Raw genomic sequence first — 72,089 nt, forward strand, 5'->3', positions numbered from 1 at the left:
ACGGTTAAATTGTTAAAAGTCATAGATTGAATGATGTGGTTTACAATACTTAACGTACTAACAATTTGAATGTGAATGTAATTATGTATAAGATGAGAAAAGTTAGCAATAACAATAGGTTGTTGTACATGTTTCTTATACACAGTAGGAGTCATGTTGATACTTATGATATATGGAGATCGTTATTTGCATTATTCCAAATATCTCTAACATCATGTGCTGGACTGAATAACCATTTCATTTCGTCTTCAAAAAAATTAGTTGAAGTAGACTACATGCTTGTATTCAAACCCAACTTAACTTGAGGACATGTTAGTTTGTTATGTCCCTCACCGTTGCAGAACCCACATCGCCTAATTTTTTTCTTGAAATTGTTCTTTGTTACTCTTTTTCGCTTGCGTTGTTTTTGTTGAGGGTCACGAACGTAATTTAATACACTTCTCCGATTGACTGAATCATTCAAACCAAACGAGTTCTCAAATTCTCCTATTAGTCTTTTCATCTCATCTCTTGCGGTTTTGAAAGATGCGTCTGTCTTTGATGCAGCGTAGCATAACATACTTGTTGTTGCACGTAGAGAAGTAAACCTTGCCATTTGCATTATTTCTGGAGGCACATTCAAATCAACAAAATTGGGTGCAGAAGCCTTCACATCCTTAGTCCACCTAATTTGAATCAAAGACCCGGGCAAATATGTGTAATCCAAGTGCTTCAAAATAGGAAGTTGATGGAGTCATGGAAGTCCAACGGTCTCAAATTTTTTTGTATGAGTAATTTAGGGTTTCCGTACGAGAATCAAAACTAATTTTAAATGTCCTATTTTTTTCTTTGTACTTTTTCAAATAAAAATATTGACATTCATCTGATAAGGACTGAATCTCTTCCTGAATCTGGTATAATGTCTCCCGTTGAAGTTCTTCTTGGAACGCATGAAAAGATTCATGCGTAAAAATCTCAGAAGCATGACTTTCAAATTCAACTAGTTTTGTGATCTAGAAGGGCTTCGTCTGGGAACTTAAGTAATCCGTTTTCAACTCGTTCAGACGCATTCTACTAATTCCATCTTCAATTGCAGGAACAACATCTAAATAAGTCTTTTTGTGTTTCAGTGCAATTGCGAGTGAAGATTTCATAGACCCGCACCTTTGTGTTGAGCAAATATTAGCAAAGAAATGACCGGTTAGATATGCTTGTGCCCATAAGTACCGAGTATTTCCCTTCTCAATCACCCATGGATGCTTTTCGACGTTGAATTGTGAAACAACTGAACACCATTGAATATCAAATTCGTCGGTTGTCAACCAGGAAGCCATGCATTTTGAGAATGCTGCTATAAATTTTGGGTCACCAATATTAGCTTGTGCATTGCGAGAAAGATGCCAAGAACATAATATGTGCTTAGCATTAGGGATAACAGATTTGATAGCCCTCTGCATTGCCCTATCTCCATCGGTGACAACTGAAATAGGCGATTTGTGCATCATGGCTTCTAAAATATTATGTAGCACCCACTTGAAAAATTGGGACGTCTCGTCAGCGATTATGGCAGTATGAAACACAATTGTGTTATGGTGATGATTGACACCGACAATAGGCATAATTGGTCGACCATACAAATTATCTTTCTACGTTGTGTCGAAAGCAATTACATCACCGAAGCATATGTAATCTGATCTTGATGTAGAATCCGACCAAATAAGATTATGCAACGCCCCTGATTCGTCTACCGAGTATGTCACAAAAAACCCGGGATCATCATGTTTCATATAATCAAAGTAAGCAATAAGCGCATTCATATCCCCATCTACGATTTCCTTTGCTTTACCTCTTTGAAGTGCATTATAGAGGTCTTTATGTGTAAATCCAACATTATGATAGCCCCCTGCCTGCCGCGTTAAATAGTTCATTACTTGTGACGTGCCAACACCAACCTCTTTCAATGTTGTTGCCTCATCGATATCAGCCTTACTTACAGCTCTATTAGAACGCATAAATGCTGTCATAGCAGGTGTGCACAATACATGATTATGTTTCTGATAAGACTTACTTATAACCCACTGATCATTTTTATTTGTTGTTGTATGACTCTAGCCTTACATCCTGTTCTTGTGACTGGCGTATGAGCATGTTGACGATCAACGGTATTGACTTTTGATACTCGAAACCCTTCTTTCGAACAACAAATTCTTGTGTCTTCACATTCCCTTCCATGTCAAGCCGTGTTGTTCCCCGACGTGCACTAAACCCATGTTCCCGTGCGAATCCCTTGTAAAAGTACCAAGTTTGATCACGTGAAGAGAAGAGCTTACCAACCAATATGTCAAATTCATCAACATTATGTACTTCATGGCATTCCTCGGTTGGCTTAACATTGTCTGCATCAGTATGATCCATGGAAAAAATTTTGTTGTGCAATTTCAGTGGTCCCAACAGGAGTTGATGGAGATGTAAGTAAAGGTTCATTGAACAACATGTTTCAGTGGTGCTTTCAATAGGATGTGGTATTGGTAGTGGTAGTTAAAGGGTGGGTACAACATTAAATTTGCAAGACATATTCAGGTGTGTACAATAACTACAAAATTCAATAACTTTAAAGTAATAGGTAAAATTACAATGTAGGTGGTAAAAATATACTTTTTAATGACAAAAATAGTAAACAAAAACATTTGTTTCGATACATATGTAAACATATGTGTCGATATATTTTCCAAAAAATATTGAAACAAATAATTATAATGTAATAGGTAAATTAACAATGTAACCAGTATACATATACCGGTTAATTATAAAACAAGTCAACATAACGTATCGACACTATCTGAATTTGCGTCGATACTTATTGTCTAGAATGAATGGCCAAACGACAAGCACGCATTAAGTGTCAATACATTTATAAAAACTATCGATCCCAAAAACATCGAGACCGATAATTATAATGTAATAGGTAAATTTACAATGTAACCGGTAGAAATATACCGGGTTAATGAGATAATAGGTCAACATAAAGTATCGACACTTTTTAAATTTGTGTCGATACATTTGTCCAGAAGAGGTGTACGCATAAAGTGTCGATACATTTATAAAAAGTATTGATCCCAAAACATCGAAACCGATAATTATTATGTAACAGGTTACAATGTAACCGGTAAAAATATACTGGTTAATTAGCAAATATGTCTACATTATGTATCGACACTCTTTAAATATGTGTCGATACTTTTTTTCCAAAATGAAAGCACAAACAGGTGCACGCATAAAGTGTCGATACATTTAAAATTGTATCGATCCTAAAAATATCGAAACCAATAATTATAATGTAATAGTTCAATTTACAATGTAACCAGTTGAAATATACCAGTTTTATGAGAAAAATAAGTCAATATAAGCGCTACCTATTACATTATATAAGCGCTACCTAATATGTTATTATACTTAATGATATTTCCGGTTAAATGCCTATTTTATTATATAAGCGCTACCTATTACATTATATAAGCGCTACCTAATATGTTATTGTGCTTGATAATATTTCCAGTTAAATGATATAACATAACCGATCTAAATTTTAACAGGTCACTTCTTTAACCGGTTACACCATTTTTTAGCCATTTTTTAGGCACCGCACAGCATAAGTACTCATAAACTACACATGTTAATAAACACAAACTAAAACTTAAACAAACAAATACCGAAGCTAAATAGGCATACAAAAGGAATTAAAATGGAAGAAATAAAATATTAACAACAGAAATAAATACTAAAAAATCACATATAAATACCAAAAGGTAAGTAAGGACAAAATTAAATGAAATTAACAATTTCATGCTTAAAACAAACTAAATAGAAATAGCATGGTAACTTCGCAAATAAATAAACTTAATTAAGGAAGAAATTGAAACAGAACGTAAATAAAGCACGACAATCAAAACAAATATGGAGATATTAGAAAGCAAAAATATAACTAAATTAGAATACATAAAAATTATGAAGGACCAAATATGCTATTAACTCGAACACAAATATCAACATAATAGTGAAAAAAAGAATATGCGATAATAGTTTAAGTTCAAAATAAAAGAAATGAAATTTGCATTTAGTGACTAAAATGAAGGGATACAAACATTGGACGACCCCTGCTGTGATTATCCCTTAACCAGGCGCGTAGCAACTTCTCTTCCTAAACGGTGTCGTTTAAAGCTCGATATATATATATATTAGGGTTAAAAAAACCTCTCTCTCATTTTTCTCTTTTACTCTAAAAAATGAGAGATAAAACTCTCTCAACTCCCTTCTTCTCTAAAGAAAGAGAGGAACAGACCACCATGACAACTTTTGATGGTTGATACTAGCCACTGCTCGTCGACTACGAACAAGAGAAATATACACACAGTTTGAAGCCCCTTTCCACCCTAAGTAAGGAACCATACCCTATTTTTCTTAAAAGAGTCTAAATCAATGTAGATCTAGAGATAAAGCTTCAAATCTCCTCACTCTAGTGACCATTCACCTTCTGGCGAGTGATGAATAAGGGTAAACTCTCATTCTCTTTTATTTTCCTTCTTTTTTTGGTTTACTTTTTGTTTTTCCTTTTCGGATTCTCTTCGAATCTTCCTCTTTGTCTTTGTTCTTTTTTTTCTCCCTACCACCTTCTTTATTTTGTTTCTCCACTTCTCTCTTTCCTTTTATTTTATTTTTGTTATTTTTTCTTCTTCTTTTCGGATTCAATATGAATCTCCCCTCTTCTCTCTTTTTCGAAAATGGCCCTCTTTCTTGATTATATATGTGTTTTTGGTGAGGAATGGACGCGAGGTTAGGTTGTCTATGGTTTGGTGGATAAAGGTTCCCGGATTTTCTGTGTATGACTCATGGATATTTCGGGATTGGTTTGATTTATTTTATTATTTATTAGATTTTGGGTTGTTTTGTTTGCAGGGATGACGGTGGAACAGAAGATCGAAATTGATGATGGTAGTGCAGCTTCGACATGACTAGCGGCGAAAGTGGCTCGGCGACGACAGGTGGCTAGGTCTAGGATTAGGGTAGATTACAAAAGTTAGGGTTTTTCTGGTTTGGCCCTGTTTGGGTTTTGGGTCTAAGTTGTCATTGATTTGGGCCCAAGTAAAATGGTCAGTAATATAAACCTGCAATAATAATAATAATAATAATAATAATAATAATAATAATAAAACCTAGAAAAAATGAATGTCAACACCATGCATCCGAGATATTATAAAACATTGAATTCAAGTTCGAGAGTAATCGAATGGAGATTAATTTGTCGATCGGTGTGGCGTAAATATCGAGGTAATACGTTACTACTTTTTGCATGTTTTACAATACATGTTGATAATTGATTGATGCATTATTTAAAATGTTTGGTCTAGTAAATCCCGATGAGTATTTTTAAATTAGTAGTGGATATTGTAAAATGATATTAAATTGGTTAAAACTCGATCGAATTGTCTAGAAGCAGAAAGACTGATGAGGAGTAATTTCAAGGTTGGTGATTAAGTGATAAAGCAATTAACCTCGTGAACCGTAAACTCTTTAAGTGGATTAATTTATTAAGAATTCTTCAAGAATCAAAATGCCGAAAATTACTGTAACCCCCTAGACCCGGTCTATGAGTTTCGACTAAGTCTAGTGAATCACATTCATGATTCTTAAATATATTGTTCCGGAACCATTATTCAATCATGGTAAAATCACATTATAAATTACGTTTATGAAATTATAATAATTTATACTATAAAAATACAAATCATAAATATAATGAAGAAAAACAAATTAATTTAAACATGTCTTAAAAATACAAATTTTTGATAAACCATATATAAGTAGCAAAGGAGTAATCTTTATAAAATCTAATACTTCAAAATAAGGCACATGTTACCAAAATAGAGTCAACTTAAAAGATAAAACATTACAATACGATATACTTCAAGAGATATGTTGATCCTCCAAGTGCTCAATCAAGTGTATATAACCAACAGTATCTGAAAGGGGAAAACATTTTCGAAAAGTGAGCTAGGCTCAGTGTGTCCCAATAGTATAATAAAATCATAGTAGATACAGTAAATGAGTAATAGTTCAGAATTTCATCATCAAATCATAATGAAGTTTAACTTTTAAAACTCGTAATTTAAAACCCTTCTCCTGTACACCATCCGCAATTCCCCAGAACTGCGTCCATAGGGCTTACCTTAAGCACTCAGCAAAAAGGTAGCCAACCTAAGAATAGGCTTTCGGGCTTGTATCCTTAAGTCCGTAAGTCCGTAGGGATTACCCTAAGCACACAGTAAAGGGAGCTAACCTAATGAAGCATCTTGAGGCCCGTGGGCCTACCAATAGTCACATTAGGTCCATAAGATTTACCAGCTTGATCAAAGCTATACCTCCGTAATGTAATCCAACCCAAAATCAGTATTTCCAAAATACTATTTATGCAGTAAGCATAATTTCCATAATTTCATAATCAATATTATCATATACCAATGAAAACCAATCATATATCAATCATATTCCATAAACCATCACCAGTAAATAGGTGGATTAATAAAACATTAAACCATAGCTTTCAATGTACCATATTTCAAAACATATAAGACAATCAAGTAGTACACAGGAAACACACCTCGACAATAGGTTCAAATAGTAGATCTAGTGATTACTAGTCTCGCCACGCTCTGCTACTGTTTTCGAACGGGTGAATACTGGCACACGTTGGTTTAACTGATCTAGAAGAGCTGGGTCGAGCTGTAGAACGATCCGGAGAGTCTCTTGTACCTTCAAACAATAATAATTTATCAACCCCAAGTCTTATTTAATTGATCAAAGGTAAAATTCTTAAGTATATAAGTATTTTCCGGGTTTGACTATAAAGTTGGAGGATTTCGAGTCTGAATTTGACCATACAGATTGCGGAATCGGAATCAGGACGTCAAAAAACATAAAGTATGACTTTTCGAAAATTCAAATTCTTGGTTAAAATCAAAGTCAACGGGTTTGACTGATGATTTGGAGGCCTTCGGGTTTGAATTTAGTGAAACGGACTTCGGAAACGGATTCGGAACGTCGCAAAATGTCAAAATAGGTATACTTGAGCAAAATCAAAGGTTGTTTAATGGTCGTTTAAAGCCGGTCAAAATTATGATCAAAGGGTTTCAATAGTCCACATTCGAAAATTACCAAAATGTCACTTTTTTAAAATAATTCCCATAATGTCACTTTTTTTACAAAATTCTCGAAATGTCATCTTTTTCAAAAAGCTTTCCAGAATGTCACATTTTTCACTAAAATTCCCGAAATGTCACCTTTTTCAAAATAATTCCCAGAATGTCACCTTTATCACAATAATTCCCAAAATGTCATCGAGTCGGGTTGGGTCATGGGTTGGGTCAACGGGTCGGGTCGGGATAGACCGGTCAACCCGGTTCGGACTGGTCAAACCGGTTAACCAATTAACACCCAGTTCGAATCTTCCCCACGCGTAGGGGCGGCGCGCAGGGACGCGTGATACCGCTTCCGGCCTACAAAAATTCCTGCAAAAATTTTTAAAAATTCTTTTAAGAGCTTTTGAGTCACTTACCAACCTCGGTTCAAATTTTTAAACGGTGAAGAGCTCGATTTCACTTCGATCGAAACTTTGATCGCTCCACCCCCTCACGCGCCGCCGCCCACGGAGACAATGAGGACACCGTCGGACTCGGAACGACACCAGGAACACGATGGTGCGGTAGGTGTCGAAAACCGATCAACGATCGGAGATGAATTTAAGATTTTCCCGGCGGTGGTGCTAAAAAAACGTCGATACTTTGACTCGAAATTCAAGGCGTTTGGCAGCGTTTCGCTAGAATTGGTTTATTGGGTTTTGTTCACAGGTCGAAGATGAACACGATGGTGGTTTTAATTTGACGATCGGATGTCGAACGGCGTCGAAATCGGGCTTGAAAGTAGATGTGCGGGAGAAAAAAAATATAAGCAAAACTTGTTTCTAATTTTTGAAATCAGAAACACTTTTAAAACAATGCTGCCGACACTCTTTGGAGGAATTCAAGGCTTGGTCCTTGAATTTCCTTCAACTTCTAAAATGGACATCAATTTTTCAAAACTTTTAATTTAGTCACCAAATTTCACCAAAATACACCAATAAATATATATTATTATTTTTTCTCGATTTTCCGAGTTATTACAATTCTCCCTCTCTACAAGAAATTTCGTCCTCGAAATTTACCTTATGAGAATAGTTGAGGAAATTGAGCCTCAATTGACTCCAATGTCCCAAGTAGCTTCTGAGTGGCCTCGGTTACTCCATTGAACTTTGACCATTGGAATACGCCTATTCCGAAGAACTCGCTCATCTCTTTTTAAGATTTGAATGGGTTCCTCCTCATATGAAAAATCAGGTCTCAGCTCTACATCCTCAACCTGAATGATGTGACCCGGATCTGGGCGGTATCTCCTCAACATTGATACATGAAAAACATCATGAATACGACTGAGCTCATGAGGCAACTCAAGCTGATATGCAACTGGTCCTACCCTCTTCAAAATACGAAATGGTCCAATAAATCTTGGACTCAATTTACCCTTACGCCCGAATCTCAATACTTTCTTCCAGGGTGATACTTTTAAAAAGACCTGATCTCCAACTTCAAACTGAATATCTTTCCTCCTTTGATCTGCATAAGACTTCTGTCTATCAAATGCCTCTTTCAGACGGTCACGAATCAATTTGACTGTGTCCTCCGTCTCGCGTACTAACTCAGGTCACAAAGTCTTCCGGTCACGCAACTCAGTCCAACATATCGGAGTGCGACATTTACGCCCATAGAGTGCTTCGTAGGGTGCCATACAAATGCTGGTCTGATAACTGTTATTGTAAGCAAATTCAGCCAACGGCAAAAAGTTCTCCCAGCTACCATGAAAATCAATTACGCAACCCCGCAACATATCCTCCAGAATCTGAATCACTCTCTCAGATTGACCATCAGTTTGTGGGTGAAAGGATGTACTATAATCCAATCTTGTTCTCAAAGCCATATGTAGCGCCTTCCAAAATCTCGAAGTAAATCTCGGATCTCGATCAGAAATAATAGACAATGGAACACCATGCAATCTGACAATCTCCGAAATATACAATCTCGCCAGCTTGTCCAAAGTATAATTTACCCGCACAGGAATGAAGTGAACTGACTTTGTAAGTCTGTCAACAATCACCCAAATTGAATCCTTTTTCGAAGGAGTCATAGGTGAGCCAATAACAAAATCCATAGTAATACGCTCTCATTTCCATTCAGGAATCTTGATAGGCTGTAACAAACCTAATGGATGTTGATGCTCTGCTTTAACTTGTTGACAAGTCAAACACCTAGCCACAAAGTCTGAGATATCTTTCTTCATGCCAACCCAATGATACATCTCTTTCAAATTCTGGTACATCTTATCTCCACCGGGGTGCATAGCATATGGACTACTATGAGCCTCATTAAGAATAATCTGTCTCAACTCAGAATCATCAGGCACACAATATCGACCCTTAAAGCACAAAACTTTATCCTTATCAAGGGCGTAATCTGAGCTTGTCCCCTGCTCAACTTGCTCAAAGATGGATAGCAAGGAGCTATCAAGGGGCTGCTTAACTTTAATTTCATCAACCAAAATCAGCTTAATTTGTAATTCTGCTAACAAAGTGCCATCGTCATATAAATTCATCCTGGCCATTAGAGACCTCAACTCTGCTACCGCCTTTCGACTCAAAGCATCCGCCACAATGTTAGCTTTACCAGGGTGATAATCAATCACACAATCATAATCCTTTAGAAGCTCTAGACAGCGTCTTTGTCTCAAATTAAGCTCCTTCTGGGTCAGAAGATACTTTAAGCTCTTATGATCAGTGAAAATATAACACTTCTCTCCGTAAAGATAGTGTCTCCAAATCTTCAATGCAAAAATAATTACTGCTAACTCCAAATCATGAGTTGGATAATTACACTCATGTGGTCGCAGTTGACGTGACGCATAAGCCACTACATTTCCTTCCTACATTAGAACACAACCAAGTCCTGAATGTGAAGCATCACTATACACTGTAAAATCCTTCCTTGACTCTGGTTGAATCAACACTAGTTCTTGAGTCAAAACCGCCTTTAATTTCTCAAAGCTCTCCTGTTGTGCCTCGCCCCAATCAAACGGCACGTTCTTCCTTAACAGCTTTGTCAAAGGAGCAGCAATGATCGAGAAGCCCTCGACAAAACGTCGATAATATCCAGCCAAGCCCAAGAAACTGCGGATCTCAAAGACATTCTTGGGTCGTTTCCAATTCATAATAGCCTCGATCTTGCTTGGATCGACCTGAATACCTCGAGCAGAAATAATATGCCCCAAAAATGACACTTCTTGAAGCCAAAACTCACACTTGCTTAGTTTGGCATATAGTCGATGCTCTCTCAATGTCCGCAGAACAATCTTCAAATGTTCGTCATGCTCTGCTTCCGTCCGAGAATAAACTAGAATATCATCAATAAAGACAACCACAAATTGATCCAAATATGGCCGGAACACACGATTCATCAAATCCATGAAAGTTGCGGGAGCGTTCGTCAAACCAAAATGCATTACTAAGAATTCATAATGACCATATCTAATGCGAATGGTTGTTTTTGCAACATCTGACCCCTTAATTTTCAATTGATAATACCCCGAACGAAGATTAATCTTAGAGAATACAGTAACTCCTCGCAACTGATCAATTAATTCGTCAATCCTGGGTAATGGGTACTTATTCTTGATTGTCATCTTGTTCAACTTCCGATAGTTAATACATAGCCTTAGCGACCCATCCTTCTTTTTCACAAACAAAACTGGAGCTCCCCATGGTGAGGTACTATGCCGAATAAATCCTCGATCGAATAATTCTTGCATTGGACCTTCAACTCCTTAAGTTCCTTCAACTTCTGATAGTCAATACATAGCCTTAGCGACCCATCCTTCTTTTTCACAAACAAAACTGGAGCTCCCCATGGTGAGGTACTATGCCGAATAAATCCTCGATCGAATAATTCTTGCATTGGACCTTCAACTCCTTAAGTTCCTTTGGAGCCATGCGATAAGGTGCCATAGAAATAGGTGAAGATCCCGGATAAGTCTCAATCTCGAACTCTACCTCTCTATCAGGAAGTAACCCAGGCAACTCCTCTAGAAAAACATCAGGAAACTCGCTAACTGTACAAATTTCCTCGATCGTGGACAAGGAACCTTTAGTGTTCAAAATATAGGCAATAAAAGTCTCATACCCCTTCCTGATCATACGATCAATTTCTATAGCTGAAACAATATTGGAGAGATAGCCACGCCGTTCACCAATTAACACAATAGTCCCACCATCTGAAGTCTTCAGAGTAGCTCGTTTGTATTCGCAATCCAGATTTACCTTGTATTTATTCAACCAATCCATCCCAAGAATTAGATCGAACTCCTCTAAAGGAAACTCCATAAGATTAGCGAGAAAAATTTCTCCCTGAACCTCCAGAGGACAACGCCGAAATACTTTATTCACTAATACTGCCTGTCCTACTGGACTCGTAACTGTAACAGTATTATTAGTGTTCTCGATTGAAATATGAAGGTTTCGAGATACTGAGCCATTGTCCAGTAATGCAAAGTATGGAATAGAATAAATAGTAAATGTACCTGTAATAACCTCAGGCTTATCTCTGTCATCCCGACGTCTAGTGGCATAAACCAAAGCTGGCTGTCTAGCATTAGAAACTGTAGGCTCTCTATTCTGCTGAGGTCGGGCTCTACTATCTGTTCTGGATACTGATCCGGAAGGTCTTCCCTGACTACGACCTCTGGCTGGAGTCTGAACTGATGCCTGGGAACGCACAGGAGTCTAGTTAGTTATCCTCTCAGATGAAACTAACTGTGGGCAATCCCTCCGGAAATGACCATTGGATCCACACTGGTAACAAAGTCCCATCTTCTTACGACATTCACCTTTGTGTCGAATACCACAATACTCACATAGGGAGCCATAATAAAACGACGAGGAACCACCTCGACTAACAACTGAAGGTGAAGATACTGCAGGCCTAGAACTGGTATTGCTTCTCAAAGGACCTGAAGTACGAGTCTTCTTTCCAGGACGAGTAGAGAACTCGTTCGGACCAGAAAATTTCCCATGTCGCTCTCGATCAACACGATATCTTACTGGAGCTAAGGTCTCTACCTCCTCAGCATCCTTCGCTCTGCCCACCAGCACATCAAAAATCTCATCTTGATGGGTAACAACCTGCCTACGTAGCTCATATCTGAGTCCGAAAGCAAATTTACGACATTGATCTCTCTCAGTAGGTACCATACTGAATCCATACTTTAGCAGCTTCAAGAACTCGATCTCATACTCAGAAACGATCATATCTCCCTGTACCAGGTCCTGGAACTGCTGTCGTCTCTGAGCTAAGTAACGCTCTCCCAGAAAACAGCTCCTAAAGCGTTCCTTAAAGAAATCCCAAGTCAGACGATCAGCCGAAACACTACTGACTACTGACTCCCACCAGGTGTGGGCATTGCCATATAACACCGCTACTGCACCCAGATATCTCTTAGTTGGATCCAAACCCAACTGATCCATGCGTCTTTCTGTATCCTGGAGCCAATCTTTCGCTTCAGTAAGAGGTCCACCAATTTGTCCTCTAAAAGTTCTGACTCCATTAGCAATCAGAGTCTGAGAAATAAGCACATATGATCCAACACCAGCAGCTCTGACCGCTCCCTGAATCAACTGTAGAAATTGTCTACCAAAATTCTCATCAGGTGCAACTCTGGTAGAATCAGACTCAATATCAGTCGCTCCTATGATTGGTGTAGTCATGCCAATACCAGCGGTAGGAGGCAAATTCGTCAGGGTCGCTGGAGCAGGATCACCTGTCGGAGGTGGGGGATCTACTCGAATCTCTTCGATTGGGTCCGCAAATCTAGCCATTCGACTTCGTCCACGGCTAGTTCGACGTCCACGTCTAGCACTCATTTTGGTAGATCTCTAGTTTACTACAGAAGATAAAACTGAGGGTTAGGTAAGCACTTGGGGTCTCAAACACTATTAAAATCGTAAAAACTTTGAGACATGACCTTAGCAACAGGTTTTGTAAAATATTTCAAAACCATATTTTCAATTTGGACTCATACACAGTCCGATGTTTAACAACCAAAAGCTCTGATACCAATTAAATGTAACCCCCTAGACCCGGTCTATACGTTTCGACTAAGTCTAGTGAATCACATTCATGATTCTTAAAGATATTGTTCCGGAACCATTATTCAATCATGGTAAAATCACATTATAAATTACGTTTATAAAATTATAATAATTTATACTATAAAAATACAAATCATAAATATAATGAAGAAAAACAAATTAATTCAAACATGTCTTAAAAATACAAATTTTCGATAAACCATATATAAGTAGCAAAGGAGTAATCTTTATAAAATCCAATACTTCAAAATAAGGCACATGTTACCAAAATAGAGTCAACTTAAAAGATAAAACATTACAATACGATATAGTTCAAGAGATATGTTAATCCTCCAAGTGCTCAATCAAGTGTATCTAACCAACAGTATCTGAAAGGGAAAAACATTTTCGAAAAGTGAGCTAGGCTCAGTGTGTCCCAATAGTATAATAAAATCATAGTAGATACAGTAAATGAGTAATAGTTCAGAATTTCATCATCAAATCATAATGAAGTTTAACTTTTGAAACTCGTAATTTAAAACCCTTCTCCTGTACACCATCCGTAATTCCCCAGAACTGCGTCTATAGGGCTTACCTTAAGCACTCAGTAAAAAGGTAGCCAACCTAAGAATAGGCTTTCGGGCCTGTATCCTTAAGTCCATAAGTCCGTAGGGCTTACCCTAAGCACACAGCAAAGGAAGCCAACCTAATGAAGCATCTTGAGGCCCGTGGGCCTACCAAGAGTCACATTAGGTCCATATGATTTACCAGCTTGATCAAAGCTATACCTCCGTAATGCAATCCAACCCAAAATCAGTATTTCCAAAATACTATTTATGCAGTAAGCATAATTTCCATAATTTCATAATCAATATTATCATATACCAATGAAAACCAATCATATATCAATCATATTCCATAAACCATCACCAGTAAATAGGTGGATTAATAAAACATTAAACCATAACTTTCAATGTACCATATTTCAAAACATATAAGACAATCAAGTAGTACACAGGAAACACACCTCGACAATAGGTTCAAATAGTAGATCTAGTGATTACTAGTCTCGCCACGCTCTGCTACTGTTTTCGAACGGATGAATACTGGCACACGTGGTTTAACTAATCTAGAAGAGCTGGCTCGAGCTGTCGAACGATCCGGAGAGTCTTTTGTACCTTCAAACAATAATAATTTATCAACCCTAAGTTTTATTTAATTGATCAAAGCTAAAATTCTTAAGTATATAAGCATTTTCCGAGTTTGATTATAAATTTGGAGGATTTCGAGTCTGAATTTGACCATACAGATTGCGGAATCGGAATCAGGGCGTCAAAAAACATAAAGTATGACTTTTCAAAAATTTAAATTCTTGGTCAAAATCAAAGTCAACGGGTTTGACTGATGATTTGGAGGCCTTCGAGTTCGAATTTGGTGAAACGGACTTCGGAAACGGATTCAGCACGTCGAAAAATGTCAGAATAGGTATACTCGAACAGAATCAAAGGTCGTTTAATGGTCGTTTAAAGCCGGTCAAAGTTATGGTCAAAGGGTTTCAATAGTCCACATTCGAAAAGTACCAAAATATTACTTTTTTAAAAATAATTCCCAAAATGTCACTTTTTCATAAAAATTCCCAAATTGTCACTTTTTTCAAAATAATTCCCAGAATGTCACCTTTTTCATAATAATTCCCAAAATGTCACTGGGTCGGGTCGGGTCAACGGGTCGGGTCGGGTCAGACCGGTTTGGACCGGTCAAGCCGGTCAACCAATTAACACCCAGTTCGAATCTTCCCCACGTGTAGGGGCGGCGCGTGGGGTGCGTGAGACTGCTTTTGGCCTCCAAAAATTCCTGCAAAAATTTCCAAAAATTCTTTTAAGCGATTTTGAGTCACTTACCAACCTCGATTCAAATTTTTGAACGGTGGAGAGCTCGATTTCACTTCGATCGAAACTTTGATCGCTCCACCCCCTCACGCGCCGCCACCCACGGAGACAAGGAGGACACTGTCGGACTCGGAACGACACCAGGAACACGATGGTGCGGGAGGTGTCGAAAACCGATCAACGATCGGAGATGAATTTAAGATTTTCCCGGTGGTGGTGCTGAAAAAAGGTCGATACTTTGACTCGAAATTCAAGGCGTTTGGCAGCGTTTCGCTAAAATTGGTTTATTGGGTTTTGTTCACAGGTCGAAGATGAACACGATGGTGGTTTCAATTTGACGATCGGATGTCGAACGGCGTCGAAATCAGGCTTGAAAGTAGATGTGCGGGAGAAAGGAAATATAAGCAAAACTTGTTTATGATTTTTGAAATCAGAAACGCTTTTAAAACAATGTTGCCGACACTCTTTGGAGGAATTCAAGGCTTGGTCCTTGAATTTCCTTCAACTTCTAAAATGGACATCAAGTTTTCAAAACTTTTAATTTAGTCACCAAAATACACCAATAAATATATATATATATATATATATTTTTTTTCTCGATTTTCTGGGTTGTTACAATTACCTTGATGGCCTAAATAATTGAATCACTCTGGTTACATTTGAACCTTAGTAAATTCCATTCTAAAAGTTCTTGAATATCTTCCTGGTGTATTTGAATCTTGAAAGTTCCTGAATTAGCACTTTATAAAGGTCTGATTAAATCACTTAACAACCAACCCTTTTCTAGGAATTTTTTTCTGAAATCCGATTAACTTGCTGAAATTCATATTTATCTTCTTGATATTTACCTAGTGCCTTCAAAAAATATTTGGATCCTCTAGTATGTTTCTTATTCACAAAGATGTTTTCTCTGATTATAAAAAGTATGCCGCTGATATTTGAAATAAAAGCTTGATATTTGATCTCTATTTTCTGATATATATATATATATATATATATAATATTTGGATTCTGATCTTTGATATTATTGGTTATTGTTTACTATATGTATGATCTTATTTTTATTGGGGTACTGTTTGTAGGTTTTTGGAGTTCTGAGGTTCGGTTCTGATCAAGTTGGTAATTCCTTACAGACCTAATATGACCCTTGGGTAAGCTCTTAGGCCCTAAGGTACTCCCTTTGGTTGGCTCCTACGCCCAATAAGCCTAGGTTAAGTCCTTATGGATGCGGTTCTAGGGAACTACATATGGAGTGTTTGGTTGGAGGGTATTACTGTGTTTTAAAAATCTTCTTTACTTCAATAAACTAATATTTCTGTTTTTTTTTGAAACACACTAGACTTCTCAACTCCATCTTCTGAATCTACCTGAATGTTTCTTCTTAACTGCAAGTTTCTTGACGGGTGCTTGAAGAATTAATTAGTGAAACCTGAACTCATCACTAGGACTAATATATGCTTGGGAAACCAAGGAAATTATCATGCTTAACCATATATTTGTTAGGTATTTATCATCTTCTGGTAGTTATATGTTATTGAACTTTCCCAAAGCTCACTCTGTTACTTACTATTTTAGGTTAAAGGAATTGATTCGATGCAGTATCGATATCAGTAATGGGAGTTCCTTCGGCATTGCTTGCAGAGTATGGTATAAGAGTACTTATGGGGCATGTAGGTCATTTTTGGTTTCATATGGAGTCTGTAACTTTATTTGATGTACGATATTATTGAATTCTATTTTAATACATGAATGATTTTTTTCTGATATTGTGTTTTTATGTATAAATTGTTTTACAGTTTTAAAATGTTTAATAAAAATTTTAGTTTTCTGAACTTTTATCGTGGATCGTTACGGTAAACCTAATGTGACACATCAGATTAGGTCGGGTCACCGGTATTGGTTTGGGGTGTTAAATTAACTAACTTCCAAATGAAATTTTTCATCAATCCATTGTTGCAAATCTTTTTGAGTGTGTGTGGGGTGATCTCTCTTATACTCACGCAGTGCTTTACGTATTTGATCTGTCATGGATGATTTATGGACACCTTTTTTATGTGAAGTCATAATTTATTGGTTTTGATTTGGATTGATTAATTAGGAATGTTTGTTGTTGTTTATATAGTGATTGATTTCCTTACCATACATGAACTTGCATTAAGTTTTAACTAGTACTTCAAACAACAATAAACTTTATTTTTTAGGGATATGTATTATATTTAATCACTCACATTGTACATGAACATCATTCAAATATTCAATATATATATATATATATATTATTCATGAAGAGTAATTTAGGTTCATTGAATCGAAAAAATATCTTTAAATTAATCAATTGTTGATTTACAGATTAATTAATACATTTTAAATTAATAAAATTATGTGGTTCCAACATTATTAATTTATAGAGATTTTATTTTATATTCTTTTCCACTTTGTAATATTATCTAATAAATTATATATAATCTAAAATTAGTATATCTATAATATTATATTTCGAAGAAAGCATTTTGAGGATAAATATAATTTATCAAGGGATTGATGCGAAAAAATTAAAAAAAAAATTGTAGTCAATAGACAAAATGGAGCAAAATGTAAAGTTAAGGGATTAAACTGAAAAAATAGTACAATTTTTGTTAAGAGTAGTAATTGAAGTTACATATGTATTCTATTTTGATAGACGAGCATGAGGTTCAAATTTGGCCAAAAATAGACTTAGAATTAAGGATGAATTGAGGAAGTGAGAAAATCATGCAAAATCAAAAGACTAAAATAGAAAAATAGAAAAATTTATTATATAAAGAAGGTATTACAAGTACATAGATATTCTATAATCGTTTAGGAATATATGGTTTCAAATTGATTGAGTCTGTTTTTCCCCCTCATATCATAATTGACAGTCCCCTTTAACTGTATTTAACCTTGTAATGCGCCCATCCATGGCAGCAAACTGCTAAGCTGTGATTTGTGATGAAACAATTGACTCGTTCAATTACGTACCAAAATACAAGCCAAAACTTGATGCATTTAAGTATACACGAGACTGAGTAAGAGAAAAACACAGTTATATTCACGACGAACGCAACACTTTAAAAACGTTACAAGTCAACTAAACCATATCTTAGGTATTATAGTTGATGAAGACGTGAAATTCAAAGTATGTAAAGGTTATGTGAAATTGCTTTGAAACTACCTACAATCAAAGTCTGGTCCTTCGTGAAAAGGTTATATAAAACCCACCTTGGTGTATAGCCAAGCTTAGAAGAAAAGATGGCAAGGGACAAAGAGATCGATAAGCCAATGCGACCGCTTCGAAAAAGGAGGAACAAAGGTGGCAACCACAACCATCCTATTCAACAACCTGCCTTTTGTTTTTTTCTTTTAGCTGTGATTGTGCTTGCTATAGCTTTGTTCTTCTTCATTTACCTTTTGTTGTTTTGAAACATTTCGGAGATGTTCACATTGAAGGCCCGGTTATATTTGTAGGATCACAAATTGTTTGTTACTAAATCGGTATCCAAAGAATTTTTGTTTATAAGGTTATATTCTAACTTTAATTTCATTTACTGTTTTGATAGTTTTTTTTAATAGTGTGGACTAATTATAAGATATTATATGTTTAAAATTAGCCTATTGATACACATACACACTCTACAGCCATACGCAACTACTCGAACACGGATTCTCTAGAGAGAACAATATTCTATTTTATCACTATTCCAATATTTTTATTAAGGAAGTTAAATTTTAATGTTATTAAAGCATAAGATTGTGACACATGTCTAATGATATCATCTATTTTAAAAAAATAAAAAAAGTTAAAATTTTAAAAATAATAAAATGTTAAAAATAATATATATATATATATATATATATATATATATATATATATATATATATAATACTCTAAAAAAATTCTTTAACTAGCCTTATTAATTTCTCTCCACCTCCAACTGAATTTAGATTTACTCATTTGTTTATTTTTATTATTACCTTCAATATATTCTTACTCTTTCTTTGGATAAATTCAATATTATACCCAAAGAAGCAACCAACTAATACAATCAATCAACAAAACAACATATTAACAAAAAATAAGAGCAATATGAAATACCCCATGTACCCACGATATTAACATGATTCAATCTATTGAACAACCTTGCCTTCAGCCTGGTTTGAACACCAGCTTACTGATCAACAAAACATCAGCACTTCACAAATACGCCCCTGAAATAACTTGTAATTCCTCTCCTCCTAGACACAGTATATATGCCCATCCTATACGATATTGAGGATAGTTGCAGAGAGAATTTCTTAAAATGAGATAACGCTCAAGTTAAATCGGTATCCCAAGTCATCACACCTCTGCTTAGGCACAAAACCGCAAAATACTTTCCCATAATTGTCTTGCAAAAACACAATCGAACATCAAATGGTCTCTTGTTTCATTCTGCACCATCCCAAATTCTGGGCTAGTAGTTTTGAGTTTACCTGAGAGGCATATGGACCTCGTGGAGTATCAATTAAAGTCGTTGGGCCAAGTTTAGGATAATTTTGATGATAATTAAGTCCCATTAGCCATAAAAGATGAGATTTTAAATATAAGACAAAATACAGATAACCAAAAGTACGATTAGATCGTTGATGGAAAAGGGGGTTGATTTATGCTAGGTTAGTCGTGGGGTTCTCCCACTTGTCTTCTCTTCCTCATTTCTCCTTTCTTCATTTATCTTCCTCCTCTACAGCAAGAGCATAACTTAGGAAAATCAACCAAGTTATAGAATGAGAGTGATTGTTAGCTAAAAGAGCTTTATTTAGAGATTATTTAACCAATGTAGTGTATTTCTAATTTTTTGGAGTGTTAAGGCTTTCACATATATGAAGAATTTCTAAGATTTGTGTATTTGAGCATTTTAGGATTTATACTTGATTTCAGGATTAAATGTTGTTTTATATGAAAATAATGTGTTTTTATGTCACTTTAAGACCCTAAGTAATCTCCTAAAACTTTATCACATGATTAGGAACTCACGAGCTTAAACAAGGCATTTTTGGGCTCAAGTAACGATACTGGATGAACAATGTCAATATTGGATGAATTGGGACAAAATATGGGCATTTCAAGCAGCGGGTATCGATACTATTGGGGAGAGTATTAATTCTTCCCCTACAGTATCAATACTCAGGGTAATAGTATCGATATTGGGCCAAATTTTCAACAACAGAAGCCATTTTTGGTACTGATATATACTCATAAGGTATCGATACTTGACGTTGTGGTATCGATACTACAAGTAGATTATCGATACTACCACTTTGGATGGTTAGATTTACCCTCTTTAAAACCCTTGAAGTTAAGGATAATATGTAAATGTAGAAGTGGGGGACATAAATGACCAAAGATACCTAAAAACACTCATAGGAGTGTGTTACAACCGATGTAACCATACTATGTGTAATAAGTCAAAGTATCTTCAGTCGAGCACGAATCGAATAGTTAAGATCAAAGATCATTGTAGAGGATGTAGCGATAAGTGTACGATAAGTAAGTCAGATTCAGTAATAGAAAACAGCATATGCATCAAGAAAGTCAATGAACCGAGAACGTGTAAGTCGTCCCTCCAATTCAAGGGGTATTGGGGAGAAGTACAATAAGAATGATTAGAGTGTTGCTACCCAATAATAAACCCGAGTCAAGTATCATGCTAACTAGTGTTATAGAAAAAGAACAATAAACACTGTAATTATCGTTAAGTCATGAAACGAATAGAGACCTCTTTAGAGACAGAATTAACTAAAATGCCCTAAAGTAACGAATGATCGGAATAGAGCAGCTTAATAACTAACAGGAATAACATACTAATAAACCCTTTCGTAATGTTTTAGATGAGAGAATGAGTGATCAGCTATGCTAGGGTATAGCCAGGCTACCTTAGTTGCTCTAGTGGGGTATTGTTGTGTTATGCGGGCTTAGGGCCCCCGGTTATGCATGTATAGTTGTATCATTCTGGTACAACAAATATACTTAAAACTTGGCTTGATAGTTTGTGAGACCGAGCCAATGCTTTAATTGAGCGAAAATTGTACTGATGTTATGTGACTCTAGGTTCCCAATCCATGATATACATGATGGCTATGAAAGACTAGGAGATCATTCAGCAACTTAGTGGGAATTTTACCGATGTTATATGACATCGGGTTCTATCAGTTAACTAGTGTCTAGTGGCTATGTGAGACCATATACTAGTCAGTGTGGCATTCAAATAATGCACAACAGAGTCAGTATTTCATTCAAATAATGCACAGTAGTGTCAGTGTCGTATTTAGAGAATACACAGTGGTTATAGTAAGTATCGGTAAAGACCCAATAGAGGTGTACTCATGGCAAGGCCTTTAGTAGAGGATTAAGGGAAGCATGATGCCTACTTCTATGATAGAATAATTAAACCTTAAGTAGGTAGAACTTGATTAAGATCATGTATGTACCTACTTCTTAGTACCATGTCTTTAGCATGTTTATGTTCGTGAGTCTCAAAATGATGCTCTAGATTAGCGATTATACTAATAGGCTTTGTAAACTCAACATTCGGATGTTTTTGTTCATAGGTTTTTAGCTTGGGTTGTTTGTGGAGCATCGTCGCAACAGGACCTCTAGCATCTCCATTAGAGAATTATAATGTCGCTTTAGTGGGCATATGTATTCATAGAACCTTACGCGTGTATTTGGTTTATCGAACTCTAAATTTATATTATTTTAGCTTTAAACAATCTGTCACGGAGGCCCAAGTTATAAAAAAATTACAATTATTATTTATGTCTATTATCATACAATTTAGTATGTCTAAAATGAAAATGAACAAGTTTTTGAAAATTAAGGGTTGCCTCGACAGCCTAATATAGCACTTTAGGTCCAATCGGGTTTAGGGTGTTACAATCTATCAGGTGGATCACCTAGCAATTCTCGAAAATCCTGTAAGAGAGAAATAAGCATACTAGGCAAGCTAGTGTTATTATCAGAAATCAAAATAAGTGATTTCCTAAGGCAGACAAGAATGCAAGGCTTTTTGTGAAGAATGTTCTCTTTTAATTCTTTTGTGGTCACATATGTATTTTGAGTCACTCTTTTATACTCAAAATTAAGTTCACTCACCTCCCGTGAGTCAATATTCTTTTGGCTTTTGTAACTAGTGACCTATTTTTATTTTTGCCTTTTTTCATTGTATTTTTTGTTTCCCTGCCCTCCTCACAAAGTGTCATCACTTGATTTTCTGGTGTATCTTTTGTTTTTAATGACTAAAATTTGATATATTCTATTATAACGTCGCTAGCATCGTATTCATTGATGTCAATGTCTGATTCATTATCCGTGGCAAAAGGTTAAGTAGAAGAAGAAGTTGATTAGTTTGAAGTAAATTGATGTTGTTCTATAAACCGAAACTTCCTTTGAGGTTGTTCCTTGATTTTAATTGTTTTCTTTAATGTGTTTTCAAGACTTTCATAATCCTTTGAAGTTGTTCATTGTATATTCGTCTGCTTCGTGTATGTTTGCATAATTCATTAAGGATTTCATCACCTAGTAGTAGTCTTCCACTGAGCTTTGCCCTTGTTGTAGTCTTTGAAGTTTTTGTTTAACTTCACGGATGTAGTGTGTTAAAACAAAACGTTTTTGCATGACTTATTTAAGTGCTTCCCATGAATCGATTATTTGTATCCTTATTTCATGAATAGATTTCTACGTTTGCATCCACCGTGTGAATGCATAATCTCAAAATTCCATCGCTACTATCCTAGAGGACAATCATGATGTGAAAACATAAGATCGACTTTGCTTTCCCAATTAGTGCAACTGTCTAGTTCATAGTCTCCTTGGAATAGTGGGATTGTGAACTTCAATTTACCAAATAGTTCTAGCATTAGAAGCCTACGTCTTCCACTTCTAGGTTGCATTAGGTTTGGTGGAACTTTTGTTGGTTGAGTTTTGGCATTGTAATTTTCTTGTTATCGTTTTCTTATGTTTAAATTAGCCATTGCAGCCATTTGTTGTTTTTGACTGGCATTAAGCACGTTCATTTATCGATTAAATATTAGCCATGATGCCTCATATTGCCTCAAAAAAATCGTTTTCTTCTACCATCCTAAAAAGTCACAACACTCAAAAGAACAATGTAAAGTTGAAAAATAATCAAAGAAACAAGAAACCTCACAATTTAATTCAAGGAAGTAATACACTAAAAGGCAAGTTAGCTGATCTTGTACTCTTCAAAACTCTCCTACCAAGAAGTTTCACAATGTTTATGTCAGAGTTCAATCTCTAACAAAGACTAAAAAAACTTAGAATGCTATAATAAGTCAAGCAAAGGTTACGACTCCAATTGGATGAGAATGAAAGGAATAAGAAGTATACAAACTCTTTTAATCCTACTAACACAAGAACAATAATGTGATAGATGATGTAAAGGAACCCAAAAAAAAAACAAAAACAAAAGAACCTAAAGTAATAAGAATAAAAAAGTAAGAAAAATCAAACCCGAAAAACCTAAAAACGTAGAATCAACTTCAACAACATTTTTAAGGGTTGTAGATTTCCAAAAATATTAATTTTTTTAAGTCTTTATTTGGGTTTTCATCTTGTAAATTTTCTGATCAAAATACCTCTAGTAGTATTCGATAGAACCTGTTGAACGATGAACTCGAAAACTGTCTATTTTTATTGATCATTATATTTGATAGGGTTTTGGTGTTCAAACGAACTAATTTTTTTACCAGATTTCACCCTTGGTATAGGGAAGAAACCTATAAATTTTCAGATCAAAATTTCTTTAATAGAATTTTCTATAAATGTTTCAATGGTGAACCCTAAATCTATCTAACAAACTTGAACGATGTTTTCTAGGGGCCCGTTGAAGTCCGATTGACCTAGATTTTATATTGGATATTTTATTTAGGATGAAGAATGTACCTGCAAAATTTCAGTTCTAAATTCCTTCATTTTCCTTTTTTGGAATTTTCCCCCTTTTTTCTTTTCTTTTGCTTTTTTTTTCTTTTTATTTTTGATAAAAATAGAAAACTAATAAAAAGGAATTGAAACAAAATTAAAATAATGGGAAAAGAACCTAAAAAAATCAATCTTTGTGAACTAGCTCTATTGGGGTACCTCGATAGTTTATGTTTGAAAGAACAACCAAAAACGCTTAATTCTCTCCAGTAATTGATCCAAATCTGATATCAATTGAGTAGATGCAACAGGGTGATGAATGCTTCTCGTCCTTGAGGAAACAGACCTAGAAATATCTAATGTCGATCAAAGAACAAGAGAGAATGGAGTTTTATGATTCATTACAAATTAGGGTTTTGGATAGGGTTGCTAAAAATTTAAAAAAGAAAAAGATATTAAGACAAACATAATTAACAAAGAAGACAAATAAGATAAATAAAAGGATAAAAAATAACACTTAGCCAAATTAGGGTTTGATGGTGATGGTGAGAGATTTGATGATGTTTGATGATGATGACGATAATGGTGATAGATAGTTCTCCTACAAACCCATCAGTCATCTTAATGATGAGAGGCAAACCGAGTTAACTAGGCAAACTCGATAATCGACTCTAATCAGTCATCTTAATAGTAATTAAAAGGCAAACTGAAGTGTGAAGATCTCTCTCACGAAGAATTTGAAAGAACTTAATGATGAGAGGCAAAAGTCAATCAGCACTTGCAAAAACAAACTCTCGTTGTATTATATCTAAGAAAAGATGTGTTTACAATATAGGAGGAGCTTCCTTTATACAGGGTGAGGAGTCATTGTTGTAGTATAACTAATTCTTGAAAATAATAATAAAAATGACAATAAAATTCCTAATAACAATAAACTAAAGATAATTGTTTTAACTCTATTTAAATTCCAAATAAAATAATAAATCTAATCCTAAAAGTTAATGTATTATCCTATATTAAATTATATTACAAATAATCAAAAAAAAATATTAAAAATTTATAATAATTACAAAATCCCGTATTATTCTCGTATAGGAATTTTTTTCATGTGTTATCTTCAATAAAATGAGTGTATGTTGATTTCTCAATATCGGAATGATGTAATTCAAGAATCATTGGAAAGCTCAGATATAGTCGATCATATCTCAAAAGACATGTTCTTGCATGTTGTGAGTGCTAACAAATTACACGCAAATGATGTATAACTACACAATCGCAATAAGTAATAAAGTGATGAGTGAGTATCATCTCCACATGGACGGGTGGAAATTATGAATTTGTCTAATTTATCTAAGTATAGAAATTATATATACACTGATGATGCTTCGATAATGGAAATGTGAGAATGAATGAAATGATGGTGAGGGAGTTTGATTGAGTGAATAATGTCATGGAAAAAGAGCATTTTATAATGATGAATATGATGAAAATGTTATGGCAATGTAAAAAGGTAAAAATAACAAATAAATGAATAGCTTGATAATCTTCACACGAAAAACTACTTCGAAAATGAATGGTGGGGAGACACTTAAGGGGCTGAAAACTTATCTTTCTAGCTGATCCAATCTTCTAATTCTTTACTTGTTCGACAAAGTTTGTTAAAAGTGTTCTCACTATCTCTAGTCATAAGAACCTAACATAATAGAATGCCACAATATCTCCTCTCAATCTTAACTATAGCAGCCTAAACTATTGATGACGCACTACCCTCTTAGTCGTTGAAATCCTAGCTTAGTTTCTCTCAAGTACTAAGGGATTAGGCTATAGTGATTAACTATATCCCATTGCTTATGTTAATCATTCCTAAGTTTCTCTCGAACACCTAAGAATTAGTTAATAGATTTCTCTCGAACATCTTGTCTTCATCTAAGAAATAGACACTCTCATGCCTCCTACAATCTTGGAAGATTAAGCACACATACACAAAACAAGTAATAACAAAATATAAACATTCATCAACCATTAAAATTAAGTTTCAAGGATCCATCAAATGAACCCCAACAAATATAGCTTAGTTCATGGTGGGGTTCGAACAAACCATGGAGTATACAAATCGCTCATTCGACCTTACCACCAAATAAAGTTTTAAGCTTTAACAATAGAGCAAAGGTTGAAGAAGAAAGCACTAGGTGTGCACGGTCGGCACTTCCCTCAAGCCACCACAAATGACTATAGCATGAGCTCCTCTCAGATGCTACGCCACTCCCTCGAGCTTCACCAATGGAGGAACACCAATAAAAATGGAGAAAGATGAACGGTGATAGAGGTAGAGAAAATGGAGAAGATGATGATGGATTCTTCGTCTCTGTTGTATGGTGTCTTTTAATAATAAAAATATCTAAGGGTGTTCTTGGGAATTTTTCACTCAAAATACCCATCATACCCCCCCAAAGTCATTCCTTGTACGTGAAGTTTATCTCCACAGGTGGAAGTGGACCCTTCTAGGCGGTTATCAATAGCAAACACATGCTTTGACAGTTGTCTTCCTGTGAAAATATCTTTTTGTCCTTTTCTGCGCCAGAAATGCCAAGGCATTGCAGTCTTCTTCAGCAACATGTGATGCCGCGGCATTCTTCTCAGTGTGCCCTATGCTCCTTGTTTTCTCTACATCACTAGCCTACCACACCTTTACAATCATATATCACCTTAACAAAGTAAAATAACACAACCACCATAAATGCAATTATATGCAACTACATGAATCTAAAATGACCTATATGAACCCTTAGACAAACAATAACTTAAGTGAAAAGACCTTAAAAGTTGATTTTTACGGAGTTATCACACCCCCAAACTTAAGCTATTGCTTGACCTCAAGCAATGAATAACAATTAACACAATCAAAATGTCATGGCAATTTTCAACAATATGACAGTTAAGACAACAATAGAATTTCAATCCTCATAAAAGTTGGCTTCAACATGCTAGACATCAAGAAATCAAGTACTTTTCCCTAGGTCGAGATTCTTTGTGGTTGTATGTGTGCGTAATTGTACCCAATCTATACTTAATGAATCTAGGCAATTTCTAATTAAGTTCCCTAGTTTTGCCACAGCATTTACTCAATCATTGAGCACATTTATACTCCCTTTTGACTTAATACATATTTTATTTTTTTACGCTGCTATGAAGGGAGTCATCCCATCACACCTACCATTCCACACACTAGGTGAAAGGATCATACCTTCCACCCAAAGCTAGTCAGGTAGAGTTATCCCATGATTGTTTTCATTCACTTGTACACATATGGCTATCATTTGTTAAAGAGAGTTTTAGGCAATGTCACAGCAAAGAGGAGTCTCCCTCTATTGCTATGCCGAATCACTTATTCATGATTAAACAAAATTAAAACATAAGGGAGTTCTTTAAATAGTGATTTATAATTTAAGCGTAATACCAAATTTTAATGCCAAGGCTAATCAGAGTTCTTTCATAAAAACTTCCTAAGTTCCTTAAATATATAGAATATACAAATTGTGTAAGAATAATTCACAAAGCATCAAGCCCTAGAGTCAGTTATATCATTCTCAACAGTCATTTACATTCAATTTCTAACCTAAAAAGTTCATCATCATCGGGTATCATCAAAACATTTCATCTAACTGTCCTACCATTTATTGATGTCATGGCATAACTTTATGTTAATACTATCACGCACATGTTCTACAAAGAACACAACTCCCCCAAACATGAGAGAAACATTGTCCTTAAAACTTAAGAGAACTAAGTAACTAACTAAACTAAATGAAATGTCATGTTATGCAAAAATGAATGCAAAATGAGCGGAAGACGAGGTACCTCGATTTCTATGGTGGTGGTGTCACGATGGAGGTGTTGGCAATTCCACGCTTGGTGCTCTTACGCAATGGTATGGGGCTGTAGTGTTCGGAGTCCAATTTTGGTGTGGTCCAAACATGATTGGTTGTCATCTTTAGGCGGTGGTTGGCCAGAAGTGTTGCAATTTGCCGTGGAATTTGTGTAGATGGGTGAACATCATCAGTAATGTCATCGTTTGTGACAACACCAATTGAGTATTTTTTTTTGAGTTGGTGGAACTACCATAGGGGATTTACCCTTTTCAACATGTTTAGGAGTTTGTTCTTTCAAAAACATCTTGAATTATTATGTCATTTTTGTCATGTTCGATCAGAGCATCTGTATATACCAAAATGGCCCACACATATAACAATTCCACCTTCAAAATATTTTTCCCTAACATTTTGTGTCTTTCACATCTGAATTGTAGGACCTTTGCAGTTGTCCTCTCTTCTTCAAAGTGCTCTCTGAATGAAGATGAATGGTAATGGAACGAGATCTTTTTTTGTTCCCCTTTGTTGTGACAACTTTTAATCATTTGGGCAGCAAATTCTTTGACAAGGTAGGGGTTATCCTAATGATAGTAGCCAACATCGTGTATGATCTTGTTCTTTCCCTAGATATTCAAGGAAGCAAAACACCACTAACGAGAAAATTGACATTGTCATCATACCATAAAATTACAACAGTAAATAATAATTTCTTATTAGGGAATTTTCCTTTAATCTCCATTTCATTCCTTAATTCTTTCAAAATTTCTAGCCTAGACAGATAGGTAGCTACTTGAGGTTTAGGATGAGTAAATTCAATGAAATCCAAAGGTTCAAATTTTGTACTTGGTGCAGTTATGAGTAAGCTATAATGACTCATCTCCTCTAAAATATCCTCTCGCTCCTCTCTGTCTTCTTCATCAAGCTTCAAGTGATTATCAGTGCATAAAACTTTGTTACGACAAAATTCTACAGCTTTTCTTTGGTCATCAACTCCTACTGATGGGGGCTTTTCTTTTATCGTGGTAAAATTTTTCTTGTCTTCATTGGTTGCACTCTTTGAACCCTTATCCTTTTTTCCCATCGAATGTGAATCTTCTTGTATCTTCAGATTTTCATGCACAATCTCATGACTAAGCTCTCCAAGTGTCTCCTCCCAAACTTAGCATCTTTGTAGATTTTGGTGTCACTCCTTAAGGTGAATGTACCACAATGCTCCCTATCTTGAGCCTTAGTGACTTCAGTATCACTAGGTAGACTGCCTTGTGGGCAAGAATGTAATATCATGGCAATTTGGCCAACCTGACCCTCCAAGGCCCTCAAAGATGAGTTGTGGCTTTGAAGCAAAGTTCCTTGACTGTGTAATAAGGCTCTTTGGTTTTTTATGGATGTAGCATGGTCTTGCAACATGGTCTTCATGGTTGCTATAAAAACTTGAATTGTGGCCTCCAAAGAGCTTGTGTTGGATGAAGATGGTACTTTCTTGTTATAATTATGTTATGGTATATTCGTTTGAAAACCTTGGGAGTCATTGAAATTTTGCTGCCTAGCAGACTGACTAGCATTGCTGGTTTCTTGATTTCCCCAAGAGAAATTTGGATGATGACCCTATCCAAGATTGTAGGTTTTATAATAGGGGTTATTATTGCCTCAATTATAATTCCCTACATAGTTGATGTACTCCTAATTTGTCGGACATTCACTCTCATGGTGACTGCCATGGCATAATAGACATGCTGAGTTAGCTGCCTTGACTTCTTTCACCTCACTTGGTCATTGCAAATTCTTTGACATATTGGTGATGTAGAAAGTTAGGCGGACACAGAATCCTTATTATCCAATTCGAATGTCCAAGGAGCTTTTCGTCCATCTCCAATCCTTGAAGATGTAAACTGATAATCATTTTTGATAATCCTATACATGATGTCATATGCCTCTGTAGGTGATTTATCGAGCAATGTCCTATTTTTCAAGGCATCGAACATCATCCTCGTGTGGGCATTGACTCTAATTATAAAACATAACTACTTGAGTCCAGTCTTGAAAACCATGATTAGAACATTTACTCAACAAACTCTTGTAGCAATCTCAACATTCATACATTGATTCGTCATCAGATTGACGAAAAAAAAAAAGAAATGTCATTCCTAAGTTGGGTGTTCATGTTCGGCGGATTATACCACAGCAAAAAGGTTTTGCACATATGAGTTCAAGATTCCATCCAGCCAGTTGGAACACCACTCAACCATGTCCTTGCTCGATCACGAAAAGAATATGGAAATAACTTTAACTTCAATACATTTTCGTGCTCTCCTTGTTGTCGGAAAGAATCACACACCTCCAAAAAGTTACGAATATGATGTCTGGCATCTTTATAAGGTATGCCCCTAAACTGCCCTACAAAATTTAGCATATTAAACATAACTGGTTTGAGCTCAAAATGGGCTGCCTTAATTTCAGGTGCCACAATTCTAGGATTTAAGTCATCTAAGTTATGATTTAAGTAATAGTACGAGGCCTAGCTGCATTCCCAGCATTCGTAATTGCCTTGACATTCAGATTTTCCTCTTGATCAATTCCTTCATTTCCAAGTTGATACATGTTTGCTTGAGCACATTGACCACGTCTCTTTTGCCTAAAAAGCCTCTCAATCTCAGGTTCAATTAGTTCTAATAACTCGTCGGAATGTCTTTTGGTCATACACCAAGAAAAACCTGAAAAAGAAAAGGAAATAACAAGTAAAATTATATAAAAAATGAAAAAGTAAAATAAAAATGATATGACAAAACTAATTAACTTCCAGTTGCTAATCCCCTGCAACGGCGCCAAAAACTTGTGTTTTGTGAGTGCCAAAATATTATACGCAGATGATGTGCAAGAACACACAATCGCAATAAGTAATAAAGTGATGAGTGAGTATCATCTCCACATGGACTGGTGGAAATTCTGAATTTGTCCAATTTATCAAAGTATAGAAATGATATATACACTGATGATTCTTTAACAATGGAAAAGTGAGTGAATGAAATGATAAGGAGGGAGTGTGATTGAGTGAATAATGTCGAGGCAAAAGAGCATTTTATAATGAAGAATATGATGAAAATGCCAAGGCAATATAAAATGGTAAAAATAGAAAATAAATGATTAGCTTGATAATCTCACATGGGAAACTACTTCGGAAATGAATGTTGGGGAGACACTTAAGGAGATGAAAACTTATCTTTCTACCTGATCTAGTCTTCTAATGTTTTACTTGTTCGACGGAGTTTGCTAAAAGTGTTCTCGTTATCTCTAGTCATAAGAACCTAACATAATACAATGCCACAGTATCTCTCCTCAGTCTCAACTATGGTAGTTTACACTATTGATGATACACTACCCCTCTTAGTCGCTGAAATCCTAGATTAGTCTCTCTCAAGTACAAAGGGATTAGGCTATAGTGATTAATTATATCCCATTGTTTATGTTAATCCTTCCTAAGTTTCTCTCGAACACTTAAGAATTAGTGACTAGATTTCTCTCGAACATCTAGTCTTCATCTAAGAAATGGACACTCTCATGCCTCCCACAATCTTAGAAGATGAAGTGCACATAAACAAAACAAGTAAAAACAAAATATAAACATTCACCAACCATTAAAAAAAGTTTCAAGCATCCATCAAATGAACCCCACCAAATATAGCTTAGTTTATGGTGGGGTTCAAACAAACCATGGAGTATACCCAATCGCTCATTAGATCTTACAACCCAAATAAAGTTTCAAGCTTTAACAATGAAGTAAAGGTTGGAGAAGAAAGCACTAGGTGTGCACGGTTGACACTTCCCTCAAACCACCATGAACGACTATAGCGTGAGCTCCTCTCGGATGCTACGCCACTCCCTCAAGCTTCACCAATGGAGGAATACCAATACAAATGGAAAAAGAGGAACGGTAATGGAGGTAGAGAAAATGGAGAAGATGATGATGGATTCTTCCTCTCTCTTGTGTGGTGTCCTTTAATAATAAAAATATCTAAGGGTATTATTGGGAATTTTGCATTCAAAAATACTCATCATACCCCCTAAGTCATTCATTGTACGTGAAGTCTATCTCCACGGGTGGTAATAGACCCCTCCAGGCGGTTATTAGAAACAGACACGTGCTTTGACAGTTGTCCTCTTGTGAAAATATCTTTTTTTCCTCTTCTTCACCAAAAATGCCAAGGCATTGCAGTCTGCTTCAGCAACATGTGATGTCGTTGCATTATTCTCAGCTTGCCCTATGCTCCTTGTTTCTTGCACATCACTAGCAACCACACATTTCCCATCATATAGCACCTTAACAAAGTAAAATAGAACAACCACAAAAAATGCAACTATATGCAACTAAATGAATTTAAAATGTCCTATATGAACCATTAAACAAACAATAACTTGAAAAGGCCTTAAAAGTAATATTTTTACGATGTTATCACATGTTGACCAAATAACACATGGATCTCATTCAAAAAGTCGTTGCAAGTTTGTTGTTGTTCTGGTCTTCTTGTCCAAGACTTGGTCGTGTGGATTAGAAGTGTTAGTTCATCTTCCTTTGATGTGAGTCTTGTGGTGCATGTATCATATAATTAATATAATTATATGATAATATTTGAAATGAAAATAAAATTTAAATGAATATATGGTCATTCTATAATTTATGAAAATATATTTATAAATATTATATAAATATATTAAAATTTTATTAAGTTAAATTAATTAATAATAAAAAAAAAACGTTCGTTATGAGAATAACATAATTTAAATACAATAATTGTATATGTATGAAAATATAATAGTTTATCTAAACTTATAAAATTTAAAATTTATTGATCATAGAAAATATACAATGATACTAAAACAATAATTTAATACTGCAATAGTTCAAATATAGTGGATTAATTTTATAATGTTTTATAGATAATTAAACGTGATTTACTATTTAACACTAGTAACAATTTATAATATACGAATGCACATTATCAATAGCAACCTATTTATTATATTTTTTTATTAAGTTAAGGTGATTACAAAGTAGTATCTATTCTAAATACACTCGACCATTTGACAATGAACGCTCAATCATCTTATTGCAGTCGTTGGTGCTCGTAACACTTTAAACATAAAATAGAAAAAATATATAAAAATTATAAAATTATAAAATATTTGTTGAATAAAAATATTAAAATTAAAAATATTTTTAAAGTTATAAAAATATATATATTATAAATTATTATAAAAATTTATTTATAAAATATTAAAAAATTTAAGTACTTTCATAAAAACAAAATCTTCAATTATCTTTTGTTAGCATGAAACTAGTATTATTCATTAAACATATTTTCATTAGAATCAACTTTGTATTAGAATAACAACAAAATTCAAATTCTATAAATTTGTACATTAAATATTAATGAGCACACCAAAATTTTGATCAACTTTCAATTTTTTACTTATATATATATATTAATCTTGAAATAAAAATATGTAATTAGATGCGGACAAAATTCAAATAAAATTAAAAATATATTTTTAAAAAATTTAAAATAATTAAATCAAATCATTTAATTTTTGAATAAAATTAATAAAGCTCATCCATAATAGAACCCTATTAGAGAATAAGAACTGGTGTGCAGTTACTGTGGTTGGTGTGTATCTGAAAGCTTGTGAAGTTTGTTAGAGCTATTATCAAATCTGTTAAGCTTGCCAGCTAGGAGACAATTATACCAGCTAGGCCAGTAGTCAGTTATAGTTTTACCTATATAAGTTTGTCATTGTATTGTTGAAAATAAGAGAATGAGAATATACTTTTGTTATACTTGTTGTGAGTTTCTTAAGATCGCCAAATATCTTGGAGCTTGCTTGGCTGCATTCTGAGGGGTGTGCTCCGGCTGCTGCGTTTGCTCTTTTGTGTGGTGCTTCGTTCGTGGCTTCTTCCAACAGTGTCAGGATGTTTACCAATAAGAAGGTAAAAGTGGTTCTTGACGAGATGAACCTCCTTTTATGGAAACAGCAAGCTCTTCTTACTGTAAGGAGTAATCGCCTCGAACAATTGCTTACCGGTGCGATGCAGTCCCTACCTGAGATGGTTGCTGATGAGAATGTGTTGAAAATATTTTGATGTTTCGATATAACAAATTAAGTATAAATGAATTTTAAGATTTTACAATCTTTTTCAAAGTATATTCGATTCAATTATTCGTATATCAAAATATTACTCTAAGTTTTTCAAAGATCAATTTCAATCCTTACTAAAGTGTAAAATTATGTTTTAAATGTAAAATATTTTTGAAACAATTTTACAAAGTATTTCGAACCAAAAATCGAGCCAAAAATCAATTTTATGAAGGGATGCACTTATCGATGCATCGATGCACACCCATTTCGAATGCATTGTGTACCGATGCACAAACCATGCATCGATGCACTCCTAGCTCTTTTGAAACATCGAATGTAATTAATGTATCGATGCACCCCTAGTGTACCGATGCACTAAGTCTTATAACGGTCGAAATATTTGAATTTTACACAGTGTACCGATGCACCTTGACCATGCATCGATGCACCTTGACCATGCATCGATGCACACACGCTCCCAACTATTTTATTAATTGATAATTACATAATAACGGCTCTATTGACTTTACCAATGATCCCCAACGTTTAGAAGTGATCCAAGAAATATTTAAACAAATTTAGGAGCCATTGATCAAAAACAATTAAGAAGAATTGAGAGAGAATCAAAGAGAAAGCATCAAACCTCAAGTTTGAGTATTTTCAAGCCTATTTCATTCAATATTCATTTTTGCTTTCAAGAACACTTATTGTGCTCAATTGTATTATTCTTGAGTGTTCTTTCATTGTTCTAGAATTGTGCAAACATTTTGCCTTGTGAGGTTTTTCTGTAAGTTTGTGAAATTTGTATTGTTCTCTTTGGTAGAAAGTGTTCTCTTTGGGAGAGAGTGTTCTCAAGAATTTGAGGTATAATTCTTGAGGGATTTGTAATGTTACTCTTTGTCCTCAAAAGAAAGAAAAATTAGTAAATTTGTGGAAAATCTTTAGTGTGGATAGCTAAGGTAGTGGACGTAGACTTTGGTTAAGAAAGTTGAACCACTCTAAATCGATGTGCAATTATTTTCAATTTTCTGCAAAAGCTTCCACCAAAACTTTTATTGCCAATTCACCCCCTCTTGGCTATTTAGTTGATCGATTAACTCAACAGAATGGAGCCTTTATTTCCAATGAGGCGTATGAGGATTTTGTTGCTCAATATAGTGTTTTGGCCTCTTAGCTATTGTCTACCATTAGTGCTCACTTGTTGCCTCAATTTGTTGGTGCTGAAACAGCTGTAACTGTTTGGAATACAATACTTCAGTTCTTTGCTAATAGATCTACAACTTCTGTTATGAACTTGCACTATAAGTTACAGTCTCTTAAGTAAGGCGATGATAGCATGCATGTGTTTCTTACTATAAGTTACAATATCATGATATTGTGTTTTTGTAGGCGATAACCTTGTGTCTTGGAACTCTAAGAAACAAAATTTATTTCAAGATCCACCATGGAGGCAGAGTATCGTAGTGTGGCGGATGCAACAGCTGAGGTAACTTAGGTCAGCACACTACTTTCAAATATGGGGCTTACACAGCAGTGTGTACCAGTCGTTTCGTGCGATAATAGTTGTGTTGTTTCCATGAGTAGCAATCCAGTGTACCATGCAAAGGCTAAGCAAGTTGATTTGGATGTGTATTTTATGAGAGAAAAAGTTGTTGCTAAACAGGTGCTTGTCAATTATGTTCCAGTTAGTCATCAGGTTGCAGATGGGTTTACTAAGCCATTGTCCAAATCTTCATTTGAGCAATTTTGATCCAAAATGCAGGTTTTCTCATTGGTCAATGAGAAGGAAAAGAATATGGAGAATTTTATAGAATAAAAATTGGTGTGCAGTTACTGTGGTTGGTGTGTAGCTAAAAGCTTGTGAAGTTTGTTAGAATTGTTATCAAAACTGTTAAGCTTGCCAGCTAGGAGATGGTTAAGCTAGCTAGGCTATTAGTCGGTTATAGTTTTACATATATAAGCTTGTCATTGTATTGTTGAAAATAAGAGAATGAGATATACTTTTGTTATACTACTTGTGAGTTTCATAACAAACCCAAGTGAAATCAAATCGGCTCCAACGACCATAGCCTATGGTTCGTTACGAACCCATGGGTTTACGGTGCCGGGATGCGGGCTAAACGACTAGCAGTGTTTAAAAATATTTAATTTTTATTCTATTCGTCAAATTAAAATTATTGAATATTTTAAAGAAAAATATCCGAATTTATGGGTCTGATACTCAGCCCACTATTTTTCGTGAGTTTCGGATTGGGTCTGTGTGACAAAATTTTCCTTAACTACATACCCATCTACATGATTCTCATTGTTATTTTATTGGTGCTTTAAATTATATTTTTCATTTCTAGCTCCAAATTATCACTCTAACATTTTATATCTTTGCTTTTCCAAATTGATTCACCTTAATTTTTAAATTATTTCTTTCAACCTTAAAATATTCTAAACTGAATTATGTTTTTATAAATTTATTTTATTTTTATATTTCTATATTTTATTTTTAAATTATGTAATTTAAATTTTTAAATTTTATGTTTAAATAATGTAAACTTTAAAATTTTATACATTTTGTGATTTTTTTAAAAATATAAATTAAAGAAATAAGATAAATATTAACTGCGTACATGCGACTTAAAAATGTTGATACCTGGGTTTTATGAGTACCCGTCTATTATGGGCCATGACACGGGCCGAGTTCTTTAAGATCCAAAAGTTCCATGTAGCCACACAGCCAGAGTTCTTTTACATCCAAATGTTACGAGTACCCCGCATTTCGAGAACCTGCGCAGCCCGAGTTATTTCAGCTCCAAAAGAAAATGAGTATAACATGACAACTTCAAACTAGATTAATAATGAAAAATATAAAGTTTGGAGCTACTGACATTATCTGAACTTGCTCTATCAAACTCATTTGATGTTGTAGAAAAATGAATCAGAGTCTAGTTTCAAGTGAAAATAAGAACAGCATGATTTGGAGCTCTAACCTTCTCCCAATCTTCACTAATAGCGCTCACTAATAGCAGTCAAATGTTCATCGATTTCTTCAGTTGACAATGCTCTGAAAACTGGATAATCAGCTTTCACTAATCCAACCTGTCAAAGATCGAACAAGTAATATCAACTCACAATTATAAGATAACAGGTACTTAAATCGCTAAATGGCTCAGTTGACTTGTAACTCAATCTCATTAGCCTTGAAATCCTCTTGAAGAACATATTGCAGAGCAGAAATCGCAGTCTGTGAAAAGCAATAGGAAATTATAAACAAATTTGATAACTTTTGGCCCGTGTTAATCATGTAGTCTTTGGCAATATTCTTTACCACACGTAACAAAAATACAGGCTAATAGACTATATTTACCTGAACTGTTTCCTCGTAAGTAAAAGCAGGGTCATTCTTCATTTTCTTTTCCAAGAAATTAATTGCCTCTTGTTCTTTCAATCCAGCACTGGTTGCCTGAAGGAAACATTAGCAAAATTTCATTCGAGTGAACCAAAAAGAGTATCCTAAAATTGGTCAAAAAGAATTTTGGATCTGTTCTATTTCACCAACCACTTCACGGAACAAACATGCTACTTCAATGCTTTTATCGACAGAAAAAGAAAAGTATAGTTAATATAACTGAAATACAGTTATGTGGGAAGGAGCAAAGAGTTATGTAACTCGAAATTATTGGACAATTCCCATTCTCACAACTCCTTGCTAAGCCTCCTTTGCATAAGCACATAGTAAACAAAATGGAATAGCAAATATATTTATACGCTGGCAACGTAAATAGTAACATAGTCAAAGAGATATATTAGAGAAAAACAATAACAAGTCATAATCAAAACAAAACATGACTTCCAGAGCCAAGTATTTAGAACCAGAGAAAGAATCCAAACTCAACGAGCAATAAAAATTCATTTGAAAACTACCTTGTGACCATAAAAATGGCCAGCTGGATCGCACTTGTAGAGTTGGGGTCCCTTGTCTTCATCAATGCCCAAAACCATAGCAACTTCACAAAAAACCAACATATTAAGGGAAGCATAGATAATGTTAGGGAAAATTACTTAGAACATACATTAGCACATATTTGCACGCATGTGTTAACAAACTAAAAAATTCTAAGTCTCGTATAAACAAAATTTATATTTGTAACATTTAGAAAAACCCATATACTTACCAATTCCAAGAGGTCTCATATAAGCATGTTGAGTATAAACCTGTATTTGTCTGCAATCCTATTTCAATTAAAAGCAATTCAAACTAAATTAGTTATGGGTAATTGACAAGGACAGGAGTCCTAAAAACATCAAAGAAAACTCAACGATGAATTCAAAAGAATAAATTTAATTAGGTGGATTTTTCATTTTTTATGAATGAACTAGTGAAGTAGAGAGAACATGCCCCGTCTCGATATTAAGAAGAGCAGTAAAGAACAAGGTCATAAAATGTTTCAAACATAATGACTAGTGTCTTTAAGTCTCTAAACTTGTTCAAACATTAACTAGATTGAGCTCGATAGATACAACATTCATGATTCACCAATGGGAAACACTAAGATCAAAAAGTTCCATTAAATAAGATACAACATACCTTTTGGACAAAACATCCACAGGCATCTCATATCCATATCTGAACCAAAACTCAGCTGCTTCATTCCTTGCTTCTTGGACCATGGTTCTAGCATCAGCTGAAAAGTATCATATGAACCTTATCAAACCATTACTCCCAATGAAATTTCGAAGGTAAGTTAAGCCAGCCATAAAGTTTCTTGTTTATCATTTTCAGTTCTCTTTCAGGATTTTCTTGTGCATTTCTTGTTTTCAAGCTAAAGCAATTCTGTCAAAGGCCCTAGGTTCTTAAACCCTTATATTGCCTCAGGCACATATATATATAAAGCTTAAGATGTGATAAACTCTTTAAAGTGGAGTATAATTTTGTCTACAAAGCATGCAATATTTTTATTGGTCAATAAGCATGATTTCCTTATGGTCAATTTTTGTTGTTGAATGCTCAATTATTAAAGAGTATAGAGCTTGATATTTTCCTTGACTTACTAGTAAAGGTATACAAATGAAAACAAGGTGAAAAACCAAAGAAATTAAAGAGTATCAATCAGGAGGCCTTTTTTACGACTATCATCTTTTAAAATAGCGTGCTCAAATGGGCATGAACAACATTTCTGTTGAATAATGCTAGGGTGTCAGGTACCTCAGAGCACACCTTGACAACACTGAACTAAGGTTCCTCTTTTGGTGTTTGTTAATAAGCCTCATGATTGTGATTTGAAGAAAAATGAATGGAAGATGGTTAATATGCAGAATAGAAGGATGAAAAATTGGAATTTTTAAAAACCTAATGTTGACTGATTATAGGTGTGAGATGAGGTGCATTATTACAACCTAGAATACTTAAATATCACCAAAACTCTAGTTCACTTAGTCAAGACAAAGAAAATATTGATAATTCAAACCATCAAAAGAAAATGATGGGGAAAAAACATATTTCTAAGTAAACTTGTCATGTCAGTAGCTACCAATCCAAGGAACTTGGTAATAGGGAAAAGATGAGTGACGCTAGTCTGATCCAAAAGCTTATCCTGCATCGCAATCATTCAAAAAAGAATTGAACACCCAGATCAAGAAAAACGCTTAAGACGCTCAATCAAAAGAAAAAACCCAGAAAACATAACAGAGAATACGAAAGGGAACTTTCTTCTGAGTAAAAACGCAGACGGAATTTTTTCCACGAACACCAATCGATGTGATCCCAGATGCTTTTATTGCTTTAAAAGCATACTCTGCCCAATTTAATCGAAATAAAAATCGAGTGAAAATGAACAAAAAATAAAAAACTTGTTATAAATAAGAACTTCAAAATATTCGAGGAAGAAGAAGAGGATGATAGAGTGAATATACATACCGACATGGAAAAGGCGACCTTCAGGAGAGAAGATGGTGATATGTCGATCTTAGCCACCTCCACTTCCTCTGCCCATTTTCCCTCTTTGTTTTTTTTTTTTTTTTGGATTTTTTTGGGGTTTTGGTGTTTCAAATGCGCAGAGAACTAATGCCAAAGAAAAGACAAAGCTGTTTACATATAAAATATGATGATAAAACTTTTGGCAATATTATATTAAAACCCCACATTAATTATTTTTTTAACAGTAACCCTTTAGCAATTTGTTAGAAAAATAATTTTCAAACTGTACACGTAGAGTTATCTCGAGTCTAATCTAGTGTAAGAACTTGTCTCGCAATCTACAAGGCGCAAGGAACATCTGACGTGGATGACATTTCCAGATGACATATTTTAATATTAGTGTTTAATACCTTGCGTTTTGAGTAAAGCGAAGTTTCTGAGAAAATTAGTCGTCGCGAGAAATTTATCGCGAGTGGTATTCAAGGTTCCTTGCATTTTCCAAAAAAAAGTCTTTGTTTTCCAGCACAAATCTCATGTGATGATAGTCATGTTCGGGGAACATGTTCGGGTATTTAATTTCAAAATTTTGGACAGCTAAAAGATTAAAGACGTAGTATTCGAATTTTTCTTTCAATTGAAACAAATATATAGACATATGAGATAGTGCAAGTGGGTTAAAAATCAGGGTAAAAATTGTTCCAAAACTTGTTTTGTGTGTGAAAGAAATGGCAAAGTGGTTGGGTAGGCATATTCGATGGCTTTTTCTGGTAGTTAATATAAAAAATAGCATAATTTATAATAACAGATGTGTAGTATTGTAACTGATTTTTTTATTGAAAGTAATATCAGCACACACGAGACATTGTGATCGGGGTAAAAATCGCGTTCAAAATGGTTTTAAAGCTTGGTTTTTCGCATGAAGAATATGCTAACAAACTAATCGCAATTAGGGTGTGATCGATTAGGACATTTTTTTCTTCGAATGCTTGGGATTCGTACAAATACTACAAAGCTTCGATTTTCTGGTTCTTTCTCGATGGTCAACCAAAGCTTCGTCACAATAAATCCACGTTGAGCGTGGATAGACCCTTTTTTGGAGTTGTAGTGCAAAATTTGGACGTATTGTAAGTTCATCATCAATCGCATTTGGATCCCTTTCGTTTCGATCGGAGGAAACTCGTACCAGTACACATTGGATACAATTTCCAGTAAGCACACATGATCAATAAACTGCATGTAGTCAATCCTTACAGAAAAACAAGGGAAAATTACATGGGGACGCGAATATTTAAATGTTTGGAATACTCCACAGTTGCATGTTATATCACTTAGATTGACAATGTATGCCTTGTGTTGTATGCCTTCGAATGGCCTGGAATATTTCGAAACACATAATTGATTTTGTTCGCAAGAGACGCATGTCGCACTCATCGCGTTTAAGTGTTGCAGAAAGGTTTGCAATTTTTTATGGAGGTTTGTGTAGATTATGTGACCAATTGCAATCCACTCATCTGCTTTCCTTTACAAGGTTGCAAACATGGTTTTCAAACGATAATATGTCGCTTTGACAACGGAAGTGATAGGCAAATACCGTGATCCCTTCAGTGATGAATTGATTTCCTTAACTACGTTCGTTGTCCTAGCAAGGTAGTTGTAGCCTTCGTGATTCATGTATCTCAACTCTTCAAACAACTCGTTAACCTCGCATGTAGAATGTGAGTGCCTACCCATTGAAAATGCAACAGTTAATTATAAATAATAAATGAAAAATATATGAATCCAAATAAATTGAAAGGTGTACCCATTCGAAGCATCATTATGCATTCATCCCTTGTACAATATTATCATTTTCGTACATCAGCATATTTTTCAATTTGACGACCGTGCCCAATATGTACTTCTTCATCAGTTTCAACCATGGCCTCAACTCTTTGTATGATTCTTCCTATTGGCATACACATTTTGTTGAGCATGATACCTAGTGTACCATGGTTTATGGTAGTTAATAGTGTAGTCGTACTGAGATGTGATTACAGCAATACAAATGGAAACCATAATGCATGGATTTGCTTTGACCAGTGGTATGAAGGCATCACAAAGTACATAAACATCTAAGTTTGGATGATCCTAAGTGAGCCTACTAACGGTGCATGTATATGGTTATTCATATGTTGTTAGCTTCCATAGGTTGTTCATCCTCTTCAAGCGTGACACTTGAACCCTTCAATTACATCTGTTAGACTTGTGGACGCATTCAGTGATGTACTTATTCGAGTTTATTTTGTTCACAATCGATATAATTGACTGCGTATATTGTAGTTCTTAATTGCAACCACAACGAGTTTTTTTGTTTTGAATGTCATTCCAACATAGAGCTCGCCATCACCATGTTCGTTATATTGCTCGTCTGTGGGAATTCTGAAAAGTTGAGAGAGCTTAAATGTTTCATCTAAACTGTTGTGAAGTGGGATAGTGGTCGGTAATAAGAAACAGAAGGCTCGATATGTGGAATGTCATCATCATTTGCTCCCTCTGGCATGTCAAGGTTGTCTGGTTCTTCATTGAAGGGGTCTACATTGTTACCATCTGGGGGATCTCCCTTAATGGTTCTTCGTCGAAAGTATCCCCATCAAACCAAAATAGTTCAGTGTTGTCGACTACAAAGACAGTAGGAGTAACACATGTATGTCGATCACGAGACCGCTCACAAACTGTACTACGAAGATCAAAGTCAACGACACTAGCACAAGAATATCTCCCCATAGATGTTAGTAAATCTTTGAATGGGTTAAACGCTTCATCTTCTTACAACCTCATTTCCTTATGAGAAGATGATGCACCCATGCACTGCTGTATGGATTGTATGTTCTAAGTTGCAGATTTAAGTCAAAGTCCAAGCTAGCGACGCAAGAACACCTTGGCATCAAAGAAAATGATTCACCAACGTCATTTCCCCAAGCAGTAACGCTAAATAAGTTCATTTCACTACGTAAATTAGTTTTCGGATTATGTGTAACACCCCAACCCGTACCCGACCCGAATACGAGTCCGAGATGTCACATTGACTTTTTTAAAACAATATTCGAATAAAATAACAGAATATTTGAACTTATATTAATAAAATACGATCATATATTATTGTATTATGTTCGTTAAAACCAATTTGGAAAAAATACGTTTTCATGAACAGTAAAATATGGTATGAGCAGTACCGTATGAACAGTATCGTGAACAGTATCAAATGTTAAAATTTTCCAGATTGCTTTAGGGGTATCGATTCTACTGCTACAGGGAACCGATTCCCTGCTACATTACTGCTACAGTACTACCGCAGTGCCTCGGCAAAATATGTATAAAACTCATAAAATACTTATCTTTCATTCATATAAAATTTCCGTGTACAAATACACATTTAAAACATTACAAAACTCAATCATATGATTTTACAAACCAATAAAAACATATCAAATTCAAATCTTTATTGCATGCTAACCACTATCATTATTACAAAATATATACTATTTAATTATTTTCTGATCTGATCTTTGGAAAAGAGGAACTGACCTGTCTTGCATAACTTTTTATCAATCTTCCTCTTCTCGAAACCTACGTGTGAAACAATCACACGCTAAGTCATAGACTCAGTGAGGCATATAAACATATAATGGAAACCATAAAATATTTCTTAAAGAAATACACTTAACATCATATAATTCATATCAAATGCATGAACATTTATTACGATCATATCATATAAAAACATATATCATTTATGTAACATATACCCACATGCATATATATCTTTATCAACATGTTTAACATTTCATATTCATTATCATTAATCATTATAATTTAACAATCTTATACATAACGTATCATGCATTAACCAAGCAATACACCATTACATAAATCATGTGATATATTCCATATAAAAAAACACATATACATATCATATTCAGTATACTTATTAAATCTCTTTATTAGCCCATGTACACTGTTAAGAACTTAAGGTATGTGAGTACACTGAGGTTGTGCACAATTATAATGTCACCATAGCTCGTATAAATGTCTTGAAGGACCAGTCCATAGATTCCAAAGAACCTAGGTAATCAGTCCACATGTCCCGAAGAACATAGGTAAATAGTCCATATGTCCCGAAAAACATAGGTAAACAGTCTATATATCCCGAAGAACATAGGTAAACCCTCGACCCTTGGCATGCCAACTATACCCCTTGCTCTCATATCACATAACATGGGCATTATCATTTATAACAATTTATATTCATAACACTTATTCATATCATTTTCTTATAAACCCATATCTCTTTTTCTCCAGTCACGTATCATATATACGTGTAATCATTGGTCTTATATCATGAGACTTTCTCGTATATTCTCATATCTCATTACCACTTATTTATTTCATTTTCTATGTCCTTATCACATAGCTTATTCCATATTCCTATATTCATGTAGTTCAGTGTCACATAGCATATAATACAAGCAAGATGTAATAATACATACATGTAATCACTTAGATCATTGTCTTATAACACATATCCCATAATCATACAATTCATCACATCGATCATTAATCAAATATTATTTTAGGAGTTACTTCTTACCATATTAACTCTATCACTGGCTCATCGCAAGCCAATGTTTATTCCATACACAAGTACAAATTAAATTGCACTCACCTAAGCCTTGTTTTGATTCGATCCAAATTCTTTTATTGTTTCAGAACTTGTTCACGTTCAATGTCTACATATCCATACATTTTAAGGTAATTATCAGATATCTACACCTTGTAATTTGATACTAATAGCCTAAACGAATTTAATGGACCCATATTCACTTTTGGGGGGTATCGGTATCTCCCTATAGGGTATCGGTACCCCTATTGAAATCTGTAAATTTTGCCCAGAAATCACTGTTCATGCACGAAAATTCACTGTTTCCAACTTCAATTCTTCATGTTTCATTTCCTTTCATATTCTTAACTCAAATATACATACTTAAACCAATTTCTACTCATTTATCACATCTCAAACCTCAAAATCCTATTCTCCATATAAAAATCAATAATCATACCAAATTTTCAACATGTTTGAAACTTAATTCTAACACTTATAACTTATTATTCACACCTATGACAAGTCAAATTCCATCTCAAAGTTGATTTATTAACTCTTTTTCAGAAATTCACTTTGAAACCCATTTTCTTTAATCTTTCATAACTTTTTCCTCTTTTTATTTTAAGACAAATTAAGCTTTCCTTAAGCTTAATTATCATCTAAGGATCAAAACTCATACTTAAAATAAACAAATAACCAAGAAATCAGAAAACTCACCTTTGCTTGGGATGCTTTACGTTGGAGAAGAAGAAAGAATATGAAGAAGAAGAGAGTTTTCATCTTACTCTCCCCACGTGTTTATTTCTTAATAAAGGGGAGAAAAAATATCTTTCATGTCAAATAACCATTTTACCCTTTAATTCCTTGGATAATTACTAATAACTTTCAGGAAATATTCCCAAATAAATCATTAAACTATTCAACTATTCTACTTTAATCACCAAATTCTAAAATTTTACAATTTAGTCACTAACCCGGTATTGAGGATGTTACATTATGGACATTAGGATCAAAGTCAAAATCAACTCATCTCCAATTTGGGACAGTAGTCGTACTATTATCATATGAGAAATATGCAAACAGCTCAAGTGGCCCTCCTAATGAATATTGCATGTGGCAATTGATCATCATGTCCATATTACCATCATCATCAACGCTGCATATTGAGTACATTAGTGGTTCTAACGACGTCGATAATCGATACTTCAATGTGCTTAGTTTTTTTCCACGACCATGTGAAACAACGTTATTGACTTCTTTCGTCAACTTCTTATGGTATAATTTCATTGGCAAGGTCATTGTCACAGTATGTGCGGACTAAAAGACGATGCCAAGAAAATCATCATGCATAATTTTGCCATCATAGTATACAAAAGCAGTAACAGTTCATCTTCTTGACATGTTCTGAAAATATATACTATCATGCAAAGAGAAGATCAAAATATGCACGAAATGACAATGCCTTCAAAGTATGTAATAATCAAGAAGCGTCAAATAAACTTACAAATGAGATTGAGCCTACTGATCAATTTCCTTCTTTGCTTTAACTTTTGTATGTATAGTTTACTTCCTCACCACTATTTGCTTGAAATACGGATCGGAATAGGATTCTTGTTTTTTAATATAATAGTTGGTTGACGAGATATGAAAGGGACTTGTGTGACCTGCAGATAATATTCCTGACTTGATTTGACGTGGCAAGAACCTCGCGTTTTACAAAGTATGAGTTCCTGATATTCCTAACGTGACAGCATCTGATTTAACGTGTACCTCGCATCTTTCACAATGTGAGTTGTTGATCATATTACTTAATCCCAACAGTATAAATTCTCGACTATTGCTTACTCAAATTTCTCTTGTTTCACCGAACCAAACCATCTCTGCGAAACCTACTAAAAAACTTCTAGTTTGAAAATACATCCATTTTTTGTGGGATCTAGATTTCCTTTACATACTTCTCGAAACAGTGCTGTATTTTTTCCTTTGCATTTTGTACCAAAGTTACCAAGAACAGTGTTAAGGCATCCTCTTTTGGTGGCACCTAGATTTTCATTTGGGCCTTCTATGTAACCCCCTCAGACTCGGTCTTTAAGTTAGACCCAACCCTAAGTGGTCACATATCCCATTCAGAGTTTTTTTAAAACAACTTATAATACATTAGATATAATACAGAACAAAATATTGATAATACAGATATATCAAAAACGATAGCAAATACATGTCACCATATATAATAGAAAAACATGTAGAGATATATGTTCGTACAAAATAAGTAGTTGATCTACCCTGATGCCAAGTCTACTAGCTTACGGTCTGTTGTTATCTGAAAAATGGTAAAAACTATAGAATGAGCTAAAAAGCTCAGTGTGCTCCAAACAGTGTATTAAAAACATACGAATAAAATATTATAGTAAAATCAGTTTATCAAACATGTTTGTTTTATTTTAAAATATAAACACTACCCCCATCCGTAACGTACCAAATGTGTAGGTTCCCCGGAACCATACACCCCGTCACGTCCAGTAAGGCCCTGAGCACACAGCCGAGGAGCCGGTAAATAAGGCCCTGAGCACACAGCTGAGGAGCCTTCAGGTATATTTCATCCAACATTACCCCCAATAAAACATTTTTCGTTCATAACGAATATTTATATCAAACATTAAAACATAATTCAAGTCAAGTAGCATACCAGATTCCATGTCAAGCATCATATAAAAATCCAGGTCGAGTACCATATCAAAATCCACAAAAAAAATCAGATAAACTATTTATGTGATAGTTTAAAACAGTAAGATAACACCGTCAGTAAACACACCTGTAACAATCTGAGAAATCAGATAGGGAAGCCTGGTAATGGGTTTTTTGATCACGCTCTGCGGCAGCACTAGATCCTACGAATTGGAAAAATCCATATTGGAATCCTAATATAAATAATCTTTATTTAAATAATATACGAAAACCTACGGGTTATTCTTGTATTACGCGGTTCGGACTGATCTGACGAATGGACAACACCAGACCTAACTGATCCCCTCTCAAGTGAAACACGAGTACCTTCATAAAATATTTTAATGAATCAATTCTTTAATCATATCTCAAATAAATAATCAAAATACTAAAATAGCACCCTTTTCAAAATAATTACCAGAATAGCACCATTTCCCAAATAATCACAAAAATGTCACCCGGTCAATGGTCAACGGTCAACGGGTCAGTTAACGGGTCGGGTTGGGTCAACAGGTTGGGTCAAAACCGGTCAAACATTGAAAAAATCGGTCAAACCGGTCATTTTGAGCTTTCCCACGAGCAGTGGCGGCGCGTGGGATCGTTTGTGGCAGCGTAAAATTCACGAAAAAATTCCTAAAATTATTTTGAGCGATTTCGAGATACTTACAAAGCTCGGTTTAAATTTTTGAACAGCGGAGAGCTCGATTTCAACAAATTGGAAACTTTGACCGCTTCACCTCCACACGCGCCGCCGCTGTCGGAGAAAAGGAGGACATCGGTGGACTCGGAACGACACAAGGAACACGATGGTACGGGAGGTGTAGAAAACGAAGCAATGATCGGCGATGAATTTAGGATTTTCTAGGCGGTTGTGCTAAAAAAATATCGAGGCTTTGACTCGAAATTCAAGGCGTTTGGCAGCGTTTCACCTCAATTAATTTAAGGGAATTGTTTCTGACTCGATAACGAACACGATGGTGGTTTCAAAATGACGATCGAAATTCGGACGGCGTCGAGATTGTTGTCGGAAGTTGATGTTGGGGGAAGGAAATTTAGGAGCAATTTAAGAGCAATTGGTTTCTGATTTTTCATAAACCAATTGCAGTATATAATACCAAACGTCACCAACTTTTCTTGGGTAAATTCATGGCTTGGTCCCTAAATTTTCTTTAACTCTAAAACATGCTACAAGTTTTAAAATCTTTCAATTTAGTCCCCAAAATTTATCAATTTTCACAATTAAAAACTCAAATTTCAATTAAATATTATTTTCAAATTTTTGGGTTGTTACAATTCTCCCTCTCTACAAGAAATTTCGTACTCAAAATTTACCTTATGAAAATAGATGCGGAAATTGAACCTCCATTGACTCCAATGTCTCCCAAGTAGCTTCTGAGGGACTACGATTACTCCATTGAACTTTGACCATTGGAATACGCCTATTCCGAAGAACTCGCTCATCCCACTCTAAAACATGAACATGCTCCTCCTTATATGACAAATCAGGTCTTAGCTCTACCTCATCAACTTGAATGATGCGATCTGGATCTGGACGGTATCACCTCAACATAGACACATGAAAAACATCATGAATACGGCTAAGCTGGGGAGGCAACTCAAGCTGATAAGCAACAGGTCCAACTTTTTTCAAAATACGATACGACCCAATAAATCGCGGACTCGGTTTACCCTTACGTCCAAATCTCAATACTTTCTTCCATGGAGATACTTTGAGAAAAACCTGATCTTCAACCTCAAACTCGATATCCTTACGTCATTTATCTGCGTATGATTTCTGCCTATCAAATGCCTCTTTCATGCGATCACGGATCAATCTGACAGTATCTTCATTCTCTCGAACCAAGTCTAGACCCAAAATTTTTCTATCATGTAACTCTGTCCAACATATAGGAGTACGACATCTACGTCCATACAGAGCCTCGTACGGTGCCATGCGAATACTAGCCTGATAACTATTATTGTAAGCAAACTCAGCTAATGGCAATAAATCTTCCCAACTACCACGAAAATTAATCATACAACCCCGTAACATATCCTCCAACACCTGAATAACTCGCCCAGACTGTCCATCAGTCTGAGGATGAAAAGCTGTACTGAAATTCAAACGAGTACCCAGAGCCTTGTGCAAAGCTTTCCAGAACCTGGAAGTGAATCTCGGATCTCGATCAGATATGATAGACAACGGAACACCATGAAGTCTAACGATCTCAGAAATGTACAACTTAGCTAGTTTGTCCAGAGAATAATTAACCCGAATAGGGATAAAGTGCGCTGACTTGGTGAGTCGATCAACAATCACCCAGATAGAATCCTTTTTGGAAGGAGTCAGAGGAAGACCAGTAATGAAGTCCATCGTAATACGCTCTCATTTTCACTCAGGAATCTTAATTGCCTGTAACAATCCAGATGGATGCTGGTGCTCTGCCTTAACCTGCTGGCAAGTCAAACACCTCGCTACAAAATCTGAAATATTTTTCTTCATACCAGTCCAAAAGTAGCGTTCTTTGAGATTATTTTACATTTTGTTCCCGCCAGGATGCATAGCATAAGGACTACTATGAGCCTCCTGAAGAATAACCCGTCTTAACTCATCATCTTTAGGGACGCAGTAACGACCGTGAAAACACAAAATACCATCCTGATCTACAGTATACTTCGAACTCGATCCCTGCTTAACTTGTTCAATAATAGGAAGAAATTAGCTATCAAGGAGCTGTTTGGCCTTAATCTCCTCGGCCAAAGTAGGTTTAACCTGTAACTCTGCTATAATCAAATAAACTCAATTTGGCGAATAAGGCTCTGAGATCTGATATCGCCTTACGGCTCAAGGCGTCTGCCACTACATTAACCTTCCATGGATGATATTCTATCTCGAAATCATAGTCCTTTAGAAGTTCTAACCAGCGACGCTGTCTCAAATTCAATTCTTTCTGGGTAAGCAGATACTTCAGACTCTTATGATCAGTACAGATATAACACTTTTCTCCGTAGAGATAGTGTCTCCAGATCTTTAAAGCAAAAACCATGGCAGCTAACTCCAGATTGTGAGTAGGATAGTTACTCTCGTGCGACTTTAATTGATGCGACGCATAAGCGACAACGTTCCCATCTTGCATCAAAACACATCCTAATCCAGAGTGAGAAGCATCACTATAGACAGAAAAATCTTTCCCTGATTCAAGCTGAATTAATACTGGGGCTTGAGTTAGAACAATCTTTAGTTTCTCAAAGCTAGCTTGTTGGTCCTCAGACCAGACAAATGGAACATCTTTCCTCAATAGTTTCGTCAGAGGAGCTGCAATAAGGGAGAACCTCTCTACGAAACGACGGTAGTAACCAGCTAAGCCCAAGAAACTACGGATCTCAGAAATGTTCCTGGGTTACTTCCAGTTCAAAATAGCCTCCACTTTGCTTGGATCCACACGAATACCATCAGAAGAAACGATATGTCCAAGAAAAGTCACTTTGCTAAGCCAGAATTCACACTTGCTCAACTTACCGTATAGCTTATTCTCTCTTAGAGTCTGTAGAACAATCCTTAGATGCTCCTCATGTTCTGCCACACTTCTAGAATACACCAGTATGTCATCAATGAATACAACTACAAAATGGTCTAAATAAGGTCGAAACACCCTATGCATCAGATCCATAAAAGCATCAGGGGCATTTGTTAACCCGAATGACATCACTAAAAACTCATAATGCCCATACCGAGTACGAAAAGCAATCTTTGGAATATCCGAGTCTTTCACTTTGAGTTGATAATAACCAAACCTCAAGTCTATTTTTGAAAAGATAGAAGCCCCTCGAAATTGGTCAAATAGATCATCGATCCTGGGCAGAGGATATTTGTTTTTAACCGTGAGCTTGTTCAGTTTCCTATAATCAATACATAGTCTCAATGTCCCATCTTTCTTCTTGACAAAGAGAACTTTGGCTCCCCACGGTGATACACTGGGTCGGATAAATCCCCTGTCCAATAACTCCTGGAGTTGGACTTTCAGTTCTTTAAGCTCCTTTGGGACCATACGATAAGGAGCCATTGAAACCGGAGTAGAATCAGAATAGACTTCAATCTCAAACTTGACTTCTCTATCCGGAGGTAATCCAGGTAACTCCCCGGGAAAAACATCGAGAAATTCTTTGACAATCCGAATGCCTTCAATATCAGATTGAGAACTTCTAGTATCCAATATATAAGAAAGAAATGCCTCGGAACCTTTCCTGATCATCTTCTCAGCTACCAAAGCAGACACAACATTCGTCAGAAATCCACGGCGTTCTCCGATCATTACAATCTTTCGATTATCTGGGGTTTTCAGAACAACTCTCTTGGTCACAAAATCAATATTTACTCAATATTTGTCCAACCAATCTACGCCGAGAATCAAATCAAACTCTTCCAAAGGTAACTCTATCAGTTTAGCCAGAAAAATCTCCACATTGATATCTATAGGGCACTCTCTAAAAATACGATCCAATACGATGGACTTGCCTAAGGGACTTTGAACTATCACCGAATGCTCAGTATTCTCAACAGGAATATTTAGACCCTTAGACACGGAATGCGATACATAGGAATTTATAGAACCACTATCAAACAATGTAAAATAGTGAATTGAATGAATAGTAACAGTACATGAAATCACATTAGGCCTATCGCGATCCTGTCGAAGTCTAGCAGTGTAAACCAATGCAGGCTGTCTGGCCTATCGCGATCTTGTTTTATTTCGAAATGAAACACAAAAAAGGGGAAAAACTACCTTCAAATAGCTTTGTATATTCTCTGAAAACATGAGCCAAAAGATCCTTGCTTGTTACAATTGATTCGGTTTTTATAACCATTTTTTACATAAAATAATCAAAATAAAAGCCTAATCTAATGCTAGGTTGTTGTTTGTGGGCTTTTAATGCCTCTGATTTTCTTTGTTTTTTGCTACTGAGATGATGGTTGTCACAGGAGGTTGTCGGCACTTTGGATGTCAATATGCGGCGTCTGGAAGATAAAGGAAACGACGAAGGTGGCTGAATAAGTGATATATTAGAGTTAGGGTTAGGATTAGGTTAGGGTTTGGATCTGGGGTTGGTCTTGTAAATGGGTCGGAAGGTTTAGGTATGGTTTGGGTTTTATTTAAGGTTTAGTTTAAAGTCTATTTTATTTGGGGTTTAGTCATAGGTTTAGGTTTTATCTGGGGTTTAAGGTCTATTTCGTTGGGGCTTTTGGTTTGGTTCGGACCCAAAGAAAAATGGTGGTTACAACTGCCCCTCTTTTCTCATTATTGTGGAACAGGAATGAAGCAAAGATATAAAGCACCATTTATGGCGTAATCACTATTCTTTGAGTTGCGAGTTCTTCTCATTATGAACTCTTAGATGGGGATGTTGATTCATATCCTTCTATGATGAAAATGAGTTAAGGTTGAACAAGTTCTTCTCATTATGAACTTCTTCCTCCTCTTCGGATGAGTTCTTCTCATTATGAACTCTCCACTGGAAATGTTGATCCACCTCCTTTTGTGATGGAATTGAGCTAAGGTTGAACAATTTCTTCTCATTATGAACTTCTTCTCCCTCATCGGATGAGTTCTTCTCATTATGAACTCTCCAATGTTGAGCCAAGGTTGAACAAGCTCTTCTCATTATGAACTCTCCACTGGAAATGTTGATGAAAGGTTGAACAAGTTCTTCTCATTATGAACTTCTTCTCCCTCGTCGGATAAGTTTTTCTCATTATGAACTCTCCATTGGAAATGTTGATGCAAGGTTGAACAACTTCTTCTCATTATGAACTTTTTCTTCCTCGTCGGATGAGTTCTTCTCATTATGAACTCTCCATTGCAAATGTTGATGCATGGTTGAACAAGTTCTTCTCATTATGAACTTCTTCTCCCTCGTCAGATGAGTTCTTTTCATTACAAACTCCCTACCAGAAATTTTGATCCAAGGTTGAACAAGTTATTCTCATTATGAACTTATTCCTCCTCGTCAAATGATTTCTTCACATTATGAACTCCCCCACTGGACATATTGATGGTCTATCCTCTCTTTGAAGAGTTTTAAACCTGTAAAAAATTATCATAAGTTAGAGATTTGGTGTTTGAAGTGCCTGAAGGTATTGACCTCAAGGTCTTCGAATTTGTTGCAATCCATGAAAGAGATGGACTAATTATTTGCTGAAGTTGTGAAATGAATCATTGTTGGCTCTTTGAATTCCTGTCAGATATTCAAAACTTGATGTAAAATGAATGTGTATGTTTCTATTCAGTAAATGATTGAGTATGCATGATGCGATTTTTATTTTTTTTGGGTTTTAAGGTATCGTAAGCCTTTGTTTCCCTCTTTTATTCTCGTTAAGTCTTTGTCTTTGCCAACTCTTCATCTGATTCATAATTTTCTCATTATTTTATGTGTTATTCGGGCTGTTGTCACTTCTTGTTTAGCCCTTTCATCAATCCTTTGCTTTAATTAGTGCAAATATCGACCGAATTGACGACCTTGGATTCCCAATTTTTTTACAGGTTAATTAAAAAGTAATACCAAGAAATTTTTAGAATTTGGATTATCCTTAGGCTACTTATGGCACACAGAAAAGAATGAGTTGAAGATTGAAATTGTAATCATGAAATTTGTTAACAAAAGAGAAGTTTTACACAAAGTCATGGCAATCGATATAATTGAACAAAGACTTTGGAAACAAAGAAGCATATATCCTAATGAATTCTAGTACAAATATTCTTGAACCATTTGATTTGACACCTCGAGGTGGTCCTCTGCCTGGGAGATCTCAATATGGTAAAGTTATTTGCAGAAGTGAAGTCCTTCAATGAACTACTAGTCTCTCGAGGGGTTTACTTGTCGGATGACTCCATATAAAATGCGTTTTAGCTACCCTTTCAGGTTTTCAATTCAAAAAATTTTCTTGGTTTTAAAGGTGCTCTTTGTGGGTTTTCACCTTGAACCTCTTATTTTCTTTTTATTTTCTTTTCCTTTTCTTTCCTTTCCTTTCCTTTCCTTTTTCTTTTTCTTTTCTTTGCATTCTTTTCTTTTTTTCTTTTTAGGCATTGTATTTCTTGACAGAGTCTAAATTTATTAGGTTTTTCAGTACTCTTCCATCAATCTCTGCCAAAATTAAAGCTCCCCAGGAGAAAGCCTTTTTGACAACGTAGGGCCCCTTTCAATTAGACATCCATTTCCCACAGAAATCTTTCTAGATTGAAAAAATCTTCTTCAATACTAAATCCCCCTCTCGGAACGCTTTTGAGAGCACTTGCTTGTCATGGGCTCTCATCATCCTCTTTTGGTACATTTGCCCATGACATATATCATTCAACCTTTTCTCTTCGATAAGATTCAGTTGATCAAGGCGAGATTGGATCCACTTTACTTTATCTAATTCCACTTATTTCAAGACTTGAAGTGATGGAATTTCAACTTCAATAGGTATGACTGTCTCTGTTCTGTAAACCAGAAAGAAGGGCGTTGCCCCTGTTGATGTATGCACAGTCGTCCTATATCCATATAGGGTAAAGGGTAATTTCTCGTGTCAATCTATGTAAGTCTCTAAAGTATTTGTAATGATACTTTTGATGTTCTTGTTCGCTGCTTCTACTGTGCCATTCATTTTCGGTCGATAGGTTACAGAGTTAGCATGTTTTATCTTGAACTGTGCACAAAGTTCATCTATCATCTTGTTGATCATATTAGTAACATTATCTATGATGATTCTTTCTGGAAATCCATATCTACATATTATTTCTCTCTTTATGAATCTGTAAACTGTATATCTAATGATACTGGAATAGGATACAGCCTCTACCCACTTCATGAAGTAATTGATTGCCACTAAGATGAATTGATGCCCATTTGAAGCCTTCGGTGTAATTGCCCCAATGACGTTCATGCCCTACATAGAGAACGACCAAGGTGAGCTCATGACGTGCAAAGGTTAAGGTGGTGCTTGAATTTTATCTGCATATATCTGACATTTATGGCATCTTCTCACATAATTGATACAATATGTATGCATCGTGGCTCAAAAGTATCCATATCTCAATTTTTCTGGCCTTCGATAAACCATTTGCATGTGTTCCGCACGTTTCGCCATGCACCTCTTCCATCACATTATTTTCTTCTTTGGCAGTTTCACATCTCAATAAAACTTAGTCACTGCCTCTTCTGTATAGGATTTCCCCATCAAGGAAGTACCTGACTGCCATTCTTCTGATTATTTTCTTGTCAATTTCAGATGCACCGAGGGGATATGTATGGTATCTCATATACTGTAAGATATCATGATACCATGGATGACCATCTATTTCTTCCTCTAGGTGATAGTAGTGAGTCGAGATCTTATGTACTTGCATCTTTATGGGCATTATGTTCGTTCTTTTATTAGCTTTAAACATTGCTACTAAGGTAGCCAAAGCATCCTCCATTTGATTGTTTTCTCGGGGGAGATATCTGAACATGATATCCTCGAATTCTTTTAGTAGTTCGAGGACCAAATTTTAATATTCGACTAGCTTGGGGTCTTTTGTCTCTCATTCTCCCCTTAGTTGGTACACCACTAGCGAGGAATCCCCGTATACTTCGAGCATTTTGATATTTCTTTCAATGGATGCTTTTAACCCCATAATGTAAGCTTTTTATTCATCCATGTTGTAGGTGCAAAAGAATTCTAATCTGCTTGTGAATGGATAGTAAATCTCCTCTAGGGAAATCAACACTGCCCCAATTCAATTTCCTAAAGCATTAGAATCACCATCAAAGTATAAGGTCCATGATTTGTTGCCCCCGGAGCTTTTTTTATTAGTAGAGATGCACATCAAATCCTCATTTGGGAAATTGAAGTTTAGAGATTTGTGGCACGACTTGCTAGAAAGTTGGCTATAACACTTCCTTTTATTGCCTTTTGTCTCACATAGACAATATCAAACTCGGACAACAATATATGCTATCTAGCCAGTCTGCCAGTCAGGGTAGGGGACTCCATCAAAAATTTTAGTGGATTCATCATCGATATCAACCATGTGGTATGGTATAACATATACTGCCGAAGTCTTCGGGTAGCCCAAACTAAAGCACAACATAACTTTTGAATCGATAGGTATCAAATCTCGCAATCAGTAAACTTTTTGCTCAAGTAATAAATGGCTCTTTCCTTTCTTCTTGATTCATCATGTTTCCCTAGTACGCAACCTATTGAATTCTCAAAAATCGCTAAGTATAGAATTAGCGGTCTTCCGGGTACTGGCGATACTAATACGAGAGCGATGGACATGTATTTCTTGATAACTATCAGAGTCTCCTAGCATTCGTTATTCCAAACCTCGGGATTATTCTTTTTGAGCAATTTTAATATCGGATCACACTTATCGGTAAGCTGAGAAATTAATCGCGATATATAATTTAACCTTCCTAGGAACCCTTGAATTTCTTTCTGTGTGCAAGGTACTGGAAGGTCTTGAATCACCTTAACCTTATCCAAATCAATTTCGATTCCTTTCTAGCTTACCACGAAGCCCAATAATTTCCCTGATTTTACTCCAAACGTGCACTTGGTTGGATTGAGCTTTAATTGGTATTTCTTTAATCTTTGGAACACTTTCCTCAAATTTTGTACACGCTCTTCTTCCATTCTTGACTTGGCAATCATGCCATCCACGTACACTTCTATTTCCTTGTGCATCACGTTGTGGAAGAGAGTCACCATGGTTCTTTGATAGGTTACCCAAGCATTTTGAACCCAAATGGCATTACTTTGTAGCAGAAAATTCCCCACACAGTTATAAACGTCATTTTCTCCATGTCCTCAGGGTTCATTTTTATTTAATTATATCCTGAGAAGCCATCCATGAAGAAAAACCATGAATTCACCGCCGTATTATCCACCAGGGTGTCTATATGAGGTAAGGGAAAATGGTCATTCGGGCTAGCCTTGTTAAGGTCTCTATAATCCATACATATGCGGACCTTCCCATCCTTATTAGGTACCAAAACTATATTGGCTACCAATTTGGGATATTTTGCCTCCTAAAGGAAATCAACATCGATATGTTTTTTTACTTCCTCTTTAATCTTTAACAATATCTCTGGTTTCATTCTTCTGAGTTTTGTTGAACTAACTTACATTCTGGCTTAATGGGCAATGTGTGGACTACTATATCAGTACTTAGCCCCGACATATCTTGATACGACCAAGCAAAGACATCTTTAAACTCTTGGAGCAAACTTATCAAATCTAGCCTTATTTATGAGGATAGAGTAGTGCCGATTTTTACTTCTCTTTGTTCTTCCACTGTCCTCAAATTCACGAGTTATATTTCTTCCTTGTGGGGTAGGATCTATTTTTCATCTCTTTCCACCAATCTTAATAACTCATTAGGGACTTCACAGTCTTCTTCATCTTTATATTCATTGACTTCTTCCAGACATAATGGTCGCTCAAAATTTGTCTTGCAACTGGCCTCAGGAACCATTATGCAAGTATTATTGTGACATTTGTATGAAATTTGATTCAGATATATTGGAATGTAAAGAATAAAGAATATAATAAAGAATATGATGTAAAGAACGTAATGCAAAAATGTGAAGAATGAAAGTAATTGCCATTTGAGAAAAATATCTTTCATTAATTGATTGGATAATCGTTGAGTTTTACAAAAAAATCAACATATATATTTTTAAGATGCTAATACAAATCATTTATGGGCATTACTTTGGATTGACCCTAAAAACTACGAGGAGGTCTTCAGCTGTCCAATTGTCGAGCTTTTCACCAGGTAAGCACGGACGAATTCCAGCTAGAAACTTCCCGGGTTGGTTGCCCCTAGAAATCATGTTGATGGATAGTCCCTTCAGAACTTCGCCCATCCATTCTCATTTTTTTCTCAGCCTCTCGATCTCGATGGCAATGGTCAGTTGCTGCTCTGTATTGTACACTCCTCTAAATTTGAAAAAGTTCTTCAGGGGAGGGAATGACATGTGTTCTCCAGAGACGTCATCTCCTCTCAATCTGGCTTTTCTCGCCTCAATCTTTTTTTCATTTCTTGGCCACGCTGCTAGAAGGTGGGCTTAAACCCGAGCTCGAAACGGTCTTTCTTCCATTCAATAGTTATGGGTCATACTTGCCTTTGCATCTCTTTTCCCAGTCCTTTACCGATTCTCGCTCATCTTCTTAGGGTTTGCCTCACTGTCATCTTAGTACAATTTGGCAGTGCAGGATGTGGAATTCTACTGCCTTCAGCCATATAGGTTGCGTTGATAAATTCCAAAGCCCTAAAAGAGCATTCCAAGGCATCCTCATTGACATCGATGTATGGGGCATCGGATGTCATAAACGTTATGATTTTGTGTTCAACTCCGATGCTGACCAACCTTCCATCAATTACGAATTTCAGCTTCTAATATAGGGACGAAGGAACTGCCTCCGCTGCGTGGATCCAAGGTCTTCCTAGTAAGCAGTTGTATATCGGGTGGATGACCATTATCACGAAGTTAATATTGTAAATAGCAGGCCCGATCATTAAGGGTATTTCCATCTTTCCCATTACATCCTTCTGAGTTCCATCAAACGCTCTGACGACGTTATGATAAGCTCTCATATGTAAGCTATCAATGGGCATCCTCTGCAATGTAACCAAAGGCATTACGTTCAATGCCGACCCATTATCTATAAGAACCCCTGACAAGATATGTCTGTGGCAGTGCACTGTGATATTTAAAGTCTTAATGGACCCCATTCCTCCTTCTGGGATCTCATCATCAGTGAAGGTCATGTAGTTGTCAACAGCTTTGTACCCCACGATTTGGTCCAATTTATGTGTCGAGATATCCTCAAGGATAAATGTTTGGTTAAGTACCTTTAGCAAGGCTTTCCGATGTACTTCGAAATTGATCAAAAGATCCAAGATTGAGATTTTCACATGCTGTTTGTGAAGCTGCTCCACTACACTATATTCACTATGCTTTAGAAATCTCAGGAATTCATGACCCTAAGCTTCGGTCACGGGCTCGTTAATGATCGGTAGAGGTTCTTCATTGAAAACTTTTAGAATTACCATGACTTTGGCTTTGGCCTTTGCATTGTCTACCTCGGTGGCCTTCTTTGGTGAGCAGCATCTTCCGCTTCTTGTGAAGTGGCGCACCTCACTTATTTCTTTTGAGATCAATTTGTTTTCTTCGCTCATTTTTTTAAGAAATCTTCGACTCCTCTGGTATTGATACACTGGCTGCATAACTCCAAGGAACTTGTCGGGTGTCCTTGAATGGGAAAGAGGACGATGTCGTAATCACAACCTTCGGAGTTATTGATGAGGAGCTCTCTTGTCTTGGTCTAACTATGATGACAACCGATTTTCTAATCCTCGACATCTTATCATAGTTATTCGTCATGCAGACGTCCATATCTCTGAAGTAATCTTCAAAATTCATGGAAACTCTAGATGCCATGGTCCTCTTTTTGGTGGTATTCGCAGTATGTTTCTCGTTCCAATGACCTTGATTCGGGATTACCCTCAATCATTCCCGATGCACACAACTACCTGAACACCCAGTAGAGGAGAGATTTGACTTTTGATATATTTCTCTTGGTCGTCCTAGTCTCCCTTTCTTCGACCATATTGACACCTTGTCTCCCATGATTAGGCAAGGGATAAGTGTTCGCAGCCGTCGTTTTGAACTCTAAATCCCCAGTATTGATAAGGGTTTGTAAAACCCTCTTGAAAGCTGAGCAATTCTTAATATCATGCCCAGCAATCCCCGCATGGTATTCGTAGTGGGCTCTGGTATTAAACCAATGCGGGTAAGGTGGCATCAGTGGGGTCAACTTGTAGGGACGCACTAAATCTACCTTCAAGAGTGAGGCGTAAATGTTTTACTACGACACTAGCACTGGTGAGAAAGTTGGTCTTGTATTCTCCCTTTTCTGCCCCTATTTTCATGGGTATTGGTCTTCTCTGCCTTAGGCTAGGAAATTGTAATACTGGCTGCACAATTATTGTGGTAAGTGCTCTCATGGTTCACCTCATTTTTTTTCTTCTTAAAATAGGGCTTCTTCGACCCTTCATCTCCTTTAATCTTACCATTCCTAATGGCATTCTCGATTAATTCACTGAAAATGACTAGGTCGGCAAAGTTCTTGGTAGCATTTCCTAATAGATGACCTAGATACGAAGCTTTCAAGGTATTCATGAAAATAATCGTAGCCTCCTTTTCCAGCAACGGGGGCTGCACTTGTGATGCCATATCATGCCACTTTTCGGCGTATTACCTAAAGGTTTCATTTCATTATTTTTCCATATTTTGCAGTGTCCACCTGTCATGTACTAGGTCAGTGACATGACGATATTGCTCCAAAAATGCTCAGGCCAAATCCCTCCTCGATTTTATGTGGGATTTGGTTAACTAATTGTACCATTTGATCGCTAATCCATTCAGACTGTCCTAGAAGCAATGTATCAGAAGCTTCTCATTTTCATTATAACCCGTCATTCTCCTGCAGAACATGGTGAGGTGAGTCGATGGGCAAGTGGTCCCATCATATTTTTTAAAGTCTGGTGCTTTAAACTTCGGGGGTAGTATGAGATCAGGAACCAAGCTTATCACCTTTGCGTCTATTCCGTAGAAAGGCTCCACCTCTACTAACCTCACCATTTCCTTTAGACTTTTCAACTGTTGGGTTATCTCGCTATTAATTTTTTCCTTTTCTTCTATTTCATGAAAATCGGTTGGCAGCTCCTCCACGCCTGATTCGGCAGGTCTTACCCTAGCAGCAGGTGGGTAATTCGTTTGGAATGTTGGCTCGATGTGATTTTGTTGATTAGCCACATAGATTTCGGGCCAAGTATCTTGTAAAGCTAGCGATCTAACGGAAATGTACATTGGGGTGAAACCGAGAGGATGCGGGGGGTCTGGTGAAAATCTCGGCGGATGTTGGGGGTTGGATGTAAACCTAGCAGGATGCGACAATCCTTGTCCAAAGCCTAGGGATGTGAGGTCTCTTGCTCGGATGTCACTGGCTGGTCAACCGCAACCTTTCCACCCATAGAATGCTTCTTGAATATCTCTTCGATCTTTTGCAGTAGACTGAGTTGCGAGTTTGCCATTTTTGCTTCCATATTACTTAGTCTTTCCCTCATTTCCTCTTGTGCTTCTCTTTGGTCTTGTTCGATTTGGGCTAGTCTTGCATTCATTTTCTTGGTTGACCTACGAGTATTGTATGTGTGTGAGGTGTATGCCAGGATAACTACAAAAGATCAGAAATTGTATTTTATTATTTGGTGAATTTTTGAATGAATGAATAAATTGTTCTAATGTAATCATTAAAATTTAAACATTTAGAGCAACAAACATGAAAATGTAAATGCAAATGCAAACTGTTATTGATTCCAAAATAACTTAGTTCATATAAAAATTTCTCGATAATACATAATGCCTAAGCACTTAGGCAAAGAGAATACATCAACAGAGAACTAAATATAAAATCTAGACCTATCCCCTAATCTCTCTAGCGTTATCATCAACTCTAAGACATGCCGCTCTTTCTCTAATTCTAGGACCACGAAAACTTATAGGGCTTCCACTTCTTCAGACAATTTGTAGACTTGGTGAGCACTTCTGGCCTGATCCATTGCTTTCTGCATTGATCATGCTATCTCTGAATGGTGTCCCTAGCCTGCCTCAGTGCGACTCCCAGTTTTGGACTAGTCAATGGTCGACTTTCCTGTAGCTATTGAATTTGCTGATAGCATCTCTGTACAGTGACTTCTAACTCAGCAATATTGGCTTTCAATGTCTCATTTTCCTGCCTGAACATCTTTCATGTAGATGAGTAGATCAACTCTCTTCCCTCCAACTCCGCTATCCTCTTCTTTAATGCCCCATTCTCTTTTTGAAGAAGGAACTCATTGTTGTTGTAAAGGTTCTGAAAAGTCTCATCTAAGCTAAACAGTTGTACTTTGAGCTGATCAATCTATGCTCGCCTCTTTTCAATTCATGTTTAGCCTTATCCCTTTGTTCTCTCAGTCTTTGAGCGTGTTGAGGGCTCGTTTCTTTTCCTCTTGGCTCTTTCTTACGCTTCTCTCTACCCCATCGAGCTTTATATTTAGGGTCTTAACGGTATGATGTAGACCCTGGGCTCTCATGTTCTTTGCTAAGTCCCTGAAATCCCGGTCTAGTGCATTAAAACTCTTATGGACTTTCTATTTTTCTTTGGTTAACTACTTTATTACCCCGTCCTTCTTAATCAGCTCAAACTCCCACATTGTCTTTTCATCCAAGAATTTTCTTTATTCTTACTCTCTCTAGATTCATCAGCCATATTTCCTCTCTCAACAACTCAGCCTCAGTCGGGAGCCTCCTCAATCGCTCCTCCATGGTCAGTCAATCCTCTAAATTCGACATTGGGGTATTGTCATTAATCCTCTATGACCTCCAAACCTCGTAGGCTGGTGTAAATACAGAATCTAACATCTTGAAGCTCATAAAGTGGGGCTTCTTCCATGCCGTGTAGATCTTCGAAATCTGCTCTCGGAAACTTGAAGTAGAGAAAGAAAATTTTGCCTCCTTCAAATCATGGGTAGCTGGTATGAATTATCGGGTACTGAATTGTCGGAGTGCTATCAGTGGAGTATAACCGAATGCTCCCCCATAATCCATGCAACATCACAAAGCTATCCTTACCGCACCTGTAAAGTATGTTCTCCTTGGGTAACCAATGAGCTTTCCATACTACCTTAGTATCTTTTATGTTCCGGAGGGCTTCAACCCAATCTTTCCTCTTGAGACGCTCCAGGAATTGGCACTTGTCGAGAAAGTCCACTAGAGGAAAGATTGGTGCAGGATTAGTGACAAGAACGTTTCCGCAAGGATGACTGGTGCAGGATTAGTCTTTCTAGCAATGACTTCGACAAAATCGATTAAGGCGATGTCGAAATGATCCTCATTCCTTGGGAAAATTACCAAGCCATATATTGCGAGCGCGAAGTGGTCTCTTCTTCTCTTGGATGAAGTTTGCTCGTAAATCAAACTCTTCAACTGAGCCCAAGAGATCTATTCATCGTGAATGTATTCCTCGACCAATTCCTTGGTATTTCCTGTCAGCGTGATCATCTTGGTTATGAACCCCTTAGGTCGGATCGCCTTGGTGTAAAGGGAATGTCTTTTAACATTTGGGATATTCAACAAAGCCGTATATTCCTCCAAGGTAGGGGTCATGTCCAGTTTACCGAAAGTGAAGTATCGATAAGCTGGATTCCATCACTCAGCCAAGGCTCGAACCACCACTGCATCTATTGGTACCCTTAGCAACTCAATGATGTCACCGTATACCTATCTGAACAGTGTCTTTTCATTATCATCCCAGCTGGCCCAAATTCTCGATAACTCATACTAATGCGCCTGCCTGACTCTACCAATTACTTTCTCTGGCAAAACTGACTCTTCGGTAGCGAAAATGATATCCTTGAACTGTGTCCTCCCATACTCAGACCATGTCTGAACATTTATTGCATTCGCAATCCCATCGGAGGAAATTGCTGCCTTAAGCTCTTTTTTTATAGTAACTAGGTAATATGGGAATCAATACCTTCTATGCAATGATATGATATGAAAATGATACATGCAATCAGGAAACAAATCGATAAGTTAGTAACATTAGAATAATTCATAAAAATCAAAGAATAATTAGCAAAACATTAAAGAATCGGATGTAAAACAACCAAAGAAAATTAAAATCCTAACATGGCTCTAACAGGGTAGGTTTACTAAATTCTCTATATGTGTAGGGGTTCTAGCAAAGGTTCCCGGGCAATTTTACAACCTGCTAAGGTTGACCCCGATTCTGGCCCATTACAGACTTGCAAATCAGGTTCAGTTTAGGGGATTACACCACTAAAAGCGTACCTCGAATCTAATATATGGATAGGCAACTTAGGGTGCTTTCCAGAGATACTTTATCAGACCCACACAAGGAAGCCCAAAGCTCTTCGTGAGGTGTGACATTTCTCCCTACTTAGGTAAATCGGGTCAAAGCTTGAGTTCAGAGCCATGATATGAAACAATCCTAAATAATTCCATAAAAGTGTAAGCATTAACCAGGTAGAAATCTATTTTTTTGAAATAACATAATGAATCATAAATTAAATAAAATCGAACTTGTAATTTCTAAAATAATAAATATAGGGTAACAAACTTGTGGCTAGACTCTGAAGTTGCTTAAAAAAACAAAAATCTCCAGTGGAGTCGCCAAGCTATCGACATTGTTTTTCGCCAGGGCGGGGAAAAGACTGATACCGACTCGGGAGTTTTCTCTTTGAAAATTTTCGAAAGGTGAGGAGTCTCCACCAATCATTTAAGGTGTGATTGGTACACCATAAAACTAGGTGATTTTAATAAATTATTTTTATTAAAATATCGAGTTTTGAGGTCTGCAAAAATCCAAAAATTAGGTTCGGTAGTTAGTTACGAGTGGGGAAGGTTAGTACCCCAAAAGCACCTAAAAATTAGTACTTAGTTGATTTCCCTATATTTAAAATTAAAAATTTTGAGTTCGATCTTTATTTAATTTTAAAATCATTACAGATGTAAAAGTTAAAAAGGGTATTTGTTTATTGAGACCGATAGTATTAGCTCCCTAGCATAAATGTGGGAGATCAACTATTATGTCTAATAACCAAACATTGCCTTAATTTTAGAATATTATGATATGGTTTTGAAAAGGATGTCGACTTATTTCGTGAATTACCAATAGGCACTCCCAGACCATGATTGTGGGAGATATACTATTAATTTCTTAATAAGTAAACAATGCCTTAGAGTTAAAAATAAAATGCGACCAAATAAAATTTTATTCATCCTAATTAAACTAAAAGTAAATTAAGGATTTTTTTCTAACTTAAGGTGTTAAATTATGAAAATTAAAGGACCTACAGGCTCAAACCTAGAAGTGTAGGTTCTAATATTAACCCTATTTGATTTTTTAAACTGATTATGGAATCAAATAACCGAGGTGGTCCCTTTAGCATTTACGCGAGGGCCAACTTGAATTATTCCCTAAATTAGGGGAATTATATTAAAATCTATCTAAAAAGTGAAGGCTCTATTTATCATATTTAATTATGCTAATGTTAAAGCTCTAATTAAGTTTGGAGACTAAATAGTTGAAGGATTAAAAAGACTACAATTATGAGGCCTAAATGTAAAAGTCTAAAAATTAAAGATCTAAGTCTATAACTCTTAAAGTTTAAAGGATTAATCTACAAATCCAAGCCCTAATAACTTATTAAGAAAAGAAGTATATTAAGATATTTTTTTTAAATTATTCAAAGATTAATAAATTAAGGATTCAAATAATCAACTCGAGTAATCCAACATTTTTAGTGTGAAAAATCGAATCGAATTGTTCCCTAATTAAAACTAAAGTGAAATCCTAATTACTAAGATTGATTCGAATGTTAATCTAATTTAAAACTAAATCTAAAAATTAAATCTATGAAACAAAATAATTAATAAACTGAATTAAAATAATTAAAATAACAAATAAATAAAAGCAATAAAACAAAATCATAAAATAAAAATAAACTAAACACACATTCAATGACTTAATTGCATGAATTTAAAATTACTAAACTAAAATAGAGCATCCAAAGGGACTAACTTAAAATAAATTGATATTTAAAGCCTAATTCGAAATAAAATAAAACAAATATACTATGGATTAAAATGCAAAAAACTCGCAATATACAGGGACCTAAGAGTAATTTTTCATTTTATTTAAGCCTAAAAAACCTGTTAAATAAAAAGTTAAAATTACATAATCAATCCTCATATATTTTTAAAAAATTAAAGTCAATACACATGACCACAATGTAAAAACACAACTAAATTAGATGGACTAAACAAAAAATAACCCAATAAATAAAAACATGCACAAAAAAAAGACAAATAACAGATTCGATCCTCTCAGGTGACCAAAGTGTATAAACAAGCAAGAATATTGGGACTAAGTAGAAAATCACACAATAAGTATTAACACACGTAAAAAAGGGGTAAATAAACAAAATGACCCTCTCCTAGGCCCAGAATGCAAAACACGTGAGAAAATATGGGGACCTAAAACGAAATAACCCATTAAGTTTCACTATATAACACACTTTCACTCTTTTTTTCACTTTAAGCCTAAAACCAGAAAAAACTAAAATCTCTCTCTCTTCATTCTTCCCCCTCAGCTGAGAACCTCGGCGGAACTCAACGTTGTCGGTCTGACCGTTGCTCCGACCACCACACACGGTGGTCGGAGTCCCTAAACCAACCCAAAAACTCCCCTTTTTTCTGTTCTACACTATTAAACCCCAATCTAGCCTTCTCACACCAAACCCGATGATTGAAAACCCAAAACAAAAACCTTAGACCCCTTCGAAAATGACTTGACTCTTCGGATGGTTCATACTCCGGTGACCCTCGACGGTGGAGTAGACTCCACTCACCCCGAAACCTCCTAACTTACCCTTTAAAACCTAGATCTAGACAAAAAACCAACATGCAAGACCTTAGAGTTCCTAAGCTCTTCGATCTCCTCTATAACGACCTACCCCGTCGACCCCCTTCCTCATGTAATTACTAGATCTCCTTATTTATTTTTACCGTAAAATGCATATTATTTATGCTTTTGTTGTTTTATTTCGAAATGGAACACAAAAAAGAGGAAAAACTACCTTTAAAAAGCTTAGCATATTCTCTAAAAACAGGAGCCAAAAGATCCTTGCTTGATACAATTGGTTCGATTTTTATAACCGTATTTTTATATAAAACAATCAAAATAAAAGCCTAATCTAATGCTAGGTTGTTGTTTGTGATGATTGGGGGCTTTTAATGCCTCTAATTTTCTCTATTTTTTGCTGTTGAGATGATTGCTGTCACAAGATGTCGCCAACACTTTGGATGTCAACAGGCGGCGTTTGGCACAGAAAGGAAATGACGTTGGCGGTTGAATGAGTGATATATTAGGGTTAGGGTTAGGGTTGGGTTAGGGTTTGGATCCTGGTTTGGGTCTATAAATGGGTTGGAAGGTTTGGGTATGGGTTTGGGTTTAACTTGGGGTTTAGGGTCTGTTTCATTTGGGGCTTTTGGTTTGTTTCGGGCCCAAAGAAAAATGGTGGTTACAAATCTTAAGCTCCAACCCATCATTGTTATCTTCACCTAAATCAGATTAAATTCAACATACTTCAATTTTTACGAATTGCGTAGGGCTGATGAAAGTGAAATGTTGAGTCCGACCCTAGTCATTGAGACATCAAGGAACCATCCTCATATCAGCTTTCATCTCTGAAATACCTTGCCAACAAATCCTTGCAAAGAACTCCCCATTCCAGCACCAACAGCTTCTGCCAAATACGTTGCCTGAAACAGTCATTTCATTAAGATCTCTAAAACATATTTCTAAAGGAAAAGTGATGGAGGGATAGAGACTACCTCCCGTATTGTCTTCTTCAAATCAAATGCATCTTTCACCCGATCATCCAAGAACAACCACGTATCGCGAAACTCTGCCGGAAAATGATAAGTAAATCAAATTCCATCCAGAGGCTTGCATTTCCATTAGAAAAAGTTCTAGGTGCACAAAGGTAAAGGAAATAAACCTGGAAGCGATCCGTCAGCATGTAAATCTCTGTTGTTGAGTATATCCCTCCAAGGAAAGTGCGCTTCACATACCAATCAATATCAGAGGCCTCGTCTCCAGAGGCATGCAAGATTTCATCAACCAGCATTGCTCTCTGCTTAAAACTTGTTGGAACATTCAATGGATGCGCCTACAAATAATGTCAGGAAAAAATAGTCGTCTCAAAGGGTTCAGCTTTGACCTAGTAAACCAGGTACTTCGACAAGAAAATAGGTATGGGTTCCAATACTTGGATGCTGAGAGCTTGAGGCCATTTCAATATGTAGGGTGCTTGCATTTCTAGGCGAATCCTTACAAGCTTTGAAATGCGTTGGCTAGGAATCAACTGTCGTAATTCCTCTCAAAAGTCAATTCTATCAATAAGCCTCTGTAAGCAGTCATCCACGAAGAACTGCAGATACAGGAAAAAAGGTATTGTGACAGTAAAAGGATGGAGGAAAACCAACAATAGTAACTGAAATTAGCAAACCTGAGCATGCATCAGATAGTATATATATGGATACGATTAAAACGGAACTAAGCATTAGGAAACCAACATTACATGGATGCAATACTACATAGAAACCCGAAATACAAGAGCAAAAGAACCAAATTAATGATCCAGGAACCGAGAAAAATGACCTATGTTACCTAAACTGTTCAGTTCCCTAGAAGAAACCATATTCAACACTCGAACACATAAGCAGACATGGTAATGGGTATTGTCCATATATATAAAAAAACTTCACAAATTTTTTTTTTTTTTTGAACATGCATATAATGAACATATATTCATACCACATTTTCATATCTGATACTCCTTGAAACTAACTGGAAGAAAATGGCAACATGCAAAGGTAAGAACTCTAAATCATAAGCATTACTATCAGTCTCAGATTGTTTCTCAATTGTAATGCTATAGCTAAAGTATTCAAATTTGAATTCATGATAATCCAAATCAAAGAATAAATTTGACAAAAACATAAATAAATGCCAAATTGTGAGAGATTAAAAAGCGTAAAACTAAAAACTAAAGCTTATAAAAGTCAAAACCAGAAAAAGAATTGAAAATTGATTTCAAGCAGGAAATTACCTCGACAAGTGCTGCTTCTTTACGAGGGAAAGATCCAACAATTGAAGGCGAAACACCAACTTCCTTCGCACCAGCTATCATCGGTTCTTCACTCCATCCAAACTTTATCTGCGTAAACAAAAATAGAATTTGAAAAAAAAAATCAAACATAATAGTATGATACTAATCAATGTTCATACGACGTGTCGTAGTGCGGCTTGAACCGGTGAAAGAGTTGTTTATAAAGCTGATGGCCTTCAACCCACGAATCTGAACCAAAGCTTGAACGTCGATTGAACCCGAGAGTTGTAAACCGGGCAAATGGAAGCCAACAACGGCATCACCAGCACACTGAACACCAACCCATTTATTCTTACAAGGATCCGAACCCGGAACCCAATCATCCAGATTGCCATGCGTGAAGGATTTCTTGAGCTTGAGGAGAGCTTCTTCATCAGATTGAGAGAAACAAAGGGTGGGAAGAAAAGCAAGAAAATATAGCAAAAGGAGGAAGGGAACAACGGCCATGACTAACTCGAAATGATAAAAATCTCCGGGAAGAACCGAGCCGCTGCTCGGTGAGAAATGTGAGTACTTGGTGGGATTGTTGCTTGGGATGTATTTGGTTAATTTTGGATGGTGTAGCCCTTGTTGGATAGGAGTACGAAGAACCCTTGGAGATGATGAATTGAATGATGTGAGGTGGTGACTGGTGAGGTTACATTAGATTCTAAGATTAGGAATTCGATTGAAAATGTCGCTGCCTCTTCTTCATTTGTTTGCCTCAAAATCTTGGTAAAATACACAAATGGTCCACCAGACTCGAGCATATTGTTTTGTTAAGTCTCTTGATTATTAAAAATTATAAAATAGTCACTCGATTATAAGATGTTACTTTGTTGAGTCCCTCTACTATTAAAAATTACAAAATGGTCACCGACTATTCATTATGTGTCAAACTCGTCCTATTCTGTCAATAAATTAGTAGTCTTCTGAGTTGGACGTTAACAATGTTGACTGAGATATGCTAGTCGTATGAGATTTTGAGATAACATTTAATCACATCTCAGTCAACAGATTATTATCCAACTCAGATTGTCGTCAAATTTTTAATGGAAAATGATGATTTTGAATGATAATAAATAGTCAAATGATCATTTTGTTACTTTTAATAGTTGATGGACTCAACAAAACAATATCCTATAGTCGATGAATCATTTTGTAACTTTTAACAGTTGGGAGGCTCAACAAAGCAGTGTTCTATAATTAGGGGACTATTTCCCAAATCTTTTTACCTGTGGTTTAAAAATCTTTAGGGTAAATTACAAAAATCATCATTCAACTTTCTTTTTTCTGCTATTTTGAAAACTATTTTTTTTAATTTTGGGTAAATTACACCATTCCTCATTGAACTTTACTCTCTCTCCTATTTTACTCATTTACTTTCAACTTTTCTAATTTACTCATTGAACTTTTGAATTGTTCATGTTTTGATCACTCTAAATTGTTTTATTATTATTTTCGTATGATGTTGTATTTATTATTATTATTTAATATAAAATAATTTAAAATCTAAAATAAAAACATAAGGTGGCCAGACGCCATTGTCTATCGCCATCGATTGCCATAGATGGTGGTCGTTCGGTCCCAAATTTCATAGGTCGCTTCGCTTCGACACCCTTAGTCTAAATCTAACCTCCATTTTGTCGAAACTTGCTCTGAAGTCCACAAATTGGAGATCGAAAGTGAGGAAGTCGAAATGCTTCAGTCAAGATTTACGGGTTTTGGGACATTTTTCCAGTGACACAACCACCATATGTTGACTCAGGGGGTCGAGGCAAACTGACCCATGGAATTTGAAAACGAACAACCAACATCTATGACTATTGATGGCGGTCGGTGGTGGCGTTCGACCACATTCTATTTTTATTTTATATTTTTATATTAAATAATAAAAAAATATCACATCATATTAAAATTCATACTGATCAAAACATGAGTAGTTTGAAAGTTCAATGAGTAAATTAGAAAATTAAAAGTATAGTAAATAAAATAGTGGAATGAGTAAAATTCAATAAGAAATAATATATTTTACCCTTTAATTTAATAACTAAAGTTTGGAGATTTAATTTTTCTAGTCACTCCCCTAGGGTTGTTCACTATTCGATTTTAACCGAATTAACCAATCGAGCCTAATTAGTTAGGTTAATTCAATAAGTCACCGAATTAGTTTGGTCGGAGAACAATTAATATTTTTTTCAATATTCGGTTAATGGTTAATTCGGTTTGAAATCGGTTAATTAATTGAATTAACCGAAATTATTAAATATTATATATATATATATATAAACCTATTTTAAGCTCAAACCCATTAAAAATTAATACTCGATTATTTTTTTAATCACACTGGATTCATTAAATTATCAATACCTAATTAATTTGAACTCAAATAAAAAATATACATATATTATATAGAAATTAATTTAAGGGTAAAGTATAGTAATGGTCACTGAAAATTTCTGAAGCTTGCATTTAGGTCCCACAACTTTTAAAACTTGCAATACAGTCCCCCAACATTTATTCCGTTTGCAATATGGTCCCCCAACTTAAATCACTGTTAGAAAATTAGGGTAAATTATATAAACGGTCATTGAACTTTTTAGGCACTTGAATTTAGGTCCCCAACTTTTAAAACTTGCAAAACAGTCCCCCAATAATTTTATTTTCTTATTAAATATAGATGTATAGAAAATATAAATGATTCAATTTATATTTAAATGTATGAATCATTTATATTTTTGATATATTTTATTTTTCTTGTATAAACTAGTATTTAAAATATGTTTATGTTTTAATCAAAATATTTCAATATACGAATAAAAATATATTTATATAAATGTATATTTATATTTAGATGTATAAATAAAAAAATATATTCATATATTAATGTATGAATCATTTATATTTTTTGAATATTTTATTTTTAATAAGAAATTAAAATTATTAA

General features: G+C 35.7%; 1 protein-coding gene, 1 non-coding gene and 1 pseudogene across 2 annotated transcripts; 1 reads left to right on the forward strand and 2 right to left on the reverse strand.

Moving 5' to 3' along the window:
• The first annotated feature begins 29,971 nt into the window (after positions 1-29,971).
• Positions 29,972-30,082, forward strand: LOC120159324. Its single transcript, XR_005519342.1, has one exon. It is a non-coding gene; the product is annotated as a small nucleolar RNA R71 (small nucleolar RNA).
• Positions 30,083-33,604: 3,522 nt separating this feature from the next.
• On the reverse strand, positions 33,605-38,665 carry LOC120159275 (proteasome subunit alpha type-6-like). The gene is made up of 7 exons (XM_039169907.1): positions 38,639-38,665; positions 38,226-38,283; positions 37,975-38,057; positions 37,418-37,513; positions 37,041-37,149; positions 36,704-36,837; positions 33,605-34,022 (listed from the first exon to the last, which is right to left on the reverse strand). Exons 2-5 carry the CDS (start codon positions 38,242-38,244, stop codon positions 37,057-37,059), a joined length of 291 nt encoding a protein of 96 aa, XP_039025838.1. The 5' UTR covers positions 38,245-38,283; positions 38,639-38,665; the 3' UTR covers positions 33,605-34,022; positions 36,704-36,837; positions 37,041-37,056.
• Positions 38,666-67,154: 28,489 nt separating this feature from the next.
• Positions 67,155-69,610, reverse strand: LOC120159300 (annotated as a pseudogene).
• Positions 69,611-72,089: the final 2,479 nt, after the last annotated feature.

Source organism: Hibiscus syriacus, unplaced genomic scaffold (genome assembly GCF_006381635.1).
Source record: "Hibiscus syriacus cultivar Baekdansim isolate YM2019G1 unplaced genomic scaffold, ASM638163v2 tig00111356_pilon, whole genome shotgun sequence".
Classification (NCBI taxonomy): domain Eukaryota; kingdom Viridiplantae; phylum Streptophyta; class Magnoliopsida; order Malvales; family Malvaceae; genus Hibiscus; species Hibiscus syriacus.

Bases quoted from the DNA above. Each gene is read 5' to 3' on its own strand.
- LOC120159275 (XM_039169907.1), bottom strand. The intron at 37,514-37,974 runs GTAGTTTTCAAA...TGTTTCCTTCAG, and splicing joins GCCATTTTTATGGTCACAAG to GCAACCAGTGCTGGATTGAA. The intron at 37,150-37,417 runs GTAAATATAGTC...GATCTTTGACAG, and splicing joins CTTACGAGGAAACAGTTCAG to GTTGGATTAGTGAAAGCTGA.